General features: G+C 37.2%; 1 protein-coding gene and 2 long non-coding RNA genes across 4 annotated transcripts; all 3 read left to right on the plus strand.

The window, feature by feature from the left end:
• Window positions 1-2,928: 2,928 nt before the first annotated feature.
• On the plus strand, window positions 2,929-15,508 carry LOC135735416 (uncharacterized). Of its 2 annotated transcripts, XR_012337088.1 has the most exons (6): window positions 2,929-3,194; window positions 3,783-3,874; window positions 4,124-4,218; window positions 4,800-4,889; window positions 14,749-14,890; window positions 15,026-15,508. It is a non-coding gene; the product is annotated as an uncharacterized lncRNA (long non-coding RNA). The 2 variants fall into 2 exon arrangements; XR_012337087.1 differs by lacking the exon at window positions 2,929-3,194 and having other exon boundaries at window positions 3,587-3,874.
• Window positions 15,509-15,622: 114 nt separating this feature from the next.
• Window positions 15,623-19,331, plus strand: LOC141279809 (uncharacterized). The gene is made up of 4 exons (XM_073815307.1): window positions 15,623-16,009; window positions 16,132-16,290; window positions 16,490-16,585; window positions 18,378-19,331. The coding sequence occupies exons 1-4, from the start codon at window positions 15,623-15,625 to the stop codon at window positions 18,690-18,692; spliced, it is 957 nt and encodes a 318-aa protein (XP_073671408.1). The 3' UTR covers window positions 18,693-19,331.
• A 4,791-nt stretch (window positions 19,332-24,122) lies between these two features.
• On the plus strand, window positions 24,123-32,723 carry LOC135735403 (uncharacterized). The gene is made up of 4 exons (XR_010527557.2): window positions 24,123-24,206; window positions 24,335-24,464; window positions 31,922-32,053; window positions 32,650-32,723. It is a non-coding gene; the product is annotated as an uncharacterized lncRNA (long non-coding RNA).
• Window positions 32,724-54,370: the final 21,647 nt, after the last annotated feature.

Below are 54,370 nucleotides of genomic sequence, written 5' to 3' on the forward strand. Positions count from 1 at the left end.
TCTTACACTTATAGTACACTTAGAAGTATCTATATACTAAAAGTGGGCCACTTTAGTCCCAAGCGTTATTCAAGCAGTACACTTACAAGTATACTACTAGAACATAAATGTTAGTACACTTACTACATAAAGTATTCTTAAAACTATACTCCAACATTACTTACGTATACTTAATAAAATTAACTTGAAGTATACTTCTTTTTCGTAAGGGTAGTTTTAATCATCTATCAGTGATGTTGATGTATACTAAACGCAACGGACTTACGGGGACTTACACCACACGAAATGAAGTAACTTAGCTAGTTAATATGGCAAGGTGATTCAAGCTAGCAACATTTCAATGATTTGTCCATTAATTTAAGAATGCGCTTATTTTAATGTACATTTATGTATAGTACGATCCAAATCTATAAACAACTATAACGTTTATTAATCCCGTTGTCTGGTTTGTGTGGCATTATTGCCATGTGCACATCTGGTTAAAGCAGATTCATCCTGAAAATCAAACGGCTATAAATGTATTTACTGATTGCTGTTTCTTTAGCTAGATAGTTGGTCTAAAACTCTACTTAAAGCTCCACTGTGTAAGATCTACTCCCATCTAGCGGTGAAAGTCTATATGACAACCAACTGAATATTACTTTCTAGCCCCCCCCCATTCGGAATGCGTTTTAACTCGTACGGTGGCCCAGCCGTGTCATGCCAAGGTTAACATGGCTTCCAGTAGCTACAAAGCAAAAGCAATGAAAAAAACAAATTAACAATTTGCAATGTCCTTTGCCTGTGATCCATCAAAGCACACAGATTTATGTTTAACATGGAAAAAGTCTGATTGTCATGATATGTTCGCTTAAAATCACATACAAAAAGCAACCATAAGCGTAGCTTAGACACTCCTTTTTCGTCGACGTGAGGAAAAATATCACAGGGGCTGTTAAACTTGGTATTAAATATGTGTTTTAATCCGTCTCTTTTTGTCCATTTTCGACCGCTTCTCTCCAGAATACTGAGGAGATTGTCTGTGGACGAGTCCCTCTCCTGTCATTTAATCATGAGCGAGAGTAATGACGGGTTTAAATGGACGCGAATATTATGTCAGAGTCCAATGCTTATGTTTTATGTAAATGTTACATGTCCGTGTATATGTAAGAGCTTTCTCTCATATTGGTGAAAAAAGATCGCGCAATTTTCACACGCTTGTAAAATGAAATGAAAGACGCGCAGATCAGCTGCGTTTTATCAATGAAAGGCTAAATATAGGGCTGTCACCGTGTGTTTGTGCTAGAGGTCAGAAAAGATGAAAAACATTTTTCTCAGTACCTCAGATTACATAAATGGGCGGAGAGACGGCGTGTAGAAAGTAGCAAACTTCAGTGTCCCTTGAGCCCCATCTTGGAAAACTAACTCCAATATTGACTTTGGTCTTGATGTTTTTCCTGTCGCGTTGTCGTTTAAAATCCCCGTTGTGATGTTTGTAGGTTATAATCAGTAAAAGAAAATAACCAGAGACACGAGACTGTTTTTACTTTCTCCTCTCTTCTTTACTTCACTCTTCTCCTCTTCACTACTGCCATCTAGTGGCTACACAATCAATCTGCAGACACAACATTTCCCCTTTTCTTGAAACATTTTGGTTAAGGTACTGTCATGGAACATTACAACTTAGTACCGTACTATATTTCCAATACTGTAAACAATACAGAATTAAAGAATTCCGGTATTAACCAATTAGCTTTATCTATAACAAGTTTAAGAGCAAAACAAATGTGTATGAACTCCTAGCACTTTCTCTAAGGAGTATCTTAATAACATTTAAACTAACTCAAGTAAACACCCAAAACAACAATTAACTGAATTGGAATCATGACTGTTCCCACAGCCTCTACTGTATCTTTTTCCCTAACACAAAGTCCTTCAGCCAAGCTGGCTGTTTAGGAACTCTCACACTCCTTCTGGGACTCGTTTGCTGTTCATTTACATGAGCATGATGCAGTACACTCATTTTTCCTTCTGGTGTTTCTCCCAGACTTAACAACACCTCATTTGGAACTCCAGTGAGACGAGACGCATTCCATTTCTTCCCATCTTCCAACAGGAAGGTATTTGGACCCACTCTCTTTTTCACCAAACAGGGAGCAGTGTACTTTGATGAACCTTTGCGAACATGCTCAGGTTTCTTAATACGCACCCAGTCCTTTTCCTTGAATGTGGGTACCCTAGCGCCTCTCTTTTTGTCTGTATAGTCTTTACATTTCTGCTGTTTACGAGCCACTGTATCACTAATCTCCGAACGTGTCTTAGCTCTCATGCTGACAGGCAGGACATCCAGTTTTGTACGCATCTTGCGGCCACGCAAAAGCTCGAATGGTGTAGCCCCTGTGGTAGCATGTGGCGTAGCACGAAAATTATGCAAGAATTGCGTCACAGCTGCCTTCCAGGGCTTCTTTTCTTGAATTGCAGATTGGATACACTGTTTCAACACTTTATTAAATCGCTCCACTGCCCCGTTAGCTTGTGGATAATATACACTGGAGTACACATGCTGAATGTTACGTTCCTCCAAGAAATCAGCAAAAGCCGTAGAGGTAAGTTGTGCACCATTATCAGACACTAAGCAGTGTGGATTGCCTTCTCTACTGAAGATGGTGTCCAGGAAAGTGGTTATGACATCCGTTGTCACATGTGATGCAAAAGCTACTTCTGGCCACTTACTGTAGTAGTCTACCAGTGTTATGGCATAGCGGCAATCCCAAGTAGCAGACTCAAATGGTCCCACAATATCGATTGCTACCTTTTGCCATGGACCATTAGGTAGTTCCACAGGTATGATAGGTGCAGGTGCAGGCTTGGCCGTTTTGTCGTTTAGCTGACAAGTCACACATGAGGCAATCAAGGTTTCTACGTTTTTGCCCATTTGCGGCCACACTGTAAAAAATCCAACTCGCAAAAAGTTTAAACAACTATTTTTTATTAGTTAACTGGACAATAAAACAAAAAAAAGTTGACTTAACAAGTGGGAATAAGTTGGTTCAAAAATTGTTTAACCAACTTACATTTAACCGTTGACTGGATATACACATGCAAGTTTTAAAGCACACAAGTTGTTTTTGGTTGTTGGCGCATGCGCACTGTAGCCTATGTGGACGTTGGAGCTCATGTGGATTGTGGAATAGCACCAAACTTCATCGTTTAAAGTAAGTATATTTTTCTGTGTATTTGAAACTGAATTTAAGTAATGTAATGGCGCTGTGCAATCTTATTTTAAAGCAAGTTTTCATGAAATAACTAATCAAGAAGAAAATATGTTGGAATACCGGTTTTATATCTTGCAAATCTTAAACTTAATGTTTTCAAATCCTCGCTATATCCAACACAGTTATTGGAAATAATGTGCGATTCGTCTCATAGACTTAACTGAAAATGTAATTGTGTTGTTTTACATCATAAAAACGTCATTGCAGCTCACGTGGAATGATAGCGCCTTGCACGAACACGACAAACGTAACGTTAATCTTCTCAAATTTCATCGTTAGAAGTAATATCTGTATTCTGTGTGTTTTGAAACTGAAGTCCTATTTAATAAATGTAACGTTAATGTCACTGGGCTAGCGTTAACGTATTTTAAAGCAAGTTTGCATGAAAGAGCTAATCAAGGAGAAACTGTTGCAATCCCGGTTTTATATCTTGCAAATCTAACGTAATGTTTTTAAATCTTGGCTATATCCAACACAGTTATTGGAAATAATGTGCATACATTTAACTTGATGTTTATTGCATCACAGAAAACTCTGTTGGAGCTCAGGTGGAATGGTGGCATTTTTATCGTCAGTAAAACGTGCAGCACGAGATCGCGAAACTTCATCGTTTAAACAAAGTAAGTATCTTTATTCTGTGTGTTTTAAAACTGAAGTCGTGTTAAAGTAATGTAATGTCACTGGGCAAGCTTATTTTAAAGCAAGTTTGTATGAAAGAGCTAATCAATGAGAAAATATGTCACAATCCCGGTTTTATATCTTGCAAATCTAACGTAATGTTTTCAAATCTTGGCTATATCAACACAGTTATTGGAAATAACTTGCGATTTGTCATATAAACTTAACTTAAAATGTTTATTTTATCACAGAAAACTCTGTTGGAGCTCACGTGGAATGACAGCGCCATTTTGATCGTCAGTAAAACGTGCAGCACGAGATCGCGAAACTTCATCGTTTAAACAAAGTAAGTATCTTTATTCTGTGTGTTTTGAAACTGAAGTCGTGTTAAAGTAATGTAATGTCACTGGGCAAGCTTATTTTAAAGCAAGTTTGTATGAAAGATCATCAAGGAGAAAATGTGTCACATTCCCGGTTTTATATCTTGCAAATCTAACGTAATGTTTTTAAATCTTGGCTATATCTAACACAGTTATTAGAAATAATGTGCGATTTGTCACATAAACTTGACTTAATGTTTATTGCATCACAGAAAACTCTGTTGGAGCTCACGTGGAATGGTGGCATTTTGATTTTCAGTAAAACGTGCAGCAAGAGATCGCGACAAACTTCATCATTTAAAGTAAGTATCTTTATTCTGTGTGTTTTGAAACTGAAGTCGTGTTAAGTAATGTAATGTCACTGGGCAAGCTTATTTTAAAGCAAGTTTGTATGAAAGATCATCAAGGAGAAAATGTGTCACATTCCCGGTTTTATATCTTGCAAATCTAACGTAATGTTTTTAAATCTTGGCTATATTTAACACAGTTATTAGAAATAATGTGCGATTTGTCACATAAACTTGACTTAATGTTTATTGCATCACAGAAAACCCTGTTGGAGCTCACGTGGAATGGTGGCATTTTGATCTTCAGTAAAACGTGCAGCACGAGTTTGCAACAAACTTCATCGTTTAAAGTAAGTATCTTTATTCTGTGTATTTTGAAACTGAAGTCGTGTTAAAGTAACATAATGTCACTGGGCAAGCTTATTTTAAAGCAAGTTTGTATGAAAGATCATCAAGGAGAAAATATGTCACAAAGATTTTTTTTAATGAAATCCAAGGCTTTCTGTCAGATCCACACATAAACAGCAATGACACTGCATCTTTTGAGGTCCGGAAGGGTATTAAAAGACGTTGATAAAATGGTCAATGTGACTACAGTGTCCAACATTATTATTATAAATTGATGAGAATACTTTATGTGCACAAAACAAAATAAAGACTTTATTCAACAATATCTAGTGATGGTGATTATAGAATAACTGATTTATGAAGCTTTGATGTTTTATGAATCTTGTTTCAAATTAGTGGCCTTCACTAGATATTGTTGAAAGTCAGTGTTTTGGGTTTTTTTTTGCACACACGCATTATTCTGGTCACTTTATAATATTAATGTTGAACTACTGTAGTCATGCTGACCATTTTATCAATGTCTTTTGATATCCTGATAGACCTCAAAAGACTGAGTGTCATTGCTGCTTGTGTGGATCTGGGCCCGGTTGCACCAGCTGTGTGTAAGTTACGACGTAAATGGGCACTAAGTTACAACTTGCGCACTACTAAATGTTTTTGCGTTGCACCATTAAACTTAGTTTAAACGTAACAATACGTTGTAACTAAATATTTGTGGATGCCTCTGTCCATGAATAACGATTGGAATAAGATGTCAGCCAGATTAGATTACATCGATGAGCTCGTAATTAATTATGTAAAGCCGCAAGTTCGTCAATGAGTTTTCAAGAACTGTTTAATTTTCTGTGTATCCATCAGTTAAAATAAGATAAAAAATTTCTTCCTGTTTATTTTCTTCTCCATGTGTGCGATATATACTTTCAATTAAAAGTGTAATGTTTTGAGTTCGATAACGTTTGCTTTAATGTCTTTTTTAACTTTCAGTTTAGGCGAGTCAAGAATGAGTTTGAAATTATGTACTGTTCAGACTATTTCCTGTTTACCCATTAGAAGGCTTGTGATTGGGTTAAGAAAATAGACGTCATTCTATGCGACAACGCATTACTTTACGGAGAGCTTATGACCTACTAGCTACTTTCTGCCTTAAGAACAAATGGTGCAACCGAATAAAGTAAAGAGTTAGTTATAAACTAGCTAGTAGATACTAAGCCTCTAGTTTGGACTTTACGTCCCAGTTTAAGTAAGAATTTACGAACAACTGGTGCAACCCTACCCAGATACCCTCGGATTTCATCTTAAATATCTTAAAGGGATAACGTAATAACTCAAAGACCTGGGGCCTCATTTATAAAATGCTGCGTAAAAACCATCCTAAATTTGATCTTACGATCATTTATCAAAAATGCGTACGTGTGATTCATAAACCGAACGTACGTGCAAAAAACGCGCGTACCCCTTTCAAATCTATAAATCGCAAATGAACTTGAACTTGTGCGCAGCCGAGCAGTTTCAGATCTCCGCCTTTAAACGAGCCTAATTAATGTCACAGACATATAAAAGAGCACTTTTCAATGTTTAAACCAAATTTCGAGCAGCAAGATTGGCTTATATTTCCAAAAACCTGCAGCAATCAGACAAGCAAAAGTGCGTACGTCTGCTCAGACCCTGATGTGGCGTTAAGCACTTTTCCACGTCAAAGACAGTTTTTATAAATATGCACTTTGCAGTGGATTTTTGCGTACGCAAACTTTACGATCAAATCTGTGCGTACGCACTCTTTATAAATGAGGCCCCAGGGCCTTTATTTACCCAAACTGCCAAAGGTAACAGGCTTTTATTTAAAGCAGGCATTATTAGAGACAGGCCTTTATTTCAAATTCCATCTGTTTGATAAATAATTGTTTTAAATTAGCCTTTAAATTAAAAGCGATTGCGTTCTAGTGGATAGAGATTTTAACAGTATATTTTTTCAAGGTTGTTGAAAAGTCTGTCAGTAGCACTAAATGAGACCCATCCAATGGAGCTACTGCCATCTATTGGCAGCTGTGCATTATGATGAACTTGAATGCATTTAGGAGATAACACAGCGCTCACATTATCTAAATCATGCCCCTGCGCGATCGTCCCCTCGCTTTCCTCATTAGAATGCATTTGTTTTGAGCAAAGCAGGAGGTAAAGCACTCTCTTAACACTGGAACCCATCGTAATGTTAAGTCTGTGTTTTTTATTTAGTCATATGAAGCCCTCTCACATGCCTATGATATCGCATAGTTGATCTGTTGCGTGTGCACCATAGATATTTACTAGCCCTGCTGCGCGCATTAAAAGGTTTTAACAAAGGCAGATGAAGGTGAGTGCTCACGCAGTTGATGTCTCTCATTTTAAAACGTGCTCTGGTGCGAATACGCTCTCACTGCGCGTAAGCTAAGCTTTGTTTATACTCGCGCTTTGGTCCGCAACGCAAGGCTCCGCGGATTGCGCGCGCGTCTCACCAAACGGACAAGGCGTATATAGTTGACATGCTAAGCTCTGACTTATTTCCCCCCAGCACTCATCTTCCCCGGGCTTAATTTGTGACCGGCCTTTATTTGTCCGCGATGACCACGCCCCCGGCCACTATCAGAGGCCCAGCGTTTATTTGAATAACGGCTTTTACTTGAGGAAATACGGTAGTTTACTCAAAAATGAAAATGTGACATTTATCCGTTTACCCAAAGAAAAAAATGACAGAAAATCTGAAAGATGTGAATTTGTTTCTTCAGCAGAACACAAATAATGATTTAACTCCAACCGTTGCAGTTTGTTAGTCCTACAATGCATTAAAATGGTAACAAAATCTATGAGAATGAAAAACATGCAGACAAATCCAAACCCTGCAGCTCGTGATGACACCTTGAGGTCCTGGGACACAAAACAATCGGTTTGTGTGAAAAAAATGAACGGCATTTAATTTTATATAATTTATATCATTACCATTAAGTCCAACTGCTTTGAGCATTCGATGTGTGTGAAGTCTGAACGTGCTCTTGTGCCGGAAGTGATCTCTCGCACTCATTGATGTAAACGCACTGCTCGGTTTTTCACACAAACTGATTTTTTCGTGTCTTAGGACGTCAGTGTGTTGTCACAAGCCTGTTATACGACTAATACATTGCAGAGTTAAAAATTATCATGTGTGTTCTACTGAACAAACAAAGTCACCTACATCTTTGATACCCTGTGGGTGAGCAAATAAACTTTTCATTTTTGGGTGAACTATCCTTTAAATTTGTGTTCTGAGGACAAGATCTTACGGGTTTGGGACGACATTAAAGGACAAGTTCGGTATTTTACACGTAAAGCCCTGTTTTCAGAATGTTTATGATGAAATGGAACGGTTTTGACTGAAATTTGGACATATGATGCTGGCCCAAGAATTTTTGGGTGTTTCTTGTATCACCTCCCACCTCTATAATGGCTTTATAGGTGCACAGGAACAATCCTTCATAAAATGCATTAAACTTTGATTTACAAAGACGTGAAACTCACCGAGTGGTCAGGGGTGTTCACTGATATGCTCACAAAAATCGCTGCAAAAGACGCATTCCAACAGGTTTTATCATAGTTTTTGTATTACTCCGCACCGGGAACCTTGTTTGTATTTTTGCAATTGGCAAAGGTGAATTATCACCACCAACTGGGCTGGACTGTCTATTATTTAAGCTCTCAGTGGAAGAATGGTAAAACAGCTGTTGGAAAGCATCTTTTGCAGCGATTTTTGTGTGAGCATATCAGTGAACACCCCTGGCCACTCGGTGAGATTCACGTCTTTGTAAACAAAAGTTTAATGCATTTTAGAAAGGATTGTTCCAGTGCACCTATTCACCCATTGTAGAGGTGGGATGTGAAACAACCAACACGCAAAATTCTTGGGGCAGCCGCATATGTCGAAATTTCAGTAAGAACCGTTCTATTTCATCATAAACTATCTGAAAACAGGGCTTTAAGTGTAAAATACCGAACTTGTCCTTTAATGACAGAAATGTCACACTTGGATTAACTAACCTTTTAAGACTCTTCTTTTACAATGGGCACAATCCGATTTATATTCGTAAATAATTTTTTTTTTTTTTGAAAATAAGTTTTACATAAACATAACAAACATTGGTCAGCAATAGACACAAACACATGCAGCTTATTTAGTGGCCATGTTTTTGTTTTCAGGTTTTTCTGAGCTCACCATATGCAATGTAAAATTGGCAAATTTACCCACTCTACTCAAGATGTCCTTCTAAAACACACAAGACTGCGTCATGGAGGAGGAGTAAACTGGAATTGTTTTTATGAAAACTGTGTTTGCACCTTTAAAACCCGAAGTTCACTCAAATCACATCTTACAAGAATACACAACAGAAGTAGAAAACATCGAGAAAATGTGACATTTTTATGTGACTTGTGTGATTTTAACGAGATTTGTACTGAAGCCCAATTCTTTGCTCACCTTGGCAGACATCTACAAAATAAAGAAACTGTACTGTGCCCCTTCCAGAGATCCACATTTAAAACCAACAATCGTTCTACCTTTAGCAGTCACAGAACAAGAAAACATAAAAATCACACAACACAAGATTTCAGATTAGTAAATAAGGACCCTAGAGAACACTTGGATGACACAGAGACCGAGTCAAATGATGATCTTGAACCTGCAACCTCATCACAAGACCCTGTAGAAAGGAGAGAACAGGACTCAGAAATTGTTGATGTTGACATACTTGAACGTAAAGTTGCGCAACTCTTTCTTTCTATGCAAACAGTGTTGCATATTTCTAAAAGTGCAATACAGAAAATAGTGGAACAGTTAAATGATATTTTAGATTTTTCAAAGTGTTATGCTCCTGATACAATTAGGGAGATACTTGCCAAACATAACATTGTAACGGAAAACGATCAGGTTGTGCAAGACATTACAGATGCACTTTTTCAATCAAATCCTCTTTTTGCAACAACTTCCGCACAAGGCAAATTCGCTACAGATTACAGAAGAAATCTGTATTTTCGGGAGCACTTTGAACTGATTGAACCCGTTGAATATTTGTATGAGAGGACACAAAAAAATTCTTACGTCTATGTTTCCATTGCAAAGCAGCTGGACTGTTTACTTAGACATCAACTGGTTTTGGACAAGGTTGTGTTTAATCAGGAGTCTCTACCTGGCCAATACAAATCTTTTCAGGATGGAAGATACTACAAGGAGAACAAACTTTTAGGTGAAAGAGAAAGTGGCATAGCTTTGGGTTTATATATAGATGACTTTGAAGTCTGCAACCCTCTCGGCACCTCAAGAAAGATTCATAAAGTTACCGCTGTATATTGGGTCATTCTGAATTTGACTTCAAAATGTCGTTCAAGTCTAAATTTAATTAATCTAGCAGTTCTTGGAAAGAGTGATGATGTGCGATTGTTTGGTTATGAGAGGTTCCTTGATCCATTGGTTAAGGATATAAAGACACTGGAACAGGTGGGGATATTTGTCCCGGCTCTACAGCAGTACGTGAAAGGAACTGTGTTTTGTGTCTGTGCCGATAACCTTGGAGCACAAGGCCTTGCAGGCTTCCAAGAAAGCTTCATTGTTGACAACTTTTGCAGATTCTGCCTAATAAGTCATCAACAAATTGCAAGCACTGAGCCTGGAGATTTTCAGTTAAGAACTCCAGAACAACATGATTCTCTGTTGAAGGAACTTCAGAATGATGACCAGCTCCGTAGTTTGAATGGTGTGAAAAGAGAATGTGCTCTGAGCAAGCACTTATCATACTTTCATCCAATTACAGGATTTCCTCCAGATGTTTTACACTACTTTTTTGAGGGGATCGTCCCTCTTGAATTGTCTCGATGTCTGAAGGACTTGATTTCAAAAGGATTCATATCACTTCAGGAACTAAATAGTCGTATCAATACATTTCCCTACAAGTATGCAGATCGTGTGAATAAACCACAGAAAATTCCCAAAACAAGCTTTGCAAAAGGAACAATCGGCGGCAACGGACATGAAAATTAGACACTGTTGCGATTACTCCCTCTCATGATTGGCAGCAGTATCCCAGAAAATGACCCTGCGTGGGAGATCTTAATGCACCTCAAATAGGGCTGAACGATTAATTGCATTTGCGATAAAATCGCGATTTGACAGAACGCGATTTTCTAATCGCAACGTGCGCGATTTGAGGTGGTCACGTGACGCGAGCGAAAGAGCGGAGAAGACGGCTGCATCACTTTTTCATGCTGGCCAGCGCAATGGCCTCTTGCTCGACGGAACAGTCAGAAACTGACACAGCTGATACTTTAATCTCGAAGAGGAACAGCACGTCGGTGGTATGGAACTATTTTGGTTTTAAAAAAGATGATGTTGAGCAGCGTCAGGTGTTGTGCAGAGCATGCCGTGCTCCCATTGCTACTTCACGGGGAAACACTACAAATCTGTTTCAGCACTTAAAAAAATACCACAAATCAATGCATGACAGTTGTATGACCAAAATGCCAAGCACCAGTGCGAGAGTCAAGCCAAATACCTCAAGACAGGGATCACTGACAGAAATGTTCGAAAGTGTCACTCCGTATGAACGTAATTCAAAACGGCACGGGGAAATCACTCGGAGAATAACCGAGTTCATAGCCAAAGATATGATGCCTCTCAGCACGGTGACCAAGCCTGGGTTCATGGCATTAATACATACGCTTGATAAACGTTACAGTATGCCCTCCCGCACATACTTCAGTCAGACTGCCATACCGGAGCTGTACAAAAAGTGCAAAGAGAAAGTCGCCGCGGAACTTAAAACGGTGGAGTTTTTTGCTAGCACTACTGATATGTGGTCAAGCCGCACAGCTGAGCCGTACCAGAGTCTTACAGTCCATTTTATTGATGAAGATTTCAACCTCCGAGCTCGCTGCCTACAAACGATCTACTTCCCAGACGATCACACAGGGGAAAATATTGCAGCCGGCCTGAGAGAAGGGTTTGTCAGCTGGGATCTCCACGAGGAGAATCACGTCTGTATCACGACGGACAACGCGTCGAATATGGTGCTTGCTGCGCGGCTTAATGAATGGACGAGGCTCCAATGTTTTGGCCACAGATTACATCTTGCCATTGGTAAGTTATCGTGTGTGTGTGTGTGTGTGTGTGTGTGTGTGTGCGTGGCGCGCGCGCGTGTGAGAGAGAGAGATGCGTCGGTTAGTACAGCTGAATATACAAATATATATAAAATAATGATATTATATAAATCGGATGGGATTAAAAAAATTCATACTTTCACTCCTTTTTTAATATGTAAATTCATTTTACTTGAAATGCCCACCTGCATTTTTTTTAATTGAGAGAGAGAGAGAGGACAGTGGTGTGGATGAGTGTATTTCAGAATTACAGCTAATGTGAGTGTGTAATAGTGAGAGCCTTGTATCACAAAACTCAAATTGTGTGTAATACACTACTTTTTATTTCTTTTAGAAAATGCACTCAAAGATGACAGAGTGTCAAGGGCAACAGGACTGTGCAGGAAGCTGGTGGGGCACTTTTCCCACAGTTGGAAGAAGAAAGCAGCCCTGACGGAGGCACAGAGAGAGCTCAAACTCCCTGAGCACAACCTCATAACGGAGTGCCCAACAAGATGGGGTTCTAAAGGAATGATGATTGCCAGAGTGCTTGAACAGGCCAAAGCCATTTCTCAGGTATTGTCTGTAGATCGATATGCACGCTCCCTTATCCCAACCTGGCAGGATATTGACGTGTTGGAGTCGATTCACAAGGCACTGCATCCTCTACTGGAGTTTACTGATGCTCTTTCTGGAGAGGAGTATGTAAGCATCTCCTACCTCAAGCCAGTTCTCCAACTTTTTGCCACATCAGTCCTGGCTGAAGATGCTGAGGACACTGACCTGACTAAATCAATAAAAACCAAAGTCCTAGCATACCTCAACAACAAATATGGAGACCCAAACATCCAGGAGCTTTTGGATGTTGCCTGTTTCCTGGACCCTAGGTTCAAAATACAGTACATCAGTACAGACAACATCCCTGCTATCAAGACTCGTCTGAAGACAGAGATAGTACACTTGGCACAACGTACATATCATTTGGTAAATAATTATGTATTTCACAAAAACAAACATTTTCTGTAAAATCTAACTGGAAAACTAATGGCTGTTGTTTTCATGTTTCAATAGGAGAAGAGGTCTCGTACTGAAAATGTTCAGATGCCTCAAAGTGCACAGTCCTTGGGGGAAAAGCCGAAGAAGTCTCTTGGCAGTTTTTTTAAGACCAGTTCAGCCTCTCCTTCTTTGCCTGTAAGTCTTGAAGATGTCGCAGAGGCAGAGATAAACAATTACCTGATGACTCCTACCATTGATGGAGAAGATGATCCATTGGCTTGGTGGAGGGTGCACAAGATCAGCTACCCACAGTTGTGCACCATGGCACGCAAGTATCTTTGTGTACCTGCTACAAGCGCTCCCTCAGAGCGTCTTTTTAGCACAGGAGGAAATATTGTGACTTGCACTCGCTCATCCTTGAAGCCAGCAAAAGTCAATATTCTGGTTTTCTTAGCAAAAAACCTGTGAGCCACTGAGAACAGAACTGTTGGATAATTATGTCTGGCAGTGCCATACTCGTAGTGAAATTTAGTCTGTGTGGTGTGTTATTGTTGTGTACTTGAGATAAGTGAGGTTCATCTATATTATAACATTCAAACAGTTTATAAAAAATAGTTTATTGTCTAAATTAAAAGTGCATTTCTCTTTTTTTATAACTTTATTTACTTTGATTTTACAAAATATTTTCAATGCAAATTCCTTGTTTCAGTTGTGTGAAATGTTACTGACTAGGGAGCAGTAAGATACATAATTTTAAATAATTTTTTTCTTAAGACTGTACATTTTGCACACAGTGTTTACAAAGTGCATGTTTTTGTTTAAATTATTTAAATGCACAGTGGCAAAGCCACAGATGTTTCTGTACTGAGAAGTTCAATAAAAATGTAATTTATTTCAAGTCATACATGTTTGAATTTAATACTAACAAATAGGCCCAGCCTATGTGAAAGAACATTTCACACTAAATGTATCTAATATTGTGTTTGGTCGTATCCAAATTATTCGTTGTTTTGTTGGGAAAAAAGGATAAAAATAAATCGCATATTAAATCGCAATCGAAATTTTGGGAAAAAAAAAAAAATCGCAATTAGATTATTTTCCCAAATCGTTCAGCCTTAACCTCAAAGACATTGTAGAATTGGTTGTATCTACAAAGTTCTCAGATGAGACATTGTGCTATTTGGAGAGTAAAATAGCAGAACATCGTAACTTACTTGCAGAGACTTTTCCTGATTTCAGCATACGACCAAAGCATCACTTTGTTGATCATTATCCACACCTGATCCGTTGCTTTGGGCCATTAGTGGAATTATGGACTATTAGATTTGAGGCAAAGCACAGTTATTTTAAAAAAGTTGTGCATGATACCCATAATTTCAAGAATGTGCTTCTTTCTCTTGCAACAAAGCATCAGCAGATGTTTGCTTATTTTCTGGATGGACACTCTCTCTTCAAGCCACAGTTACATGTTGAGAAACTTAAAGTAGTTGAGACAGGTTCATTAGATGCAACACTGAGGGCAGCAGTCACAAAAAAGTATCCTCAACAGAAAACCATTTCTTTAAGCTATGATTTATGCCTCCAAGGTGTCCGATATGTCAAGGACATGATCATTTCTGCTGGGCAGTGCAGTGGTTTGCCAGAATTTTATAGGATTGTCAGCATTATGGTTGTTGACAACCATGTGTCATTTATCTCTGACAAACTTTCATCTTGGTATTTGAAACATTACAGGTCCTTCGAGCTTGTTGAAAACATTCATCCAGAGATAGTGATTCTGGATCCTGAGTCTTTGAATGATCTTGGTCCACTGCAAGCATATAAAGTAGCAGGAAAGCTCCTGGTATCTCTGAAAGTCTTTCTTCTACATTAAAAGGTAAGCAAGTTTTGTAAACAATTCTTGTAAACAAAAAAATAAAGTTTGTCATAGCTTGCAAAGCTTGGCATGTAAAGTTACAATTGTACCATGCACACATAGTAACAACTTGTTTTTGGTTTCTTGTCCTCTTAGATAATGTTGCTTCGGGTCTTCATCTCACCCCAGAACATTCGGAAGGTCCAACTTCCACAGCGGCCTGACTCGGTGGATAATTTAAAAGCAGAACTAAAATCAAAGTTAGAGATTCAAGAAGACTTTTTCATACAATACGAGGACCCTGACTTTGGAAACGAACTGTGCAATTTAACAGACATTTCTGAGCTGCCAGCTGAGAGGGCGGTTTTAAAAATTGTGTTGGACAAAGATTTGTCTTTGACTCAACAATCTGATACCCAATCTGTTTCCTCTCTTGATACTGCCAGTGTGTCAAGGTCGTCCTCCCAGAGTCCTTCAACCATCGTTCAGAGCTATATGAGAAGTACATCGCAGTGGCCGTCACCTTTTCCAATTCCTACTTTCTCTTATGATGTTGAGTTTAGACTTCGCAAAGCAAATGAGGTTTATGAACAAACAAACAAGGCTTTAAGTGTACCAAGAGAAATGAAGTCGCACATCTTGGAGAAAGTTGTAGAGGCAATTTTTGCTGTAAAAGCTTACCCACTCCCAGAGGAAATTGAAACTGTCGCTTCTGCACTCGTGTTGAAGCATCCCTGCCTTACAGAGCCAGGTATGGGGAAAGGATTTGATGGGTGGAAAATGAGCCTAAAATACAAACTTGGCAATTACAGGTCAAAACTGCGATCAGCTGGTTGCCATGAAGTTGGTATCAACAAAAAAAGAGGGGGAGATGGTGAAGACCACAGAAAGTCTCTTAAAAAGGCCAAACGAGAAGAGGTTAATTACTTACCGGATCATCCTACAGGCCAGTCTGATGATACTCTGGAGGAGGAAAGACTCATACTGGTAGAGGAACTAAAGAAGAGGAATAAAAATGAGACGCTCATCAGTCAGAAAATGAACCTGACATTTTCACTTCGGCGACAAGAGGTTGTGGAAGTTGGGCCAATGGTGGCTGAGATGCTGGAACGATGGCCTGCCCTGTTTCTTTCAAATGAGGTAAGAGTAATAGTCATAAGTGGAGGTATTTAGTGGTAGTAGTCTTTATAATTGGGGTTAATTTTGTGATGTTTTTATGTTTGTTAATTGTTTTATTGATGAAACTTTTTTTGTCTCATAAGATTGGTTATGAGTTCAAACGCATTACCAATGTGGATCTCCTTGATAAATTCAGATTATCGTTACACCAGCATACACCACAACTTCTGAAGTTGTACAGAGCAAGACAGGGGGCTTTTGGAAAAGAGATGGAAGATCTTCTTAACAGGCTTGATCAACAGGTAACATGTTAATGACAACCATGTGTAATCTCTAAACTTAACAATTTATCAGAGCCCTTTTGTGTTTGTAGGCGGGGAAATTATGGTGTGTTTTTCAAGTAAACATGGATGGACTGAAACTAAATGCTGAATTAGATCTTTGTAGCAATGGGTTAGCAGTGTCTATCAATTATTTATTTTTGTGTTACCCATTTTTCAGACCTCAAATATTGTGAATCACCGAAAGCAAACAGTTCTGGAAGGTCTCCCATTGTTTCTCCGTGAAGATCCTTCTGCACTTTTAAAAAAATGTCTGGTGAGTATGTTTCATTAATTCTTCTGCAGATATCAAGTCTTGACAACGTATTGGCACATAACCTTAGGATAAATAACTCACTAAACAAACTCATGTCTGTAAGATGTCTTTTCAACATACAACTTGTGAAACACGTTAAAAAGACATCATCTGGACACGACGAGCCGGAATACGTTTTTTTTTTTTTTTTTTTTGACGTCTTCTGCCCATCCGATATAGACATTCATGGAACTTTCTTCTTTGTATTACATTGTAACACATCTTTGTATTGTGAGAGACACCAGATCTGAAGGAGACAGTGTTTGATTTTTGCTGACTATTTTTTTATGGTTATGCAAAAAAATTGCAGGTACAAAAATCCTCAGTGAACACCGCTCAGTGTTTATGAGTCCAATATACACAATGATAAGAAACATGGAAACCATGTTGAAGTTAATGAGCTAACTATTGACTAAATGATGATTAAGCATTTTAAAAAATGTATTGCAAGTAAAAGACATTAAATCTCAAGATTTCAGCAGAGGGTGTTTACAGAGGGCGCATTACCAGCTTCGCTTACTACTAACCATATTGACTGTATTTCTACTGAATTTCTTACAGACAATTAAAAGGGGTTAAGATGTATTTTTTTTCATCTTATTTTACATATAAACATAAACGAATATCTGCAAAGATCACCCCTTGTGGCTCATTGGGAAACACTGTCTCCTCACATCAAGAAGGTCTTTTGTTCGTGTTCCTTCCGATCTGGTGTCTCTTACAATACAAAGATGTGTGAATTACAGATGCTACGTTGTCCAAAGGTGTGAACATGTGTTTTACTACATATGAATGGGTCTGTGGCTGTTTATTTATTTCTTAATAAACCTTGTACAAAGTATTTATCAATGTCTATATTGTACATTCAGAAGAAATCGGAAAAAGTTAAAGGAATAGTTCACCCAAAGATGAAAATTCAGTTATTTACTCTCATGTAGTAACAAACCTGCATAAATTTATTTTGTTCTGATGAACACACATCATGTGGTGGACCCAATTCACTTTCATAGTAGGAAAAAGAATACTATTGAAGTAAATTGGGTCCACGATTGGTTTTGTTACAAACATTTCTCAAAATATCTTGTGTTATCAGATGAAAGAAAATAGTACAGGTTTGTAACAACATGAGAGTGAGGAAATTATGACAGAATTTACATTTTTGGGTGAAGTATCCCTTTAACTTTCATTTTGTCACCTCAGTGGATGTCTTTTAATGTACAACTTTTGTGACAATGACATCTTCTGGACATGATTTTGTTTAGTGGGCAAGGGTAGTAAATCTTTGCATTGTGAGCAAATTTATTTTTATTTGATTTTAGGATGATTTGAATGTAGCATTAATCAATATAATACTTTATAATGATGTTTAATGACAGGCTCACTGATGGTCATCATTCACTTGCATTCTGCAAAGGATAAATAATGCAATTAAATGTAAATTAGTATTAGTAAAATAATATGCAAACTTTTTGTGTGTGTGTGCGTGCGTGATATTTAAAGTATGTTAGGTAGGTGTTTTGTTCCTACAATATAGGAACCAATTGGAACCAAAACTTTAACATACAACATGATAGTTGATTATGTACACATTGCATTTGCCTCCACATCTTAACCACATCCAAGATAAACAAATCTTCATAAACCATCCACACTAAACCTATAATATCTGGTTGTTTCATATAATTAGTTGTTTTTCAGAATAAAGTTATAAAACTGATATCAGCTGATAATGATGTATTTGTTGTTTCATTAGGACACATCGCCAATAGACAGACAGACCAGAGGGATAAAAATGGGAATTCTGGCGATAACTGAGGATGATGTCGCCTCTAGCGAATTGCCAACCTTTCAAAACTTTGCGATTGTTTTGGAGGAGGCAATTGTTCTGAAGGACATTCCAGACCTTCCATCTGCGGTTTCATACCTGTTTGGCCTTGTCTTTGCCTTGAATTTTGAATACCCCAAAGAATTGAAATATACTTTTGAAGTAATTGAGAAGGTGTTCATGGAAATGGGCACTCAGTGCTCTGCGAGGGTACAGTCCTTAAAAACAAAACTCTTGCTGTGAAAGTTAAAATTGTGTGAATTGAAGTTGGAACAGAGTATGTTAAAAGGTAAAACAGATTGTTGAATTGTTGTGAATTGTTTACCCATGTTCAGGTATGTTTTAAGACTGTTTAATGACATTATGATGATTTTTTTTTGTGTTATGCACATTGACACTTTTGCTCTACAGGGGTATTATTGCTGAGAACTGTTAATTTAGTTGTGAGCATCTTTTGAATTAAACTAAGATTAAGACTAAGATTTTAACATTAGGACATTAATATTAAAGTTTTTGAAATGTAACTTTGAAGTCTTACAATGTCATTTTAATTGTTTTGTTTATTTGTATGCTTATTTTTCATTTTCAGATTATTTATTGTAATTTTATTTGTATTTTAATTTGTGTTTGTACTTTTTTTACAAATATTTTATACAAAAGTGTATTTTTGTTAGAAAAATTTTAATTTAATTTTACATTTCAAAAGGTGGACTGACCATCCAGTGTTAAACTGCAACGTTTACATGTTCATTGATGTTTTGATGTTTTAAGCATTCTAAGGAATAGAGTCAAAGCTTTTACATGTGAAAAGGGATACATTTATCTTTAGTTTTTATGTTTTTAATTTGTGTTATTGATTTTGACATTTTCCAGTATTTCTTTATTTTTATTATATTGACACTCATATTTTTTCTGTTAGGAAGTATGACACTTATTTGACCTTGTTTGTATTTCTTTACAGAATGTTCAAAGTAAACAAAATTTGAAGCAAGCATTTGGTTTTATTTTACAGACTGTGTAAATGCAAACTAGAACAGAAAAAGTTCACATAACATAATTTGAGTTGTGTCAAAAAAGGAATTAAGTCCAGTTAACTAACAAAACTGAGTTGGCTGAACTAATAGAGAACTTTTATTGAGTTGTTTCAAAAGGAATTAAGTCCAGTTAACTAACAAAACTGAGTTGGCTGAACAAATAGAGAACTTTTATGGAGTTGTGTCAAAAAGGAATTAAGTCCAGTTAACTAACAAAACTGAGTTGGCTGAACAAATAGAGAACTTTTATTGAGTTGTGTCAAAAAGGAATTAAGTCCAGTTAACTAACAAAACTGAGTTGGCTGAACAAATAGAGAACTTTTATTGAGTTGTGTCAAAAAGGAATTAAGTCCAGTTAACTAACAAAACTGAGTTGGCTGAACAAATAGAGAACTTTTATTGAGTTGTGTCAAAAAGGAAATAAGTCCAGTTAACTAACAAAACTGAGTTGGCTGAACAAAAAGAGAACTTTGACTTAACTCAGTGATTCTAATTGAGTGAACAACTTTTTCAAAAGTTGAGTAAACTCAAAAATGCTGTGCAGCAAGTTGCCTCGAAATTTTGAGTTGAGTCAACTTTTTATTTTTTACAGTGCACCAGTAGAGCTCACGAAGTCTTTGTTTAGTCCGTACAATGCCTTGGTGTCCTTCGTGAGCTAAATTCACCAGTCTTGTGCGCAGAGACAATGGCACCACTAGGCAATGATCACCCCGCATAATTAGCGGACCCTCCACCGAAAGCTCATGCCTAATGTGAAAGTAAGGCTCTACTTCTTGTTTCACTGACTTCTTGTTTTTAGGCCAGCCGTTCTGAATTTGTTCACGGAGTTGAGTTAACTGAAGGCAGCTCTCTGATGCAGAAGCGAACTCAAGAGGCTGACAAAGCAGGTAAGTGAGAAACAGTGGCAACCATTTCTGGTTCGTCCGTTAGGTCACTCGTCTCAGGTAAGGGGAGTCGAGAGAGGCAGTCTGCTGTGGTGTTGTATCTCCCCGGGCGGAATGCAACATCATAGGAATAGCATAACAGACGGGCTGACCACCTAGCAATTCGCAAGCCAGCTCTTCCTGTGCCTTTTGATGTCAGAAGTGTTGTAAGGGCTTGGTGGTCAGTGCGCAAAACAAAATGTCTACCCCATAGATACGTCCTCCATTTTTCAACACACCACACGCACACCAATGCTTCCCTCTCCACAGTCGAGTACTTCCTTTCAGCTGACGAAAGAGTCCGGGAGGCAAATGCCACTATGCGCTCAGTACCATCAGCGTGTAGCTGAGAAAGAACTCCTCCCACACCATAATCAGAAGCATCAGTACTCACGTAAGTTGGCAATCGGGGATCAAACAAAGCTAGAATGGGGCTCTTAGATAATAGTGTCTTCAGTGTGGCAAAACTTTGAGCGGCCTTATCAGTCCAGAGGAAGTTTGTGTCTGTGGAGGTTCTTAAAACTTCCCGCAGGGGTTCAACCTCTGTTGCATAATCAGGAAGAAATTTACTATACCAAGAGGTGAGGCCCAGGAATGAGCGCAGTGAGGCCATGTCATGGGGAGCAGGCGCATGCACGACAGCGGCTACATTATCGGGGTCAGGATGTAATCCATCTTTAGAAATCGTGTGCCCCAAAAATTTCAAGCTTTGCATCTTAAACTTACATTTCTGCATGTTTAGTTTCAGACCTGCTTTACTCAGACAGTGAAGTACTGCTTTTAAGCGAGTGTCATGGATGTCCTCTGTGTTGCCATAAACAATTAGGTCATCCAGGTACGGAACACGTTTATAACGGAACAACCCGTCATGAGTAATAAATGCCGTTAAATCACGACTTTCAGGATGCAATGGAACCTGATGGTATGCTGAGGCCAGGTCTATGGTTGAAAACACCGTCGCCCCACGCAGTTCTGCCAACAGTTCCTCTATATGAGGCAAAGGGTGGCTATCTACAACTATAGCCTTATTAGGCTCCCTTAAATCGATGCACATGCGAATGTCACCTCCTTTCTTTCTTGTCACTACAATTGGGGAGACCCATGGAGATGCATCCACTCGTTCGATTATGTCATGCTCCAACAGTCTTTTTAGTTCGTCCGAAACGGCTTGCCGGACTGACAATGACAATCTTCTCAGTTTTTGCTGAACAGGAACGAAACCTTCTTTCACCTTCACTTTGTGTATGAATCCACTTGCGCATCCTACTATGTGCACTGGCAGTATTTCAGAATTCTCCTTAGTAATCACTGTATCACCTTCAATGCGGCAGTGAAGTGCTTTCAGCAGATCCATCCCTAGCAAAGGTGAGCCTGACTTCACGACGTAGAACGTGCCCGCTGCTGTACTACCATCATGGTAAACATCTGTAGAAAAACACCCCAACACTGGAATAGGCTCTTTAGCATAAGAAACTAATTTAACTGTTGCTGGATTGAGGGTGTATGAAGCAAAATGTTTACGGTAAATGCACTCGGGCAGTATGGATACTGATGAGCCTGTGTCCACAATTAACCTGACTGGCTGACAATATCCATCATTAGTTTTAATTTGTACTGAACAGAGAATTTTGTCTGTCACCGTCTCAGGGTCATTCATGTATAATACAGTGAGCTCTGGTATCACAATCTCACGCACCTGTTTCTGTGTTGATCGGTAAACTTTGGCAAAGTGCCCAACTTTTCCACATGAATTACACACTGCTTTGATCGCTGGACATGAGGGTTTGTTAGCCAGATGATTTTTGGAACCGCAACGGTAACAGGAACGGCGCTGTTTCGCGTTCTCGACTGACCGATCTGACGAAGGGGAAGGAATTGACTTTCTGTCCCTTTGTTTAGCATTACGGTGACTCTGTATAGCTCGTACTTGTGAAGTGTCTGAAAGAATCTCAGAGTTCTTTGATGCAGTCTCCATTTGTGCTGCTATTGAGACGGCTTTATTCAGTGTGAGGTCAGGTTCAAGCAAAAGTCTGTCCCGAACGCGCGAAGTTGCCGCTCGCTCCACGAGCTGGTCGCGTAGCATTTGTTCTTCCATGTCTCCGAAATCACATGTAATCGAAAGCTCACGTAAAGCAGCCAGGAACTGATTAATAGTTTCGTCAGTTCGCTGTGCTCTTTGCCTAAATTTGTGTCTCTCAGCGACAACATTAACTGCAGGAATGAAATGGCTTTTCAGCGCAGCGACAGCCATGGTATAAGTATTGCCCGTGTCTGGTAAGGTATAAAACAGTCTTTGTCCTTCTGTGCCCAAAGCATGTAGCAGAACAGCTCGCTTTCTTTCCTCTGGCCATGCGTCACCAGTAGCATCGATTACAAGTAGGTAATTTTCAAACATTTTGAGCCAAACGGTAAATGTAAGTGAAGGCTCACCAGGGCATGGCAGAAATGGAGCCGGTAAAGGAACTGAAATCTACATCCTCGTCGCCAAATGTGATGTTTGTAGGTTATAATCAGTAAAAGAAAATAACCAGAGACACGAGACTGTTTTTACTTTCTCCTCTCTTCTTTACTTCACTCTTCTCCTCTTCACTACTGCCATCTAGTGGCTACACAATCAATCTGCAGACACAACACCCGTTTCGCTTCCTTGGCGACTTGTTTTAATGTCCTCGAGAATATGTCTTCAACAGGCTTTCAAATCAAAGCATTAGATCGCAGGTTCATCACGGTTTGCAGCTGTCGCAGCCGAAGGATTCAGCTACGCTGGTCATAGGCTGCATACGTCATCAAGTCTGGTTTATTTAAATTAACTGAGAATTACATTCAAAAGTCATAAGCATATTACATCAATTTACAATTAACTAAGAATAATTGTCAGCTTTATAATTGTTAATATTCTGAAATAAGACTGTCTTGATGACGTATACCGCCTACACATGCAATCTCCGGAGGCTTCAGCTATCGGCCAGCGTGAGTGTAGAGAGAAAGCGCGAAAGGCGGAGCTTGGATTTCAGGAATGTCCCTCGTCGGCGAATGTATTTCAAAGATGGAGGCACAACATGGATTCAGCCAGAGAGCGCTTCGACGGTATGCATTTTAAATAGCAGATTCTACACTTACGAGAATACTTTGATTAGTGGGGTGGAGGTAATTACACATGAATGAGCACATACTTTTGAAAGAAAACATGGGTTTTTGCTAAGAATTAACTCAATAAAGTACACAGTAGAGCTTTAATGAATTCATGACAGTTGCTTGTCTTTGATGAATTATAGCTGTTTGGGCTACCAGACATGCTGTTGTGACTATTTTATATATATGTTTTATGCTATCAATGAGGTAAATCCAGCAAAAACAGTAGGCTACTGATCAGGCTAGTGCAGTATCTAGCTATGTTAACAGCTATTCACTTTTTTATTGCATTGGCATAGTGCATCCTATTTTTATTTATTTATTTATTTATTTTGCTGTTTTAATTTTCATTGAGTTGTAGATCAATGTTTACATTTGTTTATTTATTTATTTATTTATTTTTATTACAGATGCAGGGTATCATCCCTGATAACACTGCTGTTCAAGATATCCCATATCTCAGAACCAGGTGGAAATTTGAATGGTTTCTTACTTGCTTAATCCTGTTTTTCCATCTCTCATTCTATCTATCTCTCATTCTATCTATCTCAGTGGGAGTCTTATGTCATTAATATTGTGTTTAATTTGTTCTATGTAGGGATATGCCACTGCAGCTGACATTGAGAGTTCACTCTCTATACCTGCAACTCCTCGTCTGATACTTCTTGGTAAGTTGGTGGTAGATATGACAGTTGTCTTTAGTGTTGTATGTAGTGAATTCAATGGTATCAAACTAAACTGTATTCAAAATTAAAGCTAAAACAGAAATTTCACAGTTAAAAAAATTCTGTTTTAGGAGAAACGAGAAGACGCTTCCAGCGCTGGATGCTCAGCCTTGAGGGCCAAATTTGCGAAGGGATCCAGTCCACCTTTGTGACATGGCTGGCGTCTTTTTTTCCTGTTTTCACACTTGAATTCATCCAGAGGTAAGATATTTTCTGCTAACACCTACATTTTTTCTGGCCTAGCTGTGGCTCAAGCATGGTTTTACAGTTTTTCTCCATTGGTTTGGCTCATTTCTTGAAACAGAAATTACATTCTCAAAACTCTAAGATAATTTGGCAAAACAGTCTTACAGTTCAGCTCAACACTATAGCTTACTTGCAAAAGCTCATATATTTCCCAAAACTGTTCACTCATGCTTCAAAACTAAATTCCTTTCCCATATACAGTAAAGCGTCAGTGCCACAAAAATGGCAAATATCCTTCTCAACTGCTTTGGCTCATTTCTTGAAACAGACGGACGTTCTCAACACTCTTGGTGCTTTTGTCAAAATAAAGTGGATGGTTCGGCACAACAACATGGTTCACCTGCAAAAGCTCATACCTCTCACAAAACAGTTCACTCGTGTGTCAAAACTAAATATCCTTCTCATTTTAACAGTCAGTGCCCCCAAAATGCATCATCCCTTTGGCATTGTGTAAGCACTGCAAGTCGAAATGTTTAGATGTTTTGTCACTATGGCAGGGGACCATTGAAATATCTCTTATGTCCACCTTTCAGTCTTAGCCCTTTATTGACAATGGTTACTGTACTGTTTTTTGTCTAGCTAGCAGAATACAATTGTGTATAAAACTGATAAAAAAAAATGATTTTAGGGATCCGGTTTGTGACGTCACGCTGAACAGATCGTGCATCGTAGCTCCGTCGAGTTCATCATCTAAAATCCTTTTTTTACCATCTTATTCCTGTTTATATAATATAATTTATTAGTTTTACATAGGAATACTTTACCGTGACGATTATTGAGCAGTACTACCACGTGAAACTATTTATCACTAATAAACCCAGTGTTAGCATATAGCCCGCTATCCACAAACGGTGGAGGCTGAAGCTAGCATTTTCCGATCTAATGGCGGATTCATCTGATATATGCTTTTCTGACCTGTCCTCACCTGAGCGGGAAGCTGTGGAGGAGTTGTTTCCCGGTTTTAGCAGATCCAACACGAGGTACAGCGCCCACTTCACCCTGCCTTCCGACGTCCACAAGCGAACGAGGCGCGCAACAAACGAGCATTCCACGCGATGCAGCTTCACGGACCATGAACGACTGAACGGAGACGCCATCACCCAACATGTAAGCGATCGGGAAGCTGTGGAGGAACCGCTGCCCGGCCTTCGCAGATTCAGCATGCCCCACATCACCCTGGCCCCAGACGTTCGCAGGCGACCGAGGCATGTCACAACCGAACACCCCACGCGATGCAGCTCCGGGGACCGCGTTCGGGTAAACGAAGACGCCATCGCCCAGCATGAAAGCGGTAAGACTCCGTGTACTACTTGCCACATGTATAGTTTAGCTTCTGCTGTTAGCATAGAGGGGTTTACATGCACTAAGTGTATTGAAGTATTAAGGTTAACTGAGAAGGTTGCTGAACTAGAATCGCGCATCCGAATGCTAGTTGAGGATAGCAAAACCGCTAATGTTACTGTTGCAAATAATCTATCGAGCGAAAAGACTAATGGCTCGGTTCCGACATCAGATGCTAATGTAAATATTAGAAATACTGTATCGAGCGCGCATAGTGTTTATCAAAATACACATGGCTCGGTTCCGTCATCAGAGTCAAGTCGGCGGTCAAACTGGGTGACTGTCAGGCGGCATAGTCATATAAGGCGTCCTTCTAAGACCCATAACGTTACGGTAATTTCTAACAGATTCGATCCCCTAAGGAGTATACCAGCTGAAACACCTTTTAAAAGTGCCCTGGTCATTGGAGATTCTATACTCAGGAACACTAACATTGAGGCTCCAAACACCATAGTCGACTGTATACCGGGAGCCAGAACGTCTGACATTAGATCCAAACTTAAAGTGCTGGCTAATGCTAAGCAGAAGTTTTCTAAGATTGTTATTCACGCCGGCACGAATGACACCAGGCTCCGCCAGTCGGAAATCACCAAAGATAGTATTAAGGAGATGTGTGAAATTGCAAAAACAATGTCAGACAATGTAATATGCTCTGGTCCCCTCCCCGCCTACCGGGGAGATGAAACACATAGTAGATTAGTGTCTCTCAATGGATGGATGTCAAAGTGGTGCCCTCAGCATAACGTAGGGTTTATAGACAATTGGAAGCATTTCTGGGGAAGACCATTCCTCCTAACCCAAGATGGCCTTCATCCGTCATCGGAAGGAAGTGCTATACTCACTAGAAATCTGATCAATAGTCTTAATTCTGATAAAGTCTGACTATCCAGGGCCCAGGTCAGGAAACAGACGGATCGGCTTAACCGTCCGTCTGTTAGCTGCCGTGATATGTCAAGACCACTTATATCCCAGCACTTCGAGTCAATCTTACCGAAATATCAGCACATTTCAACTGTATCTGTTCCCCGAACAAATAAATACAGGGCACCACTTGTTACATCTGGTACAAATCTGATTAATATAAAATTAGAAAACAATACATTAAAAGATGAATCTCGAATGTTAAAATTCGGCCTTCTTAACATTAGATCGCTTACCAATAAAGAACCTTTTCTGTCAATCGGACTCAATATTAATGACGTCGAAATATCACCTCAGAGTGATGCAGTTTCTGACCATTACCTTGTGTCATACACTGTACTTCTAGATAGGATCACTCAATCCACAACATGCTACCGACTAGCCAGAACAATAATTTCCACCACTAAAGATAGCTTTATTAGCACTCTTCCAGACCTGTCCCAAATGAAACATGTAGCAGATAACTGTGACGATCTAGATATTGTAATAGAAAACCTAAACAATGTCTGTTCTAACACATTGGATGCCGTTGCTCCCATTCGAAAAAAGAGATTCAAAGAAAAACTGCCAGCTCCATGGTATGACCATCACACCGCAGCCCTTAAAAAGGCAGCTAGAAAAATGGAAAGAAATTATAGAAGCACAAAGTTAGAAGTATGGCGTGCAGCATGGAAACAGAGTGTTAAACACTACAGACAGGCTATTAAAACCGCCAGATCTACATATCTTAGCAAGCTTATAAATGAGAATCATAATAACCCTCGTTTCCTCTTTAGCATAGTTGCGAAACTGACTAGAAACAAAGAACAAACAGAAACCAATAGTAAACTTCAACACAATAGTAACGACTTCATGAACTTCTTTTCTAACAAAATTTTGGCTATTCGGGAAAACATCGTAGCTACCCAGGCAGCCACCACTCTACCCATTAGTTCAATTAACACTAGACTACCATACGAACATCTTGATTCATTTAAACCTACTACAATAGATGAGCCATCTAAACTAGTCACATCATCCAAATCATCGTCATGTATATTAGACCCCGTTCCCACAAAACTACTTAAAGAGGTATTCCCTGTAGTGTCAACCCCGGTTCTAAATATCTTTAACTCATCGCTAGAAATAGGATACGTTCCAACAGCTTTCTAACTAGCAGTTATTAAACCACTGATTAAAAAACCACAGCTTGACCAAGGATAACTTAATAACTTTAGACCAATCTCAAATCTCCCTTTTCTTTCGAAAATATTAGAAAAGGTAGTGGCAAGCCAGTTACGCACATTCTTGACAAATAATAGTACATATGAAAAGTTCCAATCAGGATTCAGGCCCCACCATAGCACAGAGACAGCATTGCTTAGAGTTACAAATGACCTCCTATTAACATCCGATCATGGTGAAATCTCAATTCTTATATTACTAGACCTTAGTGCAGCCTTTGACACAATAGATCACATAATCTTACTCAATAGACTAGAAAACTATGTTGGTATCAGTGGTCAGGCGCTAGCCTGGTTTAAGTCATATCTAACCAATCGCTATCACTTTGTTTATGTAAATGAGGAAGAGTCATATCACTCCCTGGTTAAATACGGTGTACCGCAGGGATCAGTTTTAGGTCCTATCCTGTTCTCGTTATACATGTTACCCCTAGGAGACATTATCAGGAAACATAACATAAGTTTTCACTGCTATGCGGATGATACCCAGCTTTACATCTCCTTGCATCCCAGCGAAACACACACGTTTTCTAAGCTAAAAGACTGCATTAACGATGTTAGTGACTGGATGGCACATAACTTTCTTAAGCTCAACTCCAATAAGACAGAGATACTTATTATTGAACCAAATCGCTACAAACATAATATGTCAGATTACAAATTGCACATAGATGGCTGTACTGTGGTGCCATCTTCCACGGTTAGGAACTTAGGTGTGATGTTCGACAGCAACTTATCCTTTGATAGTCACATCGCCAACGTCTGCCGCACAGCATTCTTCCATCTTAGAAATATCTCAAAAATACGCCATATGCTGTCTACATCTGATGCAGAGAAGCTTATTCATGCTTTTATGACCTCTAGAATAGACTATTGTAACTCGCTACTCGGGGGATGCCATTCAAATCAGGTCAACAAGCTTCAGCTAGTTCAAAACGCTTCTGCAAGGGTACTTACTCGATCTAAGAAGTATGACCACATAAGCCCAATTCTGGCATCTTTACACTGGCTACCAGTTAAATATCGCATTCAATTTAAAATATCACTAATCACCTACAAAGCTTTAAATGGCTTAGCACCCTCATATCTTAAAGAATTACTATCAGAATACATTCCATCACGCACACTACGGTCGCAAAATGCTGGTCTATTGATTATCCCTAGACTATCAAAAGTGTCTAAAAGTGGAAGATCCTTTTCCTACTTAGCCCCTAAGCTCTGGAATGATTTACCAACTGATGTCCGAGAATCAGACACAGTCGATCATTTTAAATCTAGACTTAAAACTTTTCTCTTCAACAAAGCATTCGCATAATTTGTCTAGTAAAGGTTCTTAAATCGCAATAGTTATTTTCACGGAACAATGCACTCACGGTCATAACACAGACCAACCAAATAAATAAATAAAAACCTTTTCTGCATGAACACTTAAAATGAATTGCATTAAATAGTTTGCCACCGTTTGCCACTGAACCTGCATTAACGACGACAGTGGGGCTTCCGGCCTTAGTCAAACGGTTTGGCACGTATGGTTGGGTTGCGATTTTGGTGCTTTCGTGTGTCTTGTGAATAGTATACCATACCGACCCGTTTCCCACTGAACCTGCATTAACGATAACAGTGGGGCCTCCAGCCTTAGGCAAACGGGTTGGCACGTATGGTCGGGTTGCGATTTTGGCGCTATCGTAAGTCTTGTGAATAGTATGCCATACAGACCCGTTTGCCACTGAACCTGCATTAACGACGACAGTGGGGCCTTCAGCCTTAGTCAAACGGGTTGGTATGTATGGTCGGGTTGCGTTTTTCGCGCTTTCGTGTGTCTTCTGAATAGTATGCCATACAGACCCGTTTGCCACTGAATCTGCATTAACGACGACAGTGGGGCCTCCAGCCTTAGTCAAACGGGTTGGCACGTATGGTCGGGTTGCAATTTTGGCGCTATCGTAAGTCTTATGAATAGTATGCCATACAGACCCATTTGCCACTGAACCCGCATTAACGACGACAGTGGGGCCTCCAGCCTTAGTCAAACGGGTTGGTATGTATGGTCGGGTTGCGTTTTTCGCGCTTTCATGTGTCTTGTGAATAGTATGCCATACATACCCGTTTGCCACTGAACCTGCATTAACGACGACAGTGGGGCTTCCGGCCTTAGTCAAACGGGTTAGCACGTATGGTCAGGTTGCGATGTTTTGGCGTTTTCGCCTGGTCCTGTAAATTGCATACAATATAGACCCATTTGCCACTGAACCTGCATTTACGACGACAGTGGGGCTTTAGGCCTTAGTCAAACGGGTCGTCTGGTTTCATTTTCTCTTAAAGATTGGAAGGTGACCCTTATTTACCATATATACCCTCCCAATTTGCTAAATCCTCAACTGTGGATAATATAATTATGCCGCAATAGTTAGTCTGTCTGGAACTAAGCTGAGTTAAACCACATCACTGTGTGACACTTCAATACATATGAACGGCCGCTACGCTAATACGATTTTGTTTTTCTCTCCCTGTCTCGTCCTCGACCCGAGGACAACGAGACAAACAGACCCAGTCCCGGTAGATGTGAAAGTCGGCACACCTCTGATCTACTGGCCGTCCTTCAACGTGATGTCCAGCTGATGCCTGACCAAAGACCACCGGCAGAACCCGCTTAATCTCCGCTTAATCTCCTTCCGTTTCAATGTGTATATATATATATATATCTCCCAAGGGTTTTTTTCCTCCTAGGACTTTTTTTTACTTCCCCGGCTAAAATTCCGGGGGTTTTTTCTCCTAGGGGGTTTTTCAACACGGGGAGGCAGCCTTTTTGGGCTTAACTTCTATACGTTACATTAGTAATACGTTTGCTTATAATGTTGATTTATAGCCGCAGCAAATTTAGCTGCTTGTGCTATCGTGTATTATGTTGTGCTATCTGTCGATTTTCTGTGCTTTTCACTACATCTATTATGTAAAGCTGCTTTGATACAATTACCAAATTGTGAAAAGCGCTATATAAATAAAATTGAATTGAATTGAATTTCTCATTTTGAGGGATCAAATCAAAATGAAGGCGGTCCAAGAAGATGAGGAGCATCTGTGTATAGTATGGGCCAAGACTGGGGATGTGAGTGGCCACACCATTCTCAGATATGGCATCAAACCAAGTAATATTGCCCCCTCACTGGCCTCAGACATCCACCGTGGCCCGGTGGGCAATAATTTTATGGCCACGTCTTCGGCCCTTGGCCAGGTTGAAGCCAGCTTCATCCACAAACATGAGGATGTGAGGGGCCTCGTTTCCTTCAAATGCCATTATTCTCTACAAAAGCGTAAACTCCTACTTTGTTAGTCAAGTTTTAGTTTTACCTGACTGTCAATTGCTGTAATAAATTTATCAAATGTTCAAAGCATTCATATATGTTATTCATGGTATTATGTTCTTGACTAATTCTGCCAGTTGAACAGACTATTGTGCATGTGATGACTTATACAATGAAATGACGCTGACACATTTTGGAGTGAACAACCATTAGACTGAGAATCAACCAATCAGTTTAGATCAACAAGATCTATTCACTTGGAAATTGTGCTAAATGTAGGCTACCTGTACTTAATCAGTTGCAAAGATGTACTGAGCTATTGAGACATGTACTTAGATATTTGCAATTTGATGAAATGAATGAGAAATTCAATTCTGTTGTGAACACTTGCCAAGTGGTTTGGAGGTTTGTCCATGTTGTTTTGAGAATGTAATTTCTGTTTCAAGAAATGAGCCAAACCAATGGAGAAAAACTGTAACAGGTCTGGTGATGGGATTTAGCAATTAACTTTGATTTTGAAAATCAGTTAGTGCATGTAGAGGATGGTTCATGTACATTTGTTGTCTTTGATGTGCTGTTAGTCTGTGTGAATTACTCGATTTTTAAAAAGTGTATAATTTCTCAGAGACTTTGTGGGTATAAACCCCAAAAAAGGGACAAATGCTGCAAAGGGGGAAAAAAGAAGAACTGTCAATTCACATGTCGCCAGCCTCTTGAGCAAGCTCATGGACTTTCAGTGGGATTTCATTTGAAAATGGTGAGTAAGATGTATACATTATACATTAGCTTTTGTTAGGTCAAGCCATAATTTTGGATTAAAAATTTAAAATTATGGAATTCATCTCTCTCTATCTCTCTCTCTGTCAGAATCCTGCCAGATCCTTGTTTGTATTTAGATCTAGTTTAGCATGGCAGGGTTCTGACAGTACATATGTTCTATGTGGGAAATGTGTGGTTTTAGTATTGGTTTATTCTGACCACGCATTTCCCGGGTCTCTTACTTGTGATTATTTTCCAGGTGTAATTTACTTTCTCCCTATTTAAGAGTCCTTGTGTTTGTTGTCCACTGCGGGTTCGTCATTGTTACTCCGTTTGTCAAAGTGTTACCAGTGAGTTTTACATTGAATATCTTGTGTTCCAGTTAATGTTTAGTGTCATGTTTAAGTTATAGTGTTTAGTGTTGTCTTGTTAGATTATTGTTTGCCCTCTTCTGTTTGCCCCCTCGTGGGTATTGTTTTCCTGTTTTTTTTTACCTAGTTTTGTCAATAAAGTCTAGTGTAGTTCCATCACGTCCGCATTTGGGATCTTCTCCGTGCAAAATCCTGACTCTCTCTCTCTCTCTCTCATAAACAGACCCAAGACTTCGCAAAGGATCCTCATTGTGTGCTTTGAGAAAATGGTTAGTGGTCTAAGCAGTGACACTGTTTTTTATTTGTTTATTTTGTTTATAGTTCTTTATTGATGAGTTAGGTATCAGTTTGAATGTATTCATACATGTTGAATTTTAGTGGTTAAGGTAACACTACCAAGCAAGAAAACACCAAGATGTTGAAATGACGGCGAACTATAGACCCAATATAGACCGGCTATGAGTAACCCACTTCTACCCTAAATAGCCTTGAATTTGGTTACATGCCATTTTTGCCATAACTTGAAGATGTATGATTTTCCAACATGTAGGCAAAGTCAACAGGTGTTCAAGGTGTTTGCTTTCATTTGTTTTAAACTTATACGAATGTCTATTCTTGGGCTATGGTAGACGTCTATTAGATTTTCACTGACAGCCCAAATTTAGACTGGTTTTAGCCCAAATTGCTTGCTGTGTATGTTTTGAGGGTCAGAAATTTTTATAATGAACAATTTATTTGGCTGTAAAATGTATTTGCTACTTTTTAAGCCATGAACATGAGAAAATGAGATTTGATTGTGATTAATCTGAGCCTATGTGTAACATTTTTATATGACCAGGAGTCAAGAGTGTATATCCTTGGTTTGAGTCTTTTTATTTGAATCTTAGCAATTCATGGAACATTAAATGTGGAGGTTTAGGGCCCTATCTTGCACTGACACAATGCAAAGCCAAACGCAAGTGTCTTTGCTAGTTTAAGACAGACGCAGTTGTTATTTTCCATCCAGCGACCACAGATGTCAGCAATGAACATGATATACAATATATTTCTGTGATTTGTCTGATTCATGTGTGCCTATATTTGTAAGTAAAGTGTTTGTATTACAATAAAAAGTTAATTTCAACACAGACTATTAGTTTTCTTTTACTTAAGTGTTATCTGATGGATTATGCCTATTCTTGTATTAACTCAAGCTAGAAAAATGTCTATAACACTCAGTGGTACACGTTACTATGATAAAAATAATTAACAATATTTGATGGAAACAAAATAAATGTTGATTTAACAGGAAAATAATGGTAACACTGCTGCCAGTTGTTTCCTGTATTTCACGCTGAGAAGTAGAATATAACTTTTCCTGCTATACAATTAATAAAGGATGTGCTGGTATATACAGAGCATTTGGGTTGAGTTTAGCAGTACATTTTTTTTAGGTGTGGTCAACTTTACGCAGCACCGCAAGAGCCGACAAGCAGATGACATCAGAGTACCGCGAGAAATAAAGCGAAGGAGGTTGGTTTACATCGCTCTCCCGGTACTCTGATGTCATCCACTCATGTTTGAGTCTGTATCAGATGAAAATACAGATTTTGAGGAACAACTTATTATTTGGAGATTGTCAATGGACGTTTCTGAGTGGCAAGTTTGTTTTTTCAGTATGGACCTGCAAAACGCCAAATGCATAAAATTAAAATTAATTAATATTGTAATGTCTTAGCATGATATGTTTTCTAAAATGTTTAAAAATGATCAAATTGGTTGTGCGAAACAACACAGAAATATTTTTTTTAATGAAACATATTCAATGGTTTCAGTGCCTCATGGTGTGGTTGAACCCCTGGTTCACTTTGCTTCACAGCCACCGTTTTGGGAAACTGCCTAGCTTAGTAATTCAGGCTAATCTTTAGCTAAATCATTCACATGGTTTTATACATTCGCCTATCACCAATATTTATGGTATAAATATTTAGACCTGGATAAATCTACTTTGACATAACAGCCATTATATCTGGTATGTATAAATTTTACTTTGAAATGATATAAACTGTTTTTTTGTAAAAAAAAAAAAAATCATACTTTAATCATAACTCTTTAATTTGTCCTTCTCTTTTAACATAGCCAAATATAAATTATGGTTGCTACCTGTATTTGTGGTCACACGGCTACAAATCTGTATGGTTGCCTAGATAATGGGGGTGGGTCAACTTACCCACTGGCTCACTTTGCCCCACTCTCCCCTACTTGGTATTGAGAAACGGCCATTGTTTACAGAAGCCGGACCGCAAGCTACAAACTACAGAGCAAGTGCGCGGGTGCACAATGGTGAAGGAGTAACTCACGATGTAAATAACTAAACCAGTGCTCGCAGTACAAACACTTTATATTTTAGCGTACTGCGTACCTTCACTTTCTTTTGCGTGCCACCACTTCTCATGTTGCTGGTACTTTGTCTTAAAGAGTCAATGGGCTTTTCTATGTGGCGTTGCGCAGACAGTTCGGCAACGAAGACATCAAAGTACCGCGAGAGCAAGTCGAAGTTACAAATGGTTCGACTTTACCTTTGCTCTCGCGGTACTCTGATGTCATACGCCGACCAGTCTGTGCTGCACCATTTAAAGTCGTACACAAAGCGTTTTGCACAGGGGGTGCTGTGAATTTTTTTAACAAAAAACCTATGAGCCTATAGGCCTATTTAAAATACATTTGAAAAATAAATACATTGAGATTTACTACTTTATTGTCATATACACTTCAGTGCACACAGCCAGGGCTGAAACACACAGACATCATCAGTTCTCAGATGAATATGCGCTATTAATCAGAAGCAAAAATACTTATCCCTTATATGTTACATACAACATATTTACATACAACATATAATACTATAACAACATATGATATTAATTAAACTTCACAATTTTCAATGTCCATGCGGACGAACATATTTTACTTTCGTTTTTAAGTTAGGATCACACGTCGATTAACAGTGGTAAAATATTCTCACATTAACATACCTAGTATATTTTTATATATATCTTTTTTTTACTAGATATTACTATTACTGTCTTTTTTAAAACTTATAAATAATTCATAATTTGAACAAAAATAATAATGGGTTTAGTTCTGATATTGTATACTTTTATAAAGAAATACATGGTGTATAATTACATTTTTAGAATATATTAGACTTTTTATAAGGTTTGTACTGTAAAAATACTTTATTTGTTACAAACAAAAGATAAAGAATTTACAAACGTGCGGCAAGCCATTTCAGCACTTGGGCACCGAAATGTTTTTTTTTTAAAGCATTACTTAAAATGTTTTCTCATCTCACCATATCCACAGGTGCAGAGTCATTATATATAATAAATCCGTTGGGTAGCATTTAAAAAAAAAAAAAAATGTAAAAGTAGATGTATTTGTTTAAAGCAAAGCATTTATTTACTTAGCTACAGATGAAGCAGCTCTTTAAGCCTTCTAACGTCTCATAATTGGTCATCATTTATGTCCAAGAGACTCAATAATAATCTGTTACATTTTAATCCTTTAATTTTATATTAAAAAGCGTTTTTGTGCTGCTGCCCATCCATGTATGTGATAAACAAACCCGCGTTGTCATTCCGTTACTACGCATATTATCAACGCGCTCTTTACTCTAGCAGAAAAAACTCGCATTGCGCATTGCGCCGGTTGTATAATAGAGAGTCCAAAGCCTCTCATGAGCTAGAGGACGAATGTCCAGGGAGTTCAGTATTTCTGTGTGGGCATGCATCAGCGAAAGGTGCGTGAGTCTTTTCTGGTTCATGGTGCTGCGTACCCATGTCTTCAAAAGACGCAAGGCAAAGAAAGTGCGCTCGAATGAGGCCACGGATGGGTAAGCACAGACAGTAATGACATTAAAATCCAAAATATATACATTTTACAAAACCAGTATTCATTAGATTTTAAGAACTTTTATGCCACTTTTAAAACTGTAAAACTAAATAAAAAAGATATTATATGCCGAATGAGCATGCAAGCATATGTTTTCTTGTTCGCTCCACAGGTTTAAACGCCGTTTTTTTTCTAAAGAATACCAGGGTCGTAGGCAGAAATTGTATTTTGGGGCGATCCGGAGCAAAAGTGAGTGGGCCTATAGTTTATCAGAATAAAATTACTTAAATAATAATTAAACCTTAGAGTGGAAAAAAAACAATAGACAAACTGCAAAAACAGTGACATCTTTACTTTTCAATTTTTGGCGAAGTCAATAATAAAACACTGTCTAAACATGTTCAACCAACAGAGCTCAATAAAGGCTGGACAAACCAGGCTTATTCAGTCTAGTCAGCTGTGCAAAAACAGTTCACCTGAAATAAAGTAGGCTAAAAATAAATTGAAATGACGAAAACTCTCAGCAGAGCATGGTTTGAAATAAATAAAAACACACTGCCTGAGTTATGTTAAATCAACCATATACAGTGCAATCAGCCTGTTGGAAAATAAGCTTTTGTGCCAAAAAACTCATTTAAATTAAACAATGTAAGTTTAACCTATAAGGCTGGCATACATCTATACAGATGTGGCCTTTAAAAATGCGCGTCTCTGAGAGCAGAATGCCGCGGAGACTTCCGAAATTCTGCGAGATCCCGCAGATGGGGGGTTCGGTGGGGGACGCAGGAAATATAAAAACCTGTAGAGGGCAGGCGTGTTTCATGTAGGCCATACTGACGACAATGTGTGTGCTCGACTTCATGCTGAGCGTATACTGTATGATATTGAAGTAACATGACACGGATTATTGATGTTTAGGCGATAGACTTTGATGTCATACAAATGCATGCTTTTTGGCAAACATTTTGTTGGCGAAGTTTTCTTTTGCCAGTTACATAAACAGTCACATATTCTTCATAAAAATCCGACTCAAACGCGCATCATTTGTCTTATTTTTTCCGTGTACTTACAGTAGAAGAGACGTGATGTATGATAATCGAGTCTTATAACAAAATAATTCGCGAAGACCTTTGAAGAGACCGAGCGCATTTACGCAATATCATTAACTAGTTTATCTAATTTTACATTTAGTTCATTTTTGCATCTGAACTTTTAAATAGCTTTAAAATGGTTGTGTTGCGCTTTTCTGCATTACTGAACAGTAGGCTACTTTTTATATTATCATGTTTCCCTTTACATGGTATGAAACACGATAAAAAAGTATGCATTGGTGTTTAATACATTTCACTGAGAATTTGTATAATATGTTATACTTTTGTACTAAGGAAATAAAATCATATTGTGAGTGTAAATATTCATAAATTCGATGAGTTTCTGAGGTGTATGTCATCGGCAAAATGCGCAGTTTCTTTGTTGCTGATTAAAAACCGTTGGCTATGTGATTGTTTAAAATTGACATTTTTTCTACTTATTATTAATTTATTTTTTGCCTACATTTACTCAAATAATATCAATGTGAAAATAAGTAAATCATACTTCAAGTTAGGCGTAAAACTTACACATTTTTTTATGTCAAATAGAAATAATAATAAATTGAAATATGCAATTATTACAGTTTTAAAAACTTAAATACATTACTCTGACCTTTTTAAATATATTGACTAAAATAATCTGTAAATGTAATACTTATATTATTAATACATCAAATAATATATGTACATTTTACACAAAATATCTGTTCTATTTTTAGTAATTTATTTTCCAACTAAAAAAATCGCATAACTGCATTAAGAGATTTTATTAAGTTACTTTAATCATTTATTTTAGAGATATTTACAAAGCCACTGAATCATTTTTAACAGTGTGTACATTATGACCTTACGGTAGACTTTTATTAAATGCATATAAATAAAAATATGTAAAACTAAATAAAAAAGATATCATACACGGACTGTATGTAAGCATACGTTTTCTTGTTCGGTGCACGTGGGTTTAAATGCCGTTTTTCTAAAGAAGAATTTTAAAACTTTTTTGGTGGTAGTTGAGAAGAATTCCTTTTTCCATTTCTAAATCATTTTGAGCGCAATATAAATATATCATATTGTTATTCTTATTATATAAGAATACGCAATTTTTACAACATTTTTAACATATAGAAAATATACGTTAAGCATGTTGTGTGTATTTCCTAATTACAAGCTTTGATGAAATTGCACCAAAACTAAACGTGCATAAAAACATAAAAAAGTCATTTAAATAAGCGAAAAAACTTTTTTATGAGCTTAAAATGTTGAATATAATGTGCTATTGCTGAAAATTGCCCATTTCTAAAGGAGAATATTCATCTTTAAAGATTAAGAAACAAAAAAGTACTGATAAGCATTCTCAAATATATATATATTCTGCAAGCACTCATTTATCATTTATTTAGTTTTGCGCTGTGTGTAAATGTGCTTTATAAATTAAACTTTACTTTACTTTACTTACTTTACTATCCATAATGATGTAATTTATTTTTTAATAACATATTGTCGCTGTCGGGCAAAGATACTCTCTGGACACCAAGACCATGTCTATGGGTTCAAGAATAACAAAATATTGGCCATATGAAACTCGAAAGTCATCACTTTATTTTGTCCCATTGTTTTCCATTTTGCGGGTGATAAAACTCCTGTGCGCGTCATTCAAATTCATTGAAATTTCGTTCACTTGTAGTTTAGCAAGTATGTATACTACAATTTCAATAATGTTTTTACACTGCACATCGTCTGAGGAAATCCGAAGTTGCGTCGAGGGGAACCAAGCTGACAGCCGCGACAGCAGAGATTGTCACGTACCTACAAAAGGGTATTGGAAAAAGCTTGCATCTGACCTGCAGCGATATCATTCTGTCTTGGTGGGATGTCAGACAGCGAGAGTCCTCTGATTCTGACCTTGTTCTTTTACTCCTCAGAGTCTAAAACCAGGAGGGCATATTAACTATTCATTGTATTTTCATTTTAACAGAGAAGCTATGGTTGCGCGTTTCACACACCTCTCCAAACCACGTTGTTAACACTATGCTTGTTCGACTTCATGCGGCGCCGCAAGAACCGACAGCCGGATGACGTCAGAGTACCGCGAGAATGATTCAAGAAATCATATTTCGCCTCGCTCTCGCGATACTGTGACGTCTTCCGGCTGTCGATTCTCGGGGCGCCGCATGAAGTCGAACAAGCCTATTGACAGCAGCAAAAGCTACGCATGCGCTTTTAACTTGTAAAACTCAAAGGTGTATGGGTAATGTAGTCTCTGCTCTCGGTTGGACGAATTAGGTAGCTTGCATTGTGAAGGGCGCTTTGAAAAGCGGCAGCGCAGCCAAAGGATTAAATTAAGCCTCTGATTTAAACAGATGTGCAAATGAGCGTTCTGGTACGCTAGAAGTACGTTCTGGGCGCAGGGAGAGGTGGTGGTACGCTCGCTATATTTGGAAGTGGCGGTACTGAGTACTGGCGCCTACCGGCCCACATTAAAGCACTGGCGGTAGCAAAGGTAGACGGCCCTTTGAAAAGCAAAAGAAAGCTGATAAAAATGAGAAACCTACACTGAAATAAATTGGAGTAGGATTTAGGCTACTTAACAAAATCTAAACATTTTTCACTCTGAAAATGCTATTAAATATAAACAAAATTATCACCAGCTTTAACTTTATTACTTTTTTAATTTTAATTCACTCTTTGTTTCAGCGATGTTTATAAATATACTATATTTTTGCATTTTGATTACAAACTGTTCTACACTGAAAAGAAACTAATGTAATCTTCCTGATTGAATCACGTAAAACACAAGCACCACTTTTCTGAATGATGATAATCACAAACATCCCAGAGTTTGTAAACCAATTGTTTGTAAAACATATTTAATGCTAACTTTACTTAAAAATTCAGAAAATATTTTTTACAGTGTATAAATAAAAAGACATGAAGGAAGTTAATTCCAAAATGTAATTAATTGTACATGGTTTAGCTGCTTGTTTTAGCAGCTATCAGTGACACAGAGTCAAGAAATTAAAAACCACCCACCCCTAGGTCTGCCAATTCTTTGCCAACCCCCAATGCTAATCGATCACCTCATCAAAGAAAACCGGTTTATCCAGTTTTCACCAGCGTGTTGGGTTTTAATTCCAACCCTTGCAGTTTCTTTGTTAAAATGCAATTTAAGCAAATAGGCCTTATACATACGCTGTATGTTATTTTAAATGAATGTTTATAACTTATAAAAGTGGATATCAGGTAACTTAATTTGACATATGTTGATATAACCTAGGCTCTCAAGTCCCACCATGAGACACACGCATTTCTGTCAGTTCACACGCTCACACACCAAACCTTGTAAGCTATTTATCACGCTGAGAAGTAAAATAGAACTTTTCCTGCTATACAAATTAATAAAGGAGGTGCTGGTATACAGAGCATTTCTGTCGAGTTTAGCAGTACATTTTTTAGGTGTGGTCAACTTTACGCAGCGCCACAAGAACCGAAAAGCAGATGACATCAGAGTACCGCGAGAAATAAAGCGGAGGAGGTTGGTTTTAAATCGCTCTCGCGGTACTCGGATGTCATCAACTCATGTTTGAGTCTGTATCAGATGAAAATACAGATTTTGATGGAACAACTTATTGTTTGGAGATTGTCAATGGACGTTTCTGAGTGTAATGTTTGTTTTTTCAGTGTGGACCTGCAAAACGCCAAATGCATAAAAATTTATTAATATTGTAATGTCTTAGCATGATATGTTTTCTAAAATGTTTAAAAATGAACAAATCAGTTGTGCGAAACTACACAGATTTTTTTTTTTAATGAAACATATTCAATGGTTACAGTGCCTCATGGTGGGGTTGAACCCCTGGTTCAGAATACCCCATCTGGTTCACTTTGCCCCACAGCCACCGTTCTGGGAAACTGCCTAGCTTAGTAATTCAGGCTAATCTTTAGCTAAATCATTCACATGGTTTTAAATATTAGCCTATCACCAATATTTATGGTATGAATATTTAGACCTGGATAAATCTACTTTAACATAACAGCCTTTATGCCTGGTATGTATAAATTTGACTTTGATAGGATAAAAACTGTTTTTTTGTTAAAAAAAAATCATACTTTAATCATAACTCTTTAATTTGTCCTTCTCTTTAACATTGCCAAATATAAATTATGGTTGCTACCTGTATTTGTGGTCACACGGCTACAAATCTGTATGGTTGCCTAGATAAAGGGGGTGGGTCAATTTACCCACTGGCTCACTTTGCCCCACTCTCCCCTACTTGGTATTGAGAAACGGGCATTGTTTATCGAAGCCGGAGCGCGAGCTACAAACTACAGAGCGAGTGTGCGGGTGCACAATGGTGAAAGAGCAACACACGATGTAAATAATTATACCAGTGCTCGCAGTACAGACGCTTTATATTTTAGCGTACTGCGTGACTTCACTTTCTTTTGCGTGCCACCACTTCTCATGTTGCTGGTACTTTGACTTAAAGAGTCAAAGGCATGGGCGTAGATTTAGGGTGGGACGCTAGGGACATGTCCCTAGCAATATTCAGGTAAGACTGAATTGTCCCTAGCAATAATTTCGACCAAACAATTAATCTGTATTTATATATAACCACTAATGTCCGTCTTATTCTAGTGTTTTCTATTTTTTACTTTACTTTTTTAATTATATATTTTTTCAGGAATCATTTAAATGAGATTAAAAATCTTTTGCAATCCCGTTCTGTAAAAATGACGCTCTATGTGGTACACAAACGGTTAACAGCTTTCGTTCTCTGCAACGCCCGCCTCCGTAACTCACATCGCTAATATGATTGGCTTTGCATTTCTTTAGTCCCGCCTCTCTACTCACATTGCTAATATGATTGGATTAGCATTTCTTGAGTCCCGCCGCTTTAAATCACATCACTTTATGGGCTTGTCTTTACTCGCTACGTGTGATAGGATGGTTTCACTTTGTACAACGCGCCAAAGTTCACTCAACAAGACGCGCGTGATTATTCAGGCTACAGGTAAGTGAGGAAGAAAGTATTATTATACCCACTGTAACTGTTTCATGCACAAAAAAGTTGTGCCACATAATGATTCAAGGACAGTGTTTTCAACAATACACGACAATCCCATGTTAACCCTGAGGATTTGCAAACTTTTGTCAACCTTTTATAAATGGGGTAGCAAGGTTATTTAGGGGGTCCCTAATCCATGAAAGAAAATAACCCCAACATGGTAAAAACAGGAAACAGCATGATATACATACCAACTTCAACACTGGGATTTTTTTGGCAAAACTAAATTAAGAATTAAATATTAATTGCATATTCTTCATTGTTATAAAGTAAATATGGATTCATATATGTTACAATGTGATTTTCTTTTTTTTTTTTGACAAAGACTTAAACAGTTACTGTTTATTAGGTTCTAGGACATAACGAATTGTTATTGTTTATTATAGTACATTAAATTTGGGATGGCACCGGGGGTGGCGAGTCAGATGTCACTGAGTAAAGTGCATACTGAGTTGTCTGTTGTTTATGTCAAGTAAACGGTGATAAACAGTTTGTGCAATGCGACCATTTTATTTATGTCCCCACCAATGCCAGAATCAAACCTACGCCCTTGGTCAAAGGGCGTTTCTATGTGGCGCTGCGCAGACAGTTCGGCAACGAAGACATCAAAGTACCGCGAGAGCAAGTCGAAATGTTACAAATGGTCCGACTTTACCTTTGCTCTCGCGGTACTCTGATGTCAGTCAGCCGACCAGTCAGCGCCGCACCATTTAAAGTCGAACACACAAACCGTCAAGGCAGGGCCGCTGGAAGTCATTTTGAACAGGGGGTGCTGTGAATTTTTTTAACCAAAAAACCTATGAGCCTATAGGCCTATTTAAAATACAATAATAAAAATAAATACATTGAGATTTACTACTTTATTGTCATATACACTTCAGGGCACACAGCCAGGGTCTGAAACACACAGACATCATCAGTTCTCAGATGAATATGCGCTATTAATCAGAAGCAAAAATACTTATACCAGGGGGAATTACTTTCGTTACAATTTACATACAACATATAATATTATAACAACATATAATATTAATTAAACTTCACAATTTTCAATGTCCATGCGGACGAACATATTTTACTTTCGTTTTTAAGTTAGAATCACACGTCGATTAACAGATGTAAAATATTCTCACATTAACATACCTAGTATATTTTTATATAGATCTTTTTTTACTAAATAGTACTATTACTGTCTTTTTTAAACTTATAAATAATTCATAATTTGAACAAAAATAATGATGGGTTTAGTTCTGATATTGTATACTTTTATAAAGAAATACATGTTGTATAATTACATTTTTAGAATAGGCTTTATATAAGGTTTGTACTGTAAAAATACTTTATGTGTTACAAACAAAAGATAAAGAATTTACAAACGTGTGGAGAGCCATTTCAGAACTTGGACAGCGAAATGTTTTTTTTTTTTTTAAAGCATTACTTAAAATGTTTTCTCATCTCACCATATCTACAGGTGCAGAGTCATTATATACAATAAATCCGTTGGGTAGCATTTAAAAAAAAACATTTTAAAGTAGATGCATTTGTTTAAAGCAAAGCATTTATTTACTTAGCTACAGACGAAGCGGCTCTTTAAGCCTTCTAACGTCTCATAATTGGTCATCATTTATGTCCAAGAGACTCAATAATAATCTGTTACATTTTAATCCTTTAATTTTTCATATTAAAAAGCGTTTTTGTGCTGCTGCCCATCCATGTATGTAATAAACAAACCCGCGTTGTCATTCCGTTAATACGCATATTATCAATGCGCTCTTTACTCGCGCAGAAAAAAACTTGCGTCGCGCATTGCGCCGGTTGTATAATAGAGATTCCAAAGTCTCTCATGAGCTAGGGGACGAATGTCCAGGGAGTTCAGTATTTCTGTGTGGGCATGCATCAGGGAAAGGTGTGTGAGTCTTTTCTGGGTCATGGTGCTGCGTATATGTCTTCAAAAGACGCAAGGCAAAGAAAGTGCGCTCGGATGAGGCCACGGATAGGCACAGACAGTAATGAAATTTAAATCCAAAATACACGTAATAACCTACGTGTGTCAAAAATAATTTCCTAAAATATTCATAAGTAATATATCAATTGTGCAAAATATTTTTACTTAAAAAAATATATTTCTCGCTTTCCCGCGACCATGCGTCAAGGTCTGGAGGAAAAGGATACCTGCCCGGATCCCACGCACGCATCTGCAGTTATATACATTTTACAAACCCAGTATTGGTGGTTGAGAATAATTTATATTGCAGAATAATGTATATTGCATTTTAGCGCAATATAAATGTATCGTATTGTTATTCTTAATATAAAAGAATACTAATATATTTTTTACAACATTTTTAACTTTAAAACATTCATATAAAGATGCTTTGTACAATAGCTTTGCTTCTGACAACAATTTTCTGTAATAAGTCAGTAAATCAATCACAAAATGTGTTGAAAGTGGCGAATAAAATGCTTGTCAATTCAAACAAAGGTGTATAAAACCGCTTTAATTAACAATAACTAAACTGTGCTCTTTTGCATACCTCTACTTTTCTCATGTCTTTCTTTATACCACCTTTATCTTTTTAAAATCTTGCCACTTTTAGAAATAATTTGTTTGCATTTTTACTGTTATGAATAACGGCTGAAAGGATTAAAAAAAATCATAACACTGACTGCCTATATGCGCAAGAAAGGTATTATTAAAGTTTTAAATATGTAAAACTAAATAAAGATATCATATGCCCACTGTACAGAATGTAAGCATAGGCCCATGTTTTCTTGTTCGCTCTGCGTGGGTTTAAACGACGTTTTTAAAGAATATTTTTTAAACTTTATTGGTGGTGGTTGAGAAGAATTCCTCTTTCCATGTAAAGCAATTTAGCGCAATATACATGTGTCATATTATTGTTCTTAATATATTAAGAACAATAATACTGATATATTTTTACAACATTTTTAACTTTAAAACATGTATTTTTATACCACATGAATCTCTTTAAAATATTAATACTTTTAGAAAAACGGACATAATTATTAATATTATAAACAAACAATGAAACGGTGTCAAAATTCGACAACACAAATAATTAAGATATTCATTGTAAATAGAGTTAAGTGTATTAGGCTCACACTAAATTCTTTGTTGCACTTAGTATAAATGCCCATTGCACGTACAGTCATCTTAATATATGTATGCGCTGTTATGCTGGCAAAAAGGGGTTGAAGTTACTTTGCTGTTTTAATAGAAATGTTAAATATTCAGCAATGCCCTTATTAACTTCTGGAAACAACCGCAATGACAACGCATATAAAAATGTAGTTTTTTTTATGCGCCACCTGGTGGATTTTCTGTGAAGCGAAACACATTAAGGGAAAAGGGAAAGTAGCCCCCCCGAAAACACTTGCAGAATTCTGCGTGACTCCGCGAGACGATTTGGCGAATGCCGCGGGAGAAAACGCGCATTTTTAAAGGCCACATCTGTACACAACACACCACTTAGTAAAATCACTTCACGAGCAAAAATAAGGAAATTAGTTTAACAGCATGCCTACCTTTGTTGTTTTAATTCTACAAAACAATACGCAAACGCCAGGGTTTGATGTTGAAAACAGAAATGATCTCATATAGTCCAAAGAGTCACAGAATTCTTTTCAAAAAACAAAAGGTTGTTGAGGCGGGTAGTAACTCATGGATGCAAATTGGGTTGTGAAGGTGGTTCATCTATCGAAAGCCGCGGAGGCCAAAATCGCGCCAAATCTTTCACGTAAACAACCCGTAAACAACGTGTTGTTTGCGCGTAGAATATGCGTTGTTTGCGCGTAGAATATGTGTTGTTTGCGCGTAGAATACGCGTCGATTTTTCACACGTAAACAACATTTGTTTACGCGTTGTTTACGTGTGAAAATTTGCGCGATTTTGGCCCTCGTGGCAACATGACCAGTTTCAACGAGTGAGCCTGATGAGTTCCTATTGGCTGCTGGGCAATAGGGTTAAACCATTACTGTAGGCTTAGGGGGTTCCCGTCCATTTCTAGGCTATGACACCAAAATGCAAGTAAAATGCTAAGGATCAACTTATTTCTTTGTGCTTTTTCCTTCTTATATGTAGGCTATAATGTAAAATACTGCAAATAAAATAACAGATTGTCTATAGACCAATTTAGAGTAGACGTCACAGTGTTGCTTAATTTAGCCTCACTTTTCCTGTTTATTTTAATCCGGAGTGCAGTTTCATAATTCAGCCTTCTCAGTTATTACTAACTTGTGACTAAAGAAAGCCACCATACATTACCAATTACCAAATTATGCCACAGCACTTCGAACTATGGACAATAAGAGCAAACCTCTTTCCATTCTTGTTTTGTCTTTGAATGTAAAAGTAAAAGAACTTAAAGCCCCTCTTTATAAACAGTTTAAAAATGTGTGCAATTGGTTCTGCACCTGCTGTTGGTTGTCACAGTTATGTAGAATATATTGTAATAGTTAAAAGGAAACAACAATAAAAGCAAAGAAAACCAAAAAGCAAATAAAACAAAATTACTGAAAATAAAAACAAAAAGTAAATCATTCATAATACGAAATATTTGTTTCAATACAAATACAGCTTATTCCTCTTCTTCGTCATCATCATCATCATCAAAGGTTCTTGAATATTATCTACCCGTTGTGAATTCAATACTATTTTGTAACGTAAGTTCTGATACCATTCTTGTTGATTTAAAATTAATTTTTCCATCCTCCTAATATTTTAACTTTTGTTTGATTTTTCTAAAAAGATACCTACACCTTATTTACCCACTAACTTCTGATTAAAATGTATTCAGAATATGTCTTGTATTTCTACTGGCTTCATCTAGTTGTTTTCCTAAGATAAATTAATGCCTTATTGGTAAACTTAATAATCTACTTTTGATTGTAGTACCGTACATAATTCAGTTATTCTGTATTTTTATTCTGACAAAACTTTACTAAATTCCGTATTTAGCTTAATCCCATACCTTAATCTAATTTGGTACCCATTTGGTTGATTGACAGAATCTACATTTAATTTTATGATTAATTGTTTTGTTCATCCTTTTATAAGGATTCTAAATACCCTTCTTTTGTAATGATTTCCTGTCTCCATCATATTTAATAACCTTTTTCTCCCTCCTAATGATAACGAGGTTAAACATTTTCTTTTTCTACAAATCCAAAATAATTTTCCAATCGATATATTTGATCTTCAAATATTGCTCTGATTTGATTATACTATTCTTCTTATAGCATCTCTCTTCTCACTTTTACACCTTAAGCTAGACTCTTTGATGTCTTCATAATATATCTAGAGTTTTATCGTTGATTCGTTCAAGATTCCTGTTATAAAGCATTTCATATTGACTTTTCCTAATTCTATAATTCCATAAGGTTTACATTTTCTTGTATGTATCATTCTGAAATTTCTATCCTTTCTGTTCCTATTTTTAATGTTTTGTTACTATACCATTGACACAAATATCCAAATTGTGGCCTGCAAAATGTATTTTTAAACTCAGATTTTCCCAAATGACCTAAATATTATCAAGATAAGTTGACCTTAACTTTTTCTCTTATCCATAAGAATTCTTGTTGAATTTATCACCCTATTTATGTGGACTTGAAAATGTTATTGCATTATTGAAATCTAGTTTAGTTTAAAGCCTAAAAAGCAACTTTGTAAGCATATTTCCTTAACTGTAAATATTCCCCATTTGTATCATTTGTTATCTTTGTAATGTTTCCCATAAAATGTCCACCTTATGTTCTCAGTTCAATGTCTCTATGTTATAAGTCTTTCTTTCAGAGTCTGTTCCTTTGAGATTATTGCAGATCTTTCACTGGGCCTCGTTTAAGGCAAAAGTCCATCGCCAGGAAGTTTATTTGACTGTAGCAATGCAAATCTTCTGTAGTAATCGGTTTCGTTTTTTTAATTGACTGCAGCAATGCAAATCTTCTGTAGTAATCAGCTTTGTTCTTTTCAATTCAATTTCTTTTGACAATTTCTCTTTTTCACTTCTTCCTCTCGGTGCTCAAAACTTTGCTCTCCATCCGTCGGTATACTTGAATTGCTTTTACTTTGATTTGGTTTTGATGTTTCTTCTTTCATATCATGGCATTCTTTTCTCCTTCTCTCCTTCCTACGAGCTCTGCTACATTGGCTGCTCCTCCCACTTTGGACATTTCTGGGGTCGCTCTCATCCTTCTGTCTCCCCCAGTTTAGGCCCCTGTGGCCGTGTTTGGCCTCCTCCGACCTCTCGACCCTCAGATAAGCTAGATCATCTCGCACAATGAGTCATGTTGTCTCAACTTCTCCTTAACTCCTTTCAGCTTTTTCTGTACACAAATAACTCAATACATAGACAATTAGTTTCTTCATATAACACTTAATTCCAGATGTTACAATACGCTAGGGCTGGGCGATATGACCCAAAAAATTATCGATAAAATGTTTTCCATATCAGTCGATATCGATAATTATCATGATAAATAACAAATCTTTACTCCTGTCAAATTTAAAGGCAGATTTTTGCTCCTGAATGAAAATTGTAAAAACCAGACAGTTAATAATGGTTTTAAACTACTTTTTATTCAGAACATGACAAATACAAAAACTAAAATCTTGTTTTAATGCATCTGTATTAAATGTAAATCTATTTGTTATGAAATCAACACATTTCTGACACAAAAGCAGCAGACTACTGTCCCTTTAAGACCCAAGACAGACTGCTTTAAGTTTCAATATACTGAGTAACAGCTGTTTATGTTCACTTAAACAAGAAAGAAAACTTAGTTCAGTGATCACGCGTGTGTTATACATATACGAGCTATACACGCTGATAAATGGATGTCAAGAGTGTCACGTTGCTGTGGGAGCGCACATACGCAAACACTATATTCACTGCAGTGGTGGATCTGCTGCTTTTCCTCAGGTTCCTGAATTTGTGAATGTCCTGTAAATATACTTTTAAAGCTGTGCGGACGAGTGCGTGCGCAAGGCGGACGCTGAATGAAAGTACAGTATACTGCACGCACCTGTGTCTGCTGTGTTTGACGAACCCGGTTTGCGCGTCCAACATTACACACAAGAAAATGTTTCCGCGCATTTGGATTCCGTGATTCCGTCCGCGTTATCCGCATCGCGAAAATCATAGGTCTCTACTAATAAATTAATAACTTGCCTCATCTTCCACTCCTTCAAGTCTGACTGTCACTGTGATTTTAAACCAAGAGCGCGTGCCGCATCCGGAAGTGCTCGCGCAACATTACGCACAGTGCTTAAACATTATCGATCACTTATCGAACTGTCCTTATCGTTTTATCGAAAAAGTTTATATTGGTAAAATTATCGTTATCGAATTATCGCCCAGCCCTACAATACGCATAGGTCTATCGGCGAATATTTCATGCAGTGTTAAAGGTGTACGTTTGTTAGTTTACATGCTCATTAATACAAGGTAAAACATAAGTTCTGTTACGATTAGTATTTTCACACATTTTGTTAAGTATGGCTTTGATGATTATTCCTTTTCTATACCTTTTTATCTACCATCCCTTGTGATTATAGATGAGTCAAATTTTTCTTCACTCTTATCCGTCAAATCAGTTTTTTCGTTCTTATCACAACTCAAAATCTTCATTCTTATCACGAAACAAATACTACATTTTCATTCCACTTATTCACCCCATGTACATCTATGATAATAATATTTATGACTGAGATTTTTCACTTCAAGCTAAAAAGATCACCTGACACTCTGAGGCCCTTTTTATCTTCCACCTCTGTTTGCCCGTGCCGGCAACATCAACTGTTTTCCTTTGAGCCTATTAGTCAATGACAACCAATCACTTGATCAACCATTTAGCGTTAATCAACCAGACTAACCTTTCAGCATGTTGGAATGGCGGTTCATCCATTCTAGACCTGTATAATGTTTTTTCCTCATAAGTAAATACCTAAATGCAAGTATCCATTTCTTATCCAAATCTGAATTCACAGTAAAAATGTTTATCAAATGGAGAAACACTTGTCAGCAAAGTATATAGTTTTTGGAACATCAACCTTTTCTTGTCATTAATTGCTCTTAAATCGTAGACTAGATACAATTTAGATTTATTTGCTTAAAATGCTAAGTTTGTTACAATCATTTGTTATTTCTTTTCTCTATTCTCACAGCTTTTTCTTGTTTACCTATGGTGTTATTTGAATTTACAGATGTGGCCTTTAAAAACGCGCGTTTTCTCCCGCGGCATTCGCCAAATCGTCTCGCGGAGTCACGCAGAATTCTGCAAGTGTTTTCGGGGGGGGCTACTTTCCCTTTTCCCTTAATGTGTTTCGCTTCACAGAAAATCCACCAGGTGGCGCATAAAAAACTACATTTTTATATGCGTTGTCATTGCGGTTGTTTCCAGAAGTTAATAAGGGCATTGCTGAATATTTAACATTTCTATTAAAACAGCAAAGTGACGTCAACCAATTCTTGCCAGCATAACAGCGCATACATATATAAAGATGACTGTACGTGCAATGGGCATTTATACTAAGTGCAACAAAGAATTTAGTGTGAGCCTAATACACTTAACTCTATTTACAATGTATATCTTAATTATTTGTGTTGTCGAATTTTGACACCGTTTCATTGTTTGTTCATAATATTAATAATTATGTCCGTTTTTCTAAAAGTATTAATATTTTAAAGAGATTCATGTGGTATAAAAATACATGTTTTAAAGTTAAAAATGTTGTAAAAATATAGTAGTATTATTGTTCTTAATATATTAAGAACAATAATATGACACATGTATATTGCGCTAAATTGCTTTACATATGGAAAGAGGAATTCTTCTCAACCACCACCAATAAAGTTAAAAAAATATTCTTTAGAAAAATAGCGTTTAAACCCACGCAGAGCGAACAAGAAAACATGGGCCTATGCTTACATACTGTACAGTGGGCATATGATATCTTTATTTAGTTTTACATATTTAAAACTTTAATAATACCTTTCTTGCGCATATAGGCAGTCAGTGTTATGATTTTTTTAATCCTTTCAGCCGTTATTCATAACAGTAAAAATATTCAGTGGCTTTGTAAATATATTACTAAAATAATGGATTAAAGTAACTTTATAAAATCTCTTAATGTCACTTATGTATTTTTTAGTTGGTCAAAACAAAATAAATTGCTAGAAATAGAACAGACATTTTAATTTAAAATGTACATATATTATAGGCGTATATTATAGGTCCTTCCAGATATCTTATCTCAGACGTTCGCAGTCAACACTTTTAAAACTTATTTATATAAAATCTAATTTATAAATTAAAAAACAAAGTTTTAAGTTAAGACAATAATAAATATGTTTATTTTTATTGAAAGAAAAACGTAGAAAATGTTATTATGGGTATAGTTGATGCAAATAAAGTGTGCAGTATACAAAAAATGCAAACAAATTATTTCTAAAAGTGGCAAGATTTTAAAAAGATAAAGGTGGCATAAAGAAAGACATGAGAAAAGTAGAGGTATGCAAAAGAGCACAGTTTAGTTATTGTTAATTAAAGCGGTTTTATACACCTTTGTTTGAATTGACAAGCATTTTATTCGCCACTTTCAACACATTTTGTGATTGATTTACTGATTTATTACAGAAAATTGTTGTCAGAAGCAAAGCTATTGTACAAAGCATCTTTATATGTATGTTTTAAAGTTAAAAATGTTGTAAAAAATATATTAGTATTCTTTTATATTAAGAATAACAATATGATACATTTATATTGCGCTAAAATGCAATATACATTATTCTGCAATATAAATTATTCTCAACCACCACCAATAAAGTTTAAACATTATTCTTTAGAAAAAAAACGGCGTTTAAACCCGTGTTGCGTGGAGCGAACAAGAAAACATATGCTTACATGCTCAATCGGCACCGGGCGGGTATCCTTTTCCTCCAGACCTTGACGCATGGTCGCGGAAAAGCGAGAAATATATTTTTTTTAAGTAAAAATATTTTGCACAATTGATATATTACTTATGAATATTTTAGGAAATTATTTTTGACACACGTAGGTTATTACGTGTATTTTGGATTTTAATTTCATTACTGTGCCTATCCGTGGCCTCATCCGAGCGCACTTTCTTTGTCTTGCGTCTTTTAAAGACATTGGTACAGCACCATGACCCAGAAAAGACTCACACACCTTTCCCTGATGCATGCCCACACAGAAATACTGAACTCCCTGGACATTCGTCCCCTAGCTCATGAGAGACTTTGGAATTTCTATTATACAACCGGCGCAATGCGCGACGCGAGTTTTTTCTGCGCGAGTAAAGAGCGCATTGATAATATGCGTATTAACGGAATGACAACGCGGGTTTGTTTATTACATACATGGATGCGCAGCAGCACAAAAACGCTTTTTAATATGAAAAATTAAAGGATTAAAATGTAACAGATTATTATTGAGTCTCTTGGACATAAATGATGATCAATTATGAGACGTTAGAAGGCTTAAATAGCTGCTTCATCTGTAGCTAAGTAAATAAATGCTTTGCTTTAAACAAATGCATCTACTTTTAAATGTTTTTTTTTAAATGCTACCCAACGGATTTATTGTATATAATGACTCTGCACCTGTAGATATGGTGAGATGAGAAAACATTTTAAGTAATGCTTTTAAAAAAAACATTTCGCTGTCCAAGTGCTGAAATGGCTCTCCACACGTTTGTAAATTCTTTATCTTTTGTTTGTAACAAATAGAGTATTTTTACAGTACAAACCTTATATAAAGCCTATTCTAAAAATGTAATTATACACCATGTATTTCTTTATAAAAGTATACAATATCAGAACTAAACCCATCATTATTTTTGTTCAAATTATGAATTATTTATAAGTTTAAAAAAGACAGTAATAGTACTATTTAGTAAAAAAAAGATCTATATAAAAATATACTAGGTATGTTAATGTGAGAATATTTTACATCTGTCGTGTGATTCTAACTTAAAAACGAAAGTAAAATATGTTCGTCCGCATGGACATTGAAAATTGTGAAGTTTAATTAATATCATATGTTGTTATAGTATTATATGTTGTATGTAAATATGTTGTATGTAACATATAAGGGATAAGTATTTTTGCTTCTGATTAATAGCGCATATTCATCTGAGAACTGATGATGTCTGTGTGTTTCAGACCCTGGCTGTGTGCCCTGAAGTGTATATGACAATAAAGTAGTAAATCTCAATGTATTTATTTTTAAAATGTATTTTAAATAGGCCTATAGGCTCATAGGTTTTTTGGTTAAAAAATTCACAGCACCCCCTGTTCAAAATGACTTCCAGCGGCCCTGCCTTGACGCTTTGTGTGTTCGACTTTAAATGGTTTTTTTTTTTTTTTTTTTAGAGAACATATGAACATTAATACAGAAAACAGGCATCAAAATAGAAACTTCCAAAGTTGAATAACAAAATAGTTATAAAAATAAAATAGAAGACATTCACAGGACGCCAAATACAGACTCATAGACATTAACAATACATGTACCTTTTACATTTTTAACAAGTTTAAGAGACTTCATTAAAAGAGTGATTTCTTTTAAGAAAACCAGGTGTAAAGGATAAGATTTTAACAATCTACATTTATGAATAAAGAATTTGCCATACAAAATGAAGAAATTTACCAAATTGTAAATGTTTTTATCATCATTCTCAAAGTAACAAATAATATCTTTCATATTAAATGTTATGACTGTGTTAGTTTTAGTTGATAGGACAGAAAAACATTCATTCCAAAATGCCTGAAGATTTTGGCAATCAAAAAATAAATGACATAAAGACTCCTCAGTATTATTACAAAATGAACATTTGTTCCCAATGTCCATAAATTTAGAAAGTAGTAAATT

The sequence above is a fragment of the Paramisgurnus dabryanus genome, chromosome 7 (assembly GCF_030506205.2).
Source record: "Paramisgurnus dabryanus chromosome 7, PD_genome_1.1, whole genome shotgun sequence".
In the NCBI taxonomy this organism is placed as follows: domain Eukaryota; kingdom Metazoa; phylum Chordata; class Actinopteri; order Cypriniformes; family Cobitidae; genus Paramisgurnus; species Paramisgurnus dabryanus.

Coding starts and splice junctions, on each gene's coding strand:
- LOC141279809 (XM_073815307.1), top strand. CDS start 15,623: ATGGGGAAAGGATTTGATGGGTGGAAAATGAGCCTAAAATACAAACTT. Junction 16,291..16,489: donor TTAACAGGCTTGATCAACAG/GTAACATGTTAA, acceptor CCCATTTTTCAG/ACCTCAAATATTGTGAATCA. Junction 16,586..18,377: donor CACTTTTAAAAAAATGTCTG/GTGAGTATGTTT, acceptor TTGTTTCATTAG/GACACATCGCCAATAGACAG.